The following is a 58,891-nucleotide window of genomic DNA, read 5'->3' on the forward strand; positions in this document are numbered from 1 at the left end:
TCTCCCATTCAAGTACTAACCAGGCCCAAGCCTTCTTAGCTTCCGAGATCAGACGAGACCGGCGTTCTGGGCTGGTATGGCCGTAAGCATCTCTGCTTGAAAATCTTGGACTTTAAACAAACCCTAGGCTTGAAAAACATATCACAGAGTGAAAATACCTCTTACCTTACTTTAGATACAAACTACAAAGGGATGCAAAAAAACTTCATTTTAAAAAGTTTTTCAACAGTTAAAGCTTACAGCAACTGGTATTCCCAGAGGTCTCCCATCCAAGTACTAACCAGGCCCAAGCCTTCTTAGCTTCCGAGATCAGACGAGACCGGGCGTTCTTGGGCTGTATGGCCGTAAGCAATCTCTGCTTGAAATCTTGGACTTTAAACAACCTAGGCTTGAAAACATATCACAGAGTGAAAAATACCTCTTAACTTACTTTAGAAAAAAACTAACAAAGCGATGCAAAAAAAACTCATTTTAAAAAAGTTTTTCAACAGTAAAGCACCTGGTACTCCCAGGAGGTCTCCCATCCAAGTACTAACCAGGCCCAAGCCTTCTTAGCTTCCGAGATCAGACGAGACCGGGCGTTCTTGGGCTGGTATGGCCGTAAAGCAATCTCTGCTTGAAAATCTTGGACTTTAAACAACCTAGGCTTGAAAACATATCACAGAGTGAAAACACCTCTTGACTTACTTTAGATAAAAACTAATAAAGCGATGCAAAAAAACTTCATTTTAAAAAGTTTTTCAACAGTTAAAGCTTACAGCACCTGGTATTCCCAGGAGGTCTCCCATCCAAGTACTAACCAGGCCCAAGCCTTCTTAGCTTCGGAGATCAGACGAGATCCGGCGTTCTTGGGCTGGTATGGCCGTAAGCAATCTCTGCTTGAAAATCTTGGACTTTAAACAACCTAGGCTTGAAAACATATCACAGAGTGAAAATACCTCTTAACTTACTTTAGATAAAAACTACACAAAGCGATGCAAAAAAACTTCATTTTAAAAAGTTTTTCAACAGTTAAAGCTTACAGCACCTGGTATTCCCAGGAGGTCTCCCATTCAAGTACTAACCTGGCCCAAGCCTTCTTAGCTTCCGATATCAGACGAGACCGGGCGTTCTTGGGCTGGTATGGCCGTAAGCAATCTCTGCTTGAAAATCTTGGACTTTAAACAACCTAGGCTTGAAAACATATCACAGAGTGAAAATACCTCTTAACTTACTTTAGATAAAAACTAACAAAGGGATGCAAAAAAACTTCATTTTAAAAAGTTTTTCAACAGTTAAAGCACCTGGTATTCCCATGAGGTCTCCCATCCAAGTACTAACCAAGTCCAAGCCTTCTTAGCTTCTGAGATCAGACGAGACCGGGCGTTCTTGGGCTGGTATGGCCGTAAGCAATCTCTGCTTGAAAATCTTGGACTTTAAACAACCTAGGCTTGAAAACATATCACAGAGTGAAAATAACTCTTAACTTACTTTAGAAAAAAACTAACAAAGCGATGCAAAAAAAACTCATTTTAAAAAGTTTTTCAACAGTTAAAGCACCTGGTATTCCCATGAGGTCTCCCATCCAAGTACTAACCAAGTCCAAGCCTTCTTAGCTTCTGAGATCAGACGAGACCGGGCGTTCTTGGGCTGGTATGGCCGTAAGCAATCTCTGCTTGAAAATCTTGGACTTTAAAACAACCTAGGCTTGAAAACATATCACCGAGTGAAAATAACTATTAACTTACTTTAGAAAAAATTAACAAAGCGATGCAAGAAAAATTCATTTAAAAAAGTTTTTTCAACAGTTAAAGCTTACAGCACCTGGTATTCCCAGGAGGTCTCCCATCCAAGTACTAACCAGGCCCAGCCTTCATAGCTTCCAAGATCAGACGAGACCGGGCGTTCTTGGGCTGGTATGGCCGTAAGCAATCTCTGCTTGAAAATCTTGACTTTAAACAACCTAGGCTTGAAAACATATCACAGAGTGAAAATACCTCTTAACTTACTTTAGAAAAAAACTAACAAAGCGATGCAAAAAAAACTCATTTTAAAAAAGTTTTTCAACAGTTAAAGCTTAAAGCACCTGGTATTCCCATGAGGTCTCCCATCCAAGTACTAACCAAGTCCAAGCCTTCTTAGCTTCTGAGATCAGACGAGACCGGGCGTTCTTGGGCTGGTATGGCCGTAAGCAATCTCTGCTTGAAAATCTTGGACTTTAAACAACCTAGGCTTGAAAACATATCACCGAGTGAAAATAACTATTAACTTACTTTAGAAAAAAATTTACAAAGCGATGCAAGAAAAATTCATTTAAAAAAGTTTTTCAACAGTTAAAGCTTACAGCACCTGGTATTCCCAGGAGGTCTCCCATCCAAGTACTAACCAGGCCCAAGCCTTCATAGCTTCCAAGATCAGACGAGACCGGGCGTTCTTGGGCTGGTATGGCCGTAAGCAATCTCTGCTTGAAAATCTTGGACTTTAAACAACCTAGGCTTGAAAACATATCACAGAGTGAAATTACCCTCTTAATTTACTTTAGAAAAAAACTAAGAAAGCGATGCAAAAAACCTTCATTTTTAAAAAAAATTTCAACAGTTAAAGCTTACAGCACCTGGTATTTCCAGGAGGTCTGCCATTCAAGTACTAACCAGGCCCAAGCCTTCTTAGCTTCCGAGATCAGACGAGACCGGGCGTTCTTGGGCTGGTATGGCCGTAAGCAATCTCTGCTTGAAAATCTTGGACTTTAAACAGCCTAGGCTTGAAAACATATCACAGAGTGAAAATACCTCTTAACTTACTTTAGAAAAAAACTAACAAAGCGATGCAAAAAAACTTCATTTTAAAAAGTTTTTCAACAGTTAAAGCACCTGGTATTCCCAGGAGGTCTCCCATCCAAGTACTAACCAAGTCCAAGCCTTCTTAGCTTCCGAGATCAGACGAGAACGGGCGTTCTTGGGCTGGTATGGCCGTAAGCAATCTCTGCTTGAAAATCTTGGACTTTAAACAACCTAGGCTTGAAAACATATCACAGAGTGAAAATAACTATTAACTTACTTTAGAAAAAAACTAACAAAGCGATGCAAGAAAAATTCATTTCAAAAAGTTTTTCAACAGTTAAAGCTTACAGCACCTGGTATTCCCAACAGGTCTCCCATCCAAGTACTAACCAGGCCCAAGCCTTCTTAGCTTCCGAGATCAGACGAGACAGGGCGTTCTTGGGCTGGTATGGCCGTAAGCAATCTCTGCTTGAAAATCTTGGACTTTAAACAGCCTAGGCTTGAAAACATATCACAGAGTGAAAATACCTCTTAACTTACTTTAGAAAAAAACTAACCAAGCGATGCAAAAAAAATTCATTTTAAAAAGTTTTTCAACAGTTAAAGCTTACAGCACCTGGTAATCCCTTGAGGTCTCCCATCCAAGTACTAACCAGGCCCAAGCCTTCTTAGCTTCCGAGATCAGACGAGACCGGGCGTTTTTGGGCTGGTATGGCCGTAAGCAATCTCTGCTTGAAAATCTTGGACTTTAAACAACCTAGGCTTGAAAACATATCACAGAGTGAAAATACCTCTTAACTTACTTTAGAAAAAAAACTAACAAAGCGATGCAAAAAAAATTCATTTAATACGGCCCATACCAACCCAAGAACGCCCGGTCTCATCTGATCTCGGAAGCTAAGAAGGCTTGGGCCTGGTTAGTACTTGGATGGGAGACCTCCTGGGAATACCAGGTGCTGTAAGCTTTAACTGTTGAAAAACTTTTTAAAATGAAGTATTTTTGCATCGCTTTGTTCGTTTTTTTCTAAAGGAAGTTAAGAGGTATTTTCACTCTGTGATATGTTTTCAAGCCTAGGTTGTTTAAAGTCCAAGATTTTCAAGCAGAGATTGCTTACGGCCATACAAGCCCAAGAACGCCCGGTCTCGTCTGATCTTGGAAGCTAAGAAGGCTTGGGCCTGGTTAGTACTTGGATGGGAGACCTCCTGGGAATACCAGGTGCTCTAAGCTTTAACTGTTGAAAAACTTTTTAAAATGAAGTTTTTAATGCATCGCTTTGTTAGTTTTTTCTAAAGTAAGTTAAGAGGTATTTTCACTCTGTGATATGTTTTCAAGCCTAGGTTGTTTAAAGTCCAAGATTTTCAAGCAGAGATTGCTTACGGCCATACCAGCCCAAGAACGCCCGGTCTCGTCTGATCTCGGAAGCTAAGAAGGCTTGGGCCTGGTTAGTACTTGGATGGGAGACCTCCTGGGAATACCAGGTGCTGTAAGCTTTAACTGTTGAAAAACTTTTTAAAATGAAGTTTTTTTGCATCGCTTTGTTAGTTTTTTCTAAAGTAAGTTAAGAGGTATTTTCACTCTGTGATATGTTTTCAAGCCTAGGTTGTTTAAAGTCCAAGATTTTCAAGCAGAGATTGCTTACGGCCATACCAGCCCAAGAACGCCCGGTCTCGTCTGATCTCGGAAGCTAAGAAGGCTTGGGCCTGGTTAGTACTTGGATGGGAGACCTCCTGGGAATACCAGGTGCTGTAAGCTTTAACTGTTGAAAACTTTTTAAAATGAAGTTTTTTTTGCATCGCTTTGTTAGTTTTTTCTAAAGTAAGTTAAGAGGTATTTTCACTCTGTGATATGTTTTCAAGCCTAGGTTGTTTAAAGTCCAAGATTTTCAAGCAGAGATTGCTTACGGCCATACCAGCCCAAGAACGCCCGGTCTCGTCTGATCTCGGAAGCTAAGAAGGCTTGGGCCTGGTTAGTACTTGGATGGGAGACCTCCTGGGAATACCAGGTGCTGTAAGCTTTAACTGTTGAAAAACTTTTTAAAATGAAGTTTTTTTGCATCGCTTTGTTAGTTTTTTTCTAAAGTAAGTTAAGAGGTATTTTCACTCTGTGATATGTTTTCAAGCCTAGGTTGTTTAAAGTCCAAGATTTTCAAGCAGAGATTGCTTACGGCCATACCAGCCCAAGAACGCCCGGTCTCGTCTGATCTCGGAAGCTAAGAAGGCTTGGGCCTGGTTAGTACTTGGATGGGAGACCTCCTGGGAATACCAGGTGCTGTAAGCTTTAACTGTTGAAAAACTTTTTAAAATGAAGTTTTTTTGCATCGCTTTGTTAGTTTTTTTCTAAAGTAAGTTAAGAGGTATTTTCACTCTGTGATATGTTTTCAAGCCTAGGTTGTTTAAAGTCCAAGATTTTCAAGCAGAGATTGCTTACGGCCATACCAGCCCAAGAACGCCCGGTCTCGTCTGATCTCGGAAGCTAAGAAGGCTTGGGCCTGGTTAGTACTTGGATGGGAGACCTCCTGGGAATACCAGGTGCTGTAAGCTTTAACTGTTGAAAAACTTTTTAAAATGAAGTTTTTTTGCATCGCTTTGTTAGTTTTTTTCTAAAGTAAGTTAAGAGGTATTTTCACTCTGTGATATGTTTTCAAGCCTAGGTTGTTTAAAGTCCAAGATTTTCAAGCAGAGATTGCTTACGGCCATACCAGCCCAAGAACGCCCGGTCTCGTCTGATCTCGGAAGCTAAGAAGGCTTGGGCCTGGTTAGTACTTGGATGGGAGACCTCCTGGGAATACCAGGTGCTGTAAGCTTTAACTGTTGAAAAACTTTTTAAAATGAAGTTTTTTTGCATCGCTTTGTTAGTTTTTTTCTAAAGTAAGTTAAGAGGTATTTTCACTCTGTGATATGTTTTCAAGCCTAGGTTGTTTAAAGTCCAAGATTTTCAAGCAGAGATTGCTTACGGCCATACCAGCCCAAGAACGCCCGGTCTCGTCTGATCTCGGAAGCTAAGAAGGCTTGGGCCTGGTTAGTACTTGGATGGGAGACCTCCTGGGAATACCAGGTGCTGTAAGCTTTAACTGTTGAAAAACTTTTTAAAATGAAGTTTTTTTGCATCGCTTTGTTAGTTTTTTCTAAAGTAAGTTAAGAGGTATTTTCACTCTGTGATATGTTTTCAAGCCTAGGTTGTTTAAAGTCCAAGATTTTCAAGCAGAGATTGCTTACGGCCATACCAGCCCAAGAACGCCCGGTCTCGTCTGATCTCGGAAGCTAAGAAGGCTTGGGCCTGGTTAGTACTTGGATGGGAGACCTCCTGGGAATACCAGGTGCTGTAAGCTTTAACTGTTGAAAAACTTTTTAAAATGAAGTTTTTTTGCATCGCTTTGTTAGTTTTTTTCTAAAGTAAGTTAAGAGGTATTTTCACTCTGTGATATGTTTTCAAGCCTAGGTTGTTTAAAGTCCAAGATTTTCAAGCAGAGATTGCTTACGGCCATACCAGCCCAAGAACGCCCGGTCTCGTCTGATCTCGGAAGCTAAGAAGGCTTGGGCCTGGTTAGTACTTGGATGGGAGACCTCCTGGGAATACCAGGTGCTGTAAGCTTTAACTGTTGAAAAACTTTTTAAAATGAAGTTTTTTTGCATCGCTTTGTTAGTTTTTTTCTAAAGTAAGTTAAGAGGTATTTTCACTCTGTGATATGTTTTCAAGCCTAGGTTGTTTAAAGTCCAAGATTTTCAAGCAGAGATTGCTTACGGCCATACCAGCCCAAGAACGCCCGGTCTCGTCTGATCTCGGAAGCTAAGAAGGCTTGGGCCTGGTTAGTACTTGGATGGGAGACCTCCTGGGAATACCAGGTGCTGTAAGCTTTAACTGTTGAAAAACTTTTTAAAATGAAGTTTTTTTGCATCGCTTTGTTAGTTTTTTCTAAAGTAAGTTAAGAGGTATTTTCACTCTGTGATATGTTTTCAAGCCTAGGTTGTTTAAAGTCCAAGATTTTCAAGCAGAGATTGCTTACGGCCATACCAGCCCAAGAACGCCCGGTCTCGTCTGATCTCGGAAGCTAAGAAGGCTTGGGCCTGGTTAGTACTTGGATGGGAGACCTCCTGGGAATACCAGGTGCTGTAAGCTTTAACTGTTGAAAAACTTTTTAAAATGAAGTTTTTTTGCATCGCTTTGTTAGTTTTTATCTAAAGTAAGTTAAGAGGTATTTTCACTCTGTGATATGTTTTCAAGCCTAGGTTGTTTAAAGTCCAAGATTTTCAAGCAGAGATTGCTTACGGCCATACCAGCCCAAGAACGCCCGGTCTCGTCTGATCTCGGAAGCTAAGAAGGCTTGGGCCTGGTTAGTACTTGGATGGGAGACCTCCTGGGAATACCAGGTGCTGTAAGCTTTAACTGTTGAAAAACTTTTTAAAATGAAGTTTTTTTGCATCGCTTTGTTAGTTTTTTTCTAAAGTAAGTTAAGAGGTATTTTCACTCTGTGATATGTTTTCAAGCCTAGGTTGTTTAAAGTCCAAGATTTTAAAGCAGAGATTGCTTACGGCCATACCAGCCCAAGAACGCCCGGTCTCGTCTGATCTCGGAAGCTAAGAAGGCTTGGGCCTGGTTAGTACTTGGATGGGAGACCTCTTGGGAATACCAGGTGCTCTAAGCTTTAACTGTTGAAAAACTTTTTAAAATGAAGTTTTAATGCATCGCTTTGTTAGTTTTTTTCTAAAGTAAGTTAAGAGGTATTTTCACTCTGTGATATTTTTTCAAGCCTAGATTGTTTAAAGTCCAAGATTTTCAAGCAGAGATTTCTTACCGCCATACCAGCCCAAGAACGCCCGGTCTCGTCTGATCTCGGAAGCTAAGAAGACTTGGGCCTGGTTAGTACTTGGGTGGCAGACCTCCTGGAAATACCAGGTGCAATAAGCTTTAACTGTTGAAATTTTTTTTAAAAATGAAGGTTTTTTGCATCGCTTTGTTAGTTTTTTTCTAAAGAAAGTTAAGAGGTATTTTCACTCTGTGATATGTTTTCAATCCTAGATTGTTTAAAGTCCAAGATTTTCAAGCAGAGATTGCTTACGGCCATACCAGCCCAAGAACGCCCGGTCTCGTCTGATCTCGGAAGCTAAGAAGGCTTCGGCCTGGTTAGTACTTGGATGGGAGACCTCCTGGAAATACCAGGTGCTGTAAGCTTTAACTGTTGAAATTTTTTTTAAAAATGAAGGTTTTTTGCATCGCTTTGTTAGTTTTTTTCTAAAGTACGTTAAGAGGTATTTTCACTCTGTAATATGTTCTCAAGCATAGGTTGTTTAAAGTCCAAGATTTTCAAGCAGAGATTGCTTACGGCCATACCAGCCCAAGAACGCCCGGTCTCGTCTGATCTCGGAAGCTAAGAAGGCTTGGGCCTGGTTTGTACTTGGATGGGAGAAGCCTGGGAATACCAGGTTCTGTAAGCTTTAACTGTTGAAAAACTTTTTAAAATGAAGTTTTTTGTCATCGCTTTGTTAGTTTTTTTCTAAAGTAGGTTAAGAGGTATTTTCACTCTGTGATATGTTTTCAAGCCTAGGCTGTTTAAAGTCCAAGATTTTCAAGCAGAGATTGCTTACGGCCATACCAGCGCAAGAACGCCCGGTCTCGTCTGATCTCGGAAGCTAAGAAGGCTTGGGCCTGGTTAGTACTTGGATGGTAGACCTGTTGGGAATACCAGGTGCTGTAAGCTTTAACTGTTGAAAAACTTTTTGAAATGAATTTTTTCTTGCATCGCTTTGTTAGTTTTTTTCTAAAGTAAGTTAATAGTTATTTTCACTCTGTGATATGTTTTCAAGCCTAGGTTGTTTAAAGTCCAAGATTTTTAAGCAGAGATTGCTTACGGCCATACCAGCCCAAGAACGCCCGGTCTCGTCTGATCTCGGAAGCTAAGAAGGCTTGGGCCTGGTTAGTACTTGAATGGCAGACCTCCTGGAAATACCAGGTGCTGTAAGCTTTAACTGTTGAAATTTTTTTTTTTTAATACCTATTAACTTACTTTAGAAAAAAATTAACAAAGCGATGCAAGAAAAATTCATTTTAAAAAGTTTTTCAACAGTTAATGCTTACAGCACCTGGTATTCCCAGGAGGTCTCCCATCCAAGTACTAACCAGGCCCAAACCTTCTTAGCTTCCGAGATCAGACGAGACCGGGCGTTCTTGGGCTGGTATGGCCATAAGCAATCTCTGCTTGAAAATCTTGGACTTTAAACAACCTAGGCTTGAAAACATATCACAGAGTGAAAATACCTATTAACTTACTTTAGAAAAAAATTAACAAAGCGATGCAAGAAAAATTCATTTTAAAAAGTTTTTCAACAGTTAAAGCTTACAGCACCTGGTATTCCCAGGAGGTCTCCCATCCAAGTACTAACCAGGCCCAAGCCTTCTTAGCTTCCAAGATCAGACGAGACCGGGCGTTCTTGGGCTGGTATGGCCGTAAGCAATCTCTGCTTGAAAATCTTGGACTTTAAACAACCTAGGCTTTAAAACTTATCACAGAGTGAAAATACCTCTTAACTTACTTTAGAAAAAAAAAAAAAAACGATGCAAAAAAACTTCATTTTAAAAAGTTTTTCAACAGTTAAAGCTTACAGAACTTGGTATTCCCAGGAGGTCTCCCATCCAAGTACTAACCAGGCCCAAGCCTTCTTAGCTTCCGAGATCCGGTCATTAGAATGGGGGTAAAATAATATTTAAGTGGTTTTGGACGAGACACAGTTGGAGTTTTTAGAAACTGGTGATCTACTGTCATGCACAACCATATGTAGGGTTTACCAGGTCTGAAAAAGAGAAAAGATCCGGTTAGCAACAGTTGTGTAGACAAAAAGCCTTGTTGATGTCACAGGATTAAGGGCAGACTCAAAATGTCAGAACAACCAATGTATGTGGACAGTGTTGGGGAGTGATGGAATGCATGTACCGTTTAAATGAGTGATAATCAGAATACAGTTACTTTGCTAAAATAAATGTATACACGGCTGTCTGATCAGCGCTGCCACCAGGACGACCATCTGCCCGTTCCAGAGCAAGCACAAGTGTGCGTAATAGTGCGCGTAACAGTGCCAAACGTTACCACAAAACATTCCATTTTCTCCAAGTACAGTATGAGTGCAAGGAATAATTAATTCATGCATTTTTATAATAATTTTAATAATAATTATCTCGGTATTGTTCACTGATAAGACCTGATAAGACCTCATTATTTAGTAAACTTAGTGTTTGTTTTTTTGCAAGCATTAGAAAAGCAGCACCTCATATGTTTATGCCAATTGTTAGCCAATTATTGGATTTTTGGGGGGGATTTAAGTTTTTCAACCAAACAGTTCAGCACTGACACCTTAGAGGGTTCTTGTAAATGGCCATGAAGTAATGTTGCTTGCATTAAAACATATATTGTCTTGTGTTTAAAAAGATATGTGGTGGTTGTCATATGTTGTCATTGTCACATTAAGTTTAAAATATCTGATTTGTATTGAAGGATCTTTAGTATTTTTAAGTTATTTGTGGAAGAGTAATATTGACAGTAAATGCCAAAAAGTATATTTAATTTTTTTTTTATTCTACTTTATTAACTAGAAAACTGAAGACTGGAGAATTATCAAAACAATTTAACATTCTGTTGGTAGGGTCAAAATGTGGTGTAATGAACATGTAAGCATGGATGCATCCAACCCTGGATCTAGTGGTTCAGGCTGGTGTTGGTCTCTCAGGGTGTCCATGTAACTACCGATTGTAAGTCACTCTGGATAAGGCTGTCTGATAAATACCATAGATGTACACATAAATTAGTATTGCTGCTGACATGTCCATTCCCTTATTACCACAGTGTACCCCCCCCCCCTTTTTTTATTTTGATGGCTACTTAAATACAGCATAATACACCAAGTCACAAAGCTCAAACTATCTCAGACTAGTTACTTTAACATGACATTGAGTTCGCTGTACTCTACATTCACCAGGTCTCAATCCAAACAGAACACCTTCGGATATTGGCTTCGGATATCATAGACAACCAGCAGACAAATCTGCCGCAGCTACATGATGCTATCATGTCTGTATGGACCAATATATCTGAGGAATATTTCCACACCTTTTTGAGGCTATGCCATGAAGAATAAGGTGGTTCTAAAGGCATAAGGTGGTCACCCGAGTACTAACGAGGTCTACCTAATAATATGACCAGCGAGAATCAATCATACAGATAGAAAATCTGCGAACAATGAAGCACTTCAGCATCAGAAGGATAAAAAAATACAAATATACTGTAGAAAAAAATATACAAATAAATGAAACTTTAAATTCTTTGATATTATAGCCCTAAAGTTGCATGCCCCCTCCCTAAAAATCACACCCCTTGATACGATTTCAGAAAATATGAAATTGTTAACATGAGAAATTTATTTGAAGTTACTTGATAATAATATTAAAAACCATGTCTAAAATATATATATGTCTGATGTGAACTATATTAAAAAGTGGTTAGAAAGTGTGTAGGTATATATTTTCAATATTATCATCACATAATCCATTGTGGAAAAACATGATTAAAAAGAATGTTGAAAAGTTTTTTCAAAGTTCATAAATATATCAGTTTGATAAACAGAAGTCTGTGTGAGGTTCATTAAATAGAAATTATAGTTTGTTAACGTTTTTGTGCGGCATATCTTCTGAAAACCAAAGATGAGACACCTTTGGAGAACGGTTGGTTCATAAAACAGTGTTACGATTAGTTTTTGTGTGGCATATCATCTGAAAACCATAGATGAGACACCTTTGGAGAAAGGTTTGTTAATAAATCAGCATTATGATTAGTTTTATTTTGGCATGGAAAAGTCTGTTTCTGTGTGTGTGTGTGTGTGTGTGTGTGTGTGTGTGTGTGTGTGTGTGTGTGAACAGGTTATGTCCTGTGTCAATGGTGTGATGCTTCCTACATACCATTATGTGATGTATCTTTTGGGAAATGACTGATGGGATACCATATTCAGTAAGTATATTAACAGTGTTTGCGTTGTATTAAAATTAGTATTGTGTTTAGTATGTGTTTAACACTGAAACAATAGGTTGAGTAAATCCTTGAGTGAAAAACAAGGTTTCTGTTTTAAAAGATAGTCTAAAGGTGTGTGAACTGTGGGTCTGTGTCATTGATATGAGGGGTTCGTAAACCACCAAGATAGTCATTTTTGCAAACATCAGTTTCAAGCGAGCACTAAATAGTAGTTGGTTATCTGCTGGGTGGTGAAGATCTTGTTACTGCCAATGAGGAGCGGTCACAAGCTGGGATGGTTTCAGAGGAAATTAACTTTGTTAATAAATGTAGGATTTTATTTTCTGAAAAGAATCTTGAAAAAAAAAATTCATGTTCATAAATATATCAGTTTGATAAACAAAAGTCTGTGTATGGTTCAACTAAATAAAAATGAGAGTTTATTAACGTTTTGTGTGTCATATCATCTGAAAACCATAAATGAAATACCCCTGGCTTGTTCATAAAACAGCGTGACGATTAGTTTTATTTAAGCAAGGAAAAGAAAAAGTCTGTTTTTTATTTGAAGTTACTTGATAATAATAATAAAAAATCATGTCTAAAATATATATATGTCTGATGTGAACTACAACAACTACAAAAAGTGGTTAGAAGTGTGTAGGTATATTTTTCAATATTAACATTACATAATCCAAAGTGGAAAAAAAAAACATGATTAAAAAGAATAGTGGTTTTCAACGTTTTAAAGGTTTGTTCATAAAACAGTGTTATGATTAGTTTTATTTTAGCAAGAAAAAGAAAAAGTCTGTGTGTGTGTGTGTGTGTGTGTGTGTGTGTGTGTGTGTGTGCGTGCCAGTGATGTGATGCCTCCTACATACCATTGTGTGATGTATCTTTTGGAAAAACGACTGAATGTGTTGTATATTTAAAATAAGTATTGTGTTTAAACTTGTTTTTCTTTAACTAGAAATCATTTTAAACCATATATCATTAAAATATGGTTTTAAAAATAGTCTAAGTGTGTGTGTGTGTGTGTGTGTCAATATGAGACTCTGCAAGGTGTCGGGGAAGAATGTGAGATGAAACCGGGAAGGGAAGTGCGGTGGGGAAAGGGATGGCTTTGGGAGAAATGGGGTCATAAGCCATTAGCAATGGCCATAGTTGTAAACAAGTGATAAGACATCTGTTTTAAAAGTTAGTCTAAGTGTATATGACATCTGTAATGTGACACAAGGGAGAGAGCGATAGAGTGGGGCGAGAAGGTGCTGTGATGCTTCCTACATACAAAATGGGATTCTACCATATTCAGTCAGTATATGAATAGCGTATGCGTTTGTATTTTTAAAATAAGTTTGTGTAAGTATTGTGTTTAAACGTGTTAAACACTGAAACAGTAGGTTGAGTAAAACCAAACACTTAAAAATAAGGTTTCTGTTTTAAAAGTAGAGCTATACCGGTTTATGACCTCTCCCACAACAGCCATAGTCTGTAAACAAGTGATATGACATCTGTGTTTTTAAAAGCTTGTCTAAGTGATTATATGACATCTAAGACTGTGAGAGGATGCGCTGGGTGTCCAAGGGTGAGAGAGGGGAGAGGGAAGGAGGTCATAAATTACGCGCTGGGTGTCCAGGTGGAGAAGGGGAGAAGGTAGAAGGGTAGGAGGTCATAAATTACGCGCTGGGTGTCCGGTGGAGAAGGGGAGAAGGTAGAAGGGTAGGTGGTCATAAATCATGCGCTTTTTCCTTATGCTGATATGTCATCAATCATTTTTGACATAAAGTATATTTTAATCACTACTTATACAGATACATATTTATGTTATTTTTTTGTGATGCTATTACCTTCTGCTTCTGTCACTTTCTGCCGTGACAAGTGCAATTTCCCACTTGTGGGACTAATAAAGGTTTATCTTATCTTATCTTGCACTGGGACTGCTGTACAGGACCTCAATTTCGTCGTGCTGTAGTACTAAGTATGATTGTGCAATGACAATAACGTCTTTAAACTTAACTTTTTTCTCTGGCATTAGATTGAACAATGAAAGTCTCAGAAACGTCAATTTGCACGTCAATAAATGTTTTTGATTAGTCGCTAATAGGGCTTGCCATGATGCATATTTAAAACTATTTTCAATTTGTTACTTTTAAAAGCTATTTAAAATACAGAGACTTTTCCCGTCCACGTCGAATGGTGTAATATCATGCAAGTTAAAGGGAATAAATTGGATAATGAATCCAATGAGTGGATGCAAATTTTTCGACCAATGGTCTCCATGGCAACAGGTCAGTAACGGTCAGTCCGATTAATCAACGTGCTCCACTTCCACAACTCTGGTCGACCCGAAGCGGTTTACCTGCGCCAACAAAGAGAGACTGCGAGCGGGTCTGCAGATCCTCCCAGACGTTCAGGTAAAGCAGACTGTGATTTGTTCTGGAACTGTCTCTGGAACGTACTCAGCTCTTAGTGATGGCACACAGCTTCACGGTTAGAACTCTGTCAGGTTCTACAAGTGAAAGTGAAGTGATTGTCATTGTGAAACACCGCAGCACAGCACACGGTGACACGGTGAAACGTGTCCTCTGTATTTAACCGTCACCCTTGGTGAGCAGTGGGCACCATGACAGGCGCCCGGGGAACAGCTTGTGGGGACCGTGCTTTGAACCAGGGGACCTTGGTGGTTCGGCATCCACACCTGCAACCTTCCGATTACGGGGCCACACTTAAACCATGTCGCCATAATACAGCTAAAAAACTCAATGTTGCAGGTGAGAACTTAAACAGACCAATCAGGACATGAGAAGAATCATGTCTAGCTGCCCTAAATAGATCTTTCATACAAGACACAGTTAGAAATGATGATGAGCACTTTATTACACTGTGTCATATTTTACAATTACGGCATTTGGCAGAGCGACTTACAACGTGCTTTCAAGTTACCATGGATGAAGAGATCAATTCCGGTTCACTAGGACCCCAACTATGAATACAATCTTTTTATTCACTCTGTTCTAGTTTCTATACAGAAGTCAGACGAGAAGAAGGTTACAAGTTAATCTAAATCTTCTCTAAAGAGGAAGGTCTTGAGCTGCCGTGTGAAGGTGCTCAGTGACTGAGCTGGAAGTTCATTCCACCACCGAGGGGCCAAGACGGAGAAGAGTCTAGATGAGCGTCTTCCTTTTACCTTCAGAGATGGAGGGACCAGGCGAGCAGTACTGGAGGCTCGGAGTATACCAGGTGCAGTGTGAGGTGTAATAAGGGCTGTGAGGTAGGATGGTGCTACTCCATGTTTGGCTTTGTAGGCCAGCATCAGTATTTAGAACCTGATGCGTGCAGCTACTGGGAGCCGGTGGAGGGAACGTAGCAGAGGGGCGGTGTGGAGAACTTGGGAAGGTTGAACATCAGTCGTGCTGCTTTGTCCTGTATGAGTTGTAGAGGTCGGATGGTACATAGAGGTAGATTCTTGTTTACTGCCACTTTCACTTTTTAATCATTATTATTGGTGTGTTTTACACTTGGCCAACACACTCGCGTCTGAACCAGAAGAGCACCAAGTTCCAGGTTCAAACCCCACTTACTACCATCGTGTCCCTCTGTCCCCAGGGGGACTGTCCCCGTCACTACTGAATGTAAATGTGTTGTTACGGAACACGTAAAATAATATAGTTGTATATAATCCAAGTGAAATATAGTACATGGTGAACTATACAACATGGTTTTTAATGTTTGTCTTGTGTTTTGGACGTGTGAAGCTCAAGAAAGTCAAAGGAGATTTCATTCATCTTTTCTATATAGATTCTTTATTTGCATTTTGTAATAACGCTCATGTTACGCTCGCCTTTGCGATGTCCGCATAGCTGCGTCCTGTTCACCAGCCTCCCAGATCAACCTGGACAGCCTGGTTCTTGTACTGTTTTCTTTTCTCCACATCTCCTTGTGAAGCTTCTCGAAGATGCTCCAGTGCTGCTCTCATGTACGCGGTCTGCACGAGTTGCCCACACAGTTCCTTCTCCCTTCTGAGGAGGACCTTCAGGGTTTCCTCAATCTCCTGCCTCTTGCTTGTATTGTTTAAGTCCTGGAAACGTTTTTCCAGTTCGTTCCTGGTAGATGTTTCTTCGAGGAGCACTTTTTCAAGTTCTTCTCGTGCTCTGTGCTCATGGTCACGTTCGGCTGTCATCATCTCAAGTTCCTTTTTCATTTGCTGGAGCGTCTCCTCGTGGAGACTGTCTTTGCTCTCCAGCTGATGACGGAACTTTGTCTCTGTCTCCAGGAGAAGCCTCTCTGCCTCTTTCCTGCTTTCTCTTTTTGCTTCAAGCTCTTTTTCAGCTTTCTCTCTCCTGCTCTGCTCATCTGTCATTTGACTTCTCAGCGTTTCCTGCTCCTTCTTCTCGTTCTGCAGCGTCTCTTCATAAAGAGCCTGCATGCTCCCCAGCTGCGTATGGAGCTGTGTCTCCATCTCCATCTGCTTTCCAGTTTCTCTCACGTTACAGAAACGCCTTTCTGCTTCTTCTCTGTTGTGTCTCTCCACGTTCAGCTGTGCTTCAAGCTCCTCACATTGCAGCCGTTCCAGATCTTGTTCTTCTCTCAGTCTTTCTTTTACTTCATTCTCAGCCTCCTGGATGGCAATTTGCCTCAGCTCTTCACGCCAAGCCAGGCTGTTCTGTGTCGTGTCACGAATAGCCATCTCCAGATTATTATTAGAGGCCATGAACATCTCCTCCACTTCTTTACGATGACCGGGATCCCTTTCCAGGAATGTCTCCGTCACCGCCTCGAGTGTGCCGAGCTGTTCCCCGAACACCTCAACCTGACCCATCTGAGCTGATTTCAGATCGGTCATTTTGGGCTCAACGGAAACGTTCTTCTTGAAGAAGCGACGCTTGGTCCACCTAACAAACTTCTTCCACGCCTTCATTTCTCTACCTCTATACTGAACTCTCGTAAATCTGAAATGATTTAGTTCTTCACGGCTCACCTCTTAAATAGAGCGAAGCTGATGATGTCACTTTTTTTTCAGCCAATCAGATGGAGGAACAAGATCTTAAGAACATTGTGATTGGCTGGTTTCACTCAGCTGATTACGCTACAGAACAAGAGCTCAGAAACATTGTGATTGGCTGAAAAAAATGATATCAGCCAATCACATTAATTCTGGGCTCTTGTTCTTGCTGAAAAAAAAGTGCCTCTCTGGACAGTGAATCAGGAGGAAACCCACACCGAGACAGAAGAACATGTAAACTCCACACACACAAGGTGCTGTCAACGCTATTTGTCCCAAATCAAATTACTGCCACTTTCACTTTTTAATCATTATTATTGGTGTGTTTTACACTTGACTAACACGCTCGCGTCTGAACCGGAAGAGCACCAAGTTCCAGGTTCAAACCCCACTTAATACCATCGTGTCCCTCTGTCCCCAGGGGGACTGTCCCCGTCACTACTGAATGTGTTGTTACGGAACAAGTAAAATAATATAGTTGTATATATTCCAAGTGAAATATAGTACACAGTCAGTAAAAACATTTGTTTTGCACGTCATTAGTGTGAACATGGACACGCCCCCTACACAAATGGGCCAATCGGATACCAGTACAACTTTGATTCTACATTTTATTATTAGATCATTTGTACCGTGATATAAAATTATTTTTAATGTTTGTCTTGTGTTTTAGACGTGTCAGAAAGACTTTGGGCGGAACCAGATTTGTTTAGTTGTTTCTATCTGGTCCGGTTAGAGTGTGACACCTAATGAGCCACGCGTATTTTTCACATGTAAATGTGTGCGTTCATGACGGAAAGTAAGTGCTGAGGAGTGTTGTTCACACTCCTGTGTTCGATTCGTTTATCCTTTCATACTGTTTTATATGCAGAGAGAGAGTTTGTAATGTTTGGGAATTATTTAATTCTTATGCTAATTTCCGCCTGCTATTAGCGCTAAGCTAACGGGGTTCAATAATTTTCCTGTGTTTTAGCTGCCTATATTTATATTCTAGGTAAAATGTTCTAGTGCTGGTTAGCTGCTTATGTAGGATTGTATTGTCTGTTTCATGTTAGATTACTGTAAGCAGTGTTATTAATCAGTGTTGTGTATCATATCATGTTCTGTGGAGTGTTTGCTTATGTATGCTTTCTGTGTTTCTTGTAGACCACACACACACACAGACACACACACACACAGACACACACATACTTCGTTAATAAATAAGATAATTGATAAGCTGGCCTCCAGGCTCCTGATTCTCTGACCGGAATCAGATCCTATTGTCGCTTCACCAGTGTAACACGTCGTGGGAGTGGTAGAATCTACACGACAAGATGTGTGAAACTCAAGAAAGGCAAAGGAGATTTCATTCATTTTTTCTTTATAGATTCTTTATTTACCGAAATATCCTACTGTGTCTTCCTTTTACCTTCAGAGATGGAGGGACCAGGCGAGCAGTACTGGAGGCTCGGAGTATACCAGGTGCAGTGCGAGGTGTAATAAGGGTATTATAAATCATTATAAATCTGCTTGGCAGCAGAATCCCAGAATCTCTGTATTTAATCAGCTCAAGGTAATGTTGAGACGTGAGAGAAAGAAAGTCCAGATGCACACAAATAACTTGTGAAGCATAAGATTGACAGAGTGCTTGGTCTGAATTGTGCTGACTGTCTGGTTCCAGTTCTGGATTTTACATGGTAAACACATGTTGGAGAGTAACGGTGCCACGTCTGGGTGCAGCAGGAGCCCCAGCTGGCAGCACTCAGCCTGACAGCAGGGCTCTAACCATGGACAGGTGCTGCTGGGTAGGCATCCGTGGTTGGAGCCCTGTTAGAAGGAACCGACACTGATGCATCGATGTGGATCCTGAACTTTGATTTCAGTTCCTGGCAACCGCCACACGCCTGTTGGTTTGTTTTTCTTGGCTTCCTTTGTTTTGTCCCTCGTGCCTTTTTCTTTTGTGCGTATTAATAAATCCCATTTGCCCAGATGTCCCGTCTCTGCGCTTCCTTCCCCCGTCAGCCCGAGGTCGTGACAAACAGAGGTAAAATGTACAATGAGACAAGTTGACATTCAAACAAATCCTGTTCAATTTTCTGATATGTATTGTATTTCTTTTCATAAATTATTTGTTGTTCCGGCAGCTCAGGTGGCACTTTATTTTAAAAAGTCTATATTCGCCAGATCAAGTAAAGCATACATGTGCATGTTTTTGGTGTTATGTTTTGGTGTTTAATTATCATTATATTCGTGCATTTTCTAAAGATTCTGTTTTTGAATAAAGGGTTGGAAATGAATGCTTTTATTTATTCATAATTTATAAAAAATAATCGACAGATTAATTGACTATTAAAATGATTGTTAGTAGCAGCCATGCTTCTTTATTATCTGAAGATAAATCGAACATTAAGACTAACTGTGCTGTAAAACAAGTATTTGCTTTATTAGATATTTCTCCAGATTTTTTTGTTTTAAAGCCAAATGGCGTATGATGTAAGCCAGGACTTTATTAGGCCTCAGACCAAGTGATGATTATCACCATTTCACAGGGTGAAGAGCAGGAATCTGCCGAAGATGCAGTGATTACTCTCATCGTTGTAAAGTCGCTGGTTTCCAGGAAGACGCAGGTTAACCCAGTCTCCCGCCTCCAGCTGCAGAGTCACGCCGCCGACCAGGTAGGAGACGTGGTGGTCCATGTCGTACTCCCCCAGCAACATGATCCTCTGCTGGTTCCTGTACAGCGCTGTGTACATGGTGCGCGATGAGAGGATGTCCGCCACGGTGAACCTGAAGAAGTAAACGCCCTTCACTGGAGCGGTGAAGAACCCTGCAAGAACCATACAGAAAAATTCACTACAGTCAGATCTACTACCATGATGCACCTGTCAGGTTAAACAGGAGACTATCAGTCCCTGTTCACCACCGGACCGAACCACAAACCCTGGTGGACACCAGGGACTCCGCCTTCCAGTCCAAAGACAAAGAGGCTCAATTCTACAGGCCGAGCCAACCAGTCACGGGCCAGTAAGGAGCAAAACGAGCTGATTCAGAGAAGATGAACATGGCTGCCCGCTCCTCACCAACGGTGATGGTTTAAGCCTTTAAACCTGAGCCACACCGTGTGTGGTGTTTCACAAGGACAGACACTTAACTTTGACAAAGTGTGTTAAGAGGCTGGCACTGAGGTGTTTAAAGAATGTGACTCCCACTGACACCATGACTATGAGAAGATGCTGAGCACCTGTATTACTGCTGTAGGCGTTTCCAACATTGGTGATGATGTTCCTGAAGACCAAGTTCAGTTCGGAAGGTCCTGCTTGTACATACTCAGTATTAAATGTCAAAGCTGCTGAAAAGGCCACTTTGCCTCCTGTAAAGTGGAACAGAACCAAAAAAACATCACTGCTGATATTCAACTTTACAAAAAGACAAAAACATAATCATCTGATATGTAAGTAATTCTATTGATTTACATAGAATGATGACTAGAAAGTAACTTATATCCCAAATAAAAGGCACATCATATTTAAGGATATGACCCAATACTCATCATGTACAAATAGACAGATCTTTCATCACGATTACAATATGTATTCAGTATATAGCAATAATAATGTCATTTACCTGCATTCATGTTGTTCAGTTTCTCCACTTTGGTCTCCACTGATGTTAGTCTGGTCTTCAGTCCTCCAATCTCTGCATTCAGAGCAGAAAATATTAAAACCACAGTTCATCACATGATACCTGAGTTCTTCTGCTGCAGATCTTCTACTTGGTTCTTGACAGCTTTCAGCTCTGCTGCTTGTTCTGATGTAGGTGGAACACAAAAAATGAGCCAAATCTTCACCAAGAAAATATTAGAGATCATTTCAATCCAGCACCTGCATTCTGATGAGTCAGGTTCTCCACGTTCTGCTCATTGTCATCCATTTGGATCTTTAGAGCCGTCAGCTCTGCCACAAGTGCTGCAATAATGAAGGAATAATTCAGTACTTTATGGTAGATTATGGTATGGCTTATTTCTATAGGAGATTAAAGAGTTTTTATGACAGGATGGTCGCATATAACAGTTAATTTATATGGCTGTATATGGCAGTTTATGGCGGTATATAATAATTTATGGATGATTATGGTTGCATATAACAGTTAATTTATATGGCTGTATATAATAGTTTATGGCGGTATATGAATGTACATGACTGTATGTATGGATGTATAACAATGTATATTGATGAGATGTCGCTGATTGTTCCCATGCTCAGAATTACTGTAAAAAATTAAATGGTCACTCTTGTAAGCAGCTTGGATGTGAACGTTGGACTGTCTGTTCTGCATTACCTGCATTTTCCATCTTCAGATTCTCCAGGTCTTTCTGTACGTCGGACAGGACAGCATCTTGCGCTTATATACAAAATAATACAGATGTCTGTTATTCTAAATTATATCTACTCATACACTCTATTACATGTAGAGAATTGAATTAATGTACTGTTATTCTAACCTAAACTAATCATAACCAATGAATAATAATTCACTGTTTATGTTATTTATACAGTAATTACATGGAATTAATACTAAGTGTAATTAAATAATACTATTTGTATAGTATATTTTACACTATAATATTTGTCAAATGTCATTTATGCACCTGCATTCTCCTTCTTCATGTTCTCCACTTCATCCTTCATGGTCTTTATCTCCACATCTTGAGCTAAATAATGTAATAATGTAAATGTAAATGAGCTAAATACCAACATTAAAGTCTGTGAATGATGTTCATACTGGTCTCAGTGTTGTTGAATTAATATTGCACATTTAGAAGATGTGATTACCAGCGTTTTCTCTCTCCAGAACTTCCAGCCTCAGATCCAGCACCATGTCTTCAGGGTCCTTTAGGTTGGTCTTCACGTTCTCCAACTGGACTTCCTGAGCCAGCATCGTGTCCCGCAGGTAGTGGACCATGTTCCTCAGGTACTGCAGCTCAGCGTTGATGTCCTGCACAGGAATTTCTTTTTTTGTATTTAGAGGGTTGCTCTGGTTGTTCAGAGAAAGAGCTCTAAATGTGGAGAACAGCAGGAACAGCAAGGAGATGATGACCCTCATCTTCAACACAATCAGGTCAGCTTTCCACTCATCTAGACTCTTCTCCGTCTTGGCTCCTCGGTTGTGGAATGAACTTCCCCTTTAGGTCAGAACAGCTCAGTCACTGAGCACCTTCAAACGGCAGCTCAAGACCTTCCTCTTTAGAGAAGATTTAGATGAACTTGTGACCTTCTTCTTGTCTTCTGTACAGAATCTACAACAGAGTGAATAAAAAGATTGTATTCATAGTTGGGGGTCCTAGTGAACCAGAACTGACCACTTCATCCATGGTAACATGGAAGCAAGTTGTAAGTCGCTCTGGTTAAGGACGTCTGCCAAACGCCTTAAATGTAAATGTAAGCGGCCTCCTTTTTTTATAAAGACGAACTTATTCATTATTTACATTTAAGGCATTTGGCAGACGGCCGTATCCAGAGCCACTTACAACGTGCTTTCAAGTTACCATGGATGAAGAGATCAATTCCGGTTCACTAGGACCCCCAACTATGAATACAATCTTTTTATTCACTCTGTTCTAGTTTCTATACAGAAGTCAGACGAGAAGAAGGTTACAAGTTCATCTAAATCTTCTCTAAAGAGGAAGGTCTTGAGCTGCCGTGTGAAGGTGCTCAGTGACTGAGCTGGAAGTTCATTCCACCACCGAGGGGCCAAGACGGAGAAGGGTCTAGATGAGCGTCTTCCTTTTACCTTCAGAGATGGAGGGACCAGGCGAGCAGTACTGGAGGCTCAGAGTATACCAGGTGCAGTGTGAGGTGTAATAAGGGCTGTGAGGTAGGATGGTGCTACTCCATGTTTGGCTTTGTAGGCCAGCATCAGTATTTAGAACCTGATGCGTGCAGCTACTGGGAGCCGGTGGAGGGAACGTAGCAGAGGGGCGGTGTGGAGAACTTGGGAAGGTTGAACATCAGTCGTGCTGCTTCGTCCTGTATGAGTTGTAGAGGTCGGATGGTACATAGAGGTAGATTCTTGTTTACTGCCACTTTCGCTTTTTAATCATTATTATTGGTGTGTTTTACACTTGGCCAACACACTCGCGTCTGAACCAGAAGAGCACCAAGTTCCAGGTTCAAACCCCACTTACTACCATCGTGTCCCTCTGTCCCCAGGGGGACTGTCCCCGTCACTACTGAATGTAAATGTGTTGTTACGGAACACGTAAAATAATATAGTTGTATATAATCCAAGTGAAATATAGTACATGGTGAACTATACAACATGGTTTTTAATGTTTGTCTTGTGTTTTGGACGTGTGAAGCTCAAGAAAGTCAAAGGAGATTTCATTCATCTTTTCTATATAGATTCTTTATTTGCATTTTGTAATAACGCTCATGTTACGCTCGCCTTTGCGATGTCCGCATAGCTGCGTCCTGTTCACCAGCCTCCCAGATCAACCTGGACAGCCTGGTCCTTGTACTGTTTTCTTTTCTCCACGTCTCCTTGTGAAGCTTCTCGAAGATGCTGCAGTGCTGCTCTCATGTATGCGGTCTGCTCGAGTTGCCCACACAGTTCCTTCTGCCTTCTGAGGAGGACCTTCAGGGTTTCCTCAATCTCCTGCCTCTTGCTTGTATTGTTTAAGTCCTGGAAACGTTTTTCCAGTTCGTTCCTGGTAGATGTTTCTTCAAAGAGCACTTTTTCAAGTTCTTCTCGTGCTCTGTGCTCATGGTCACGTTCGGCTGTCATCATCTCGAGTTCCTTTTTCATTTGCTGGAGCGTCTCCTCGTGGAGACTGTCTTTGCTCTCCAGCTGATGACGGAACTTTGTCTCTGTCTCCAGGAGAAGCCTCTCTGCCTCTTTCCTGCTTTCTCTTTTTGCTTCAAGCTCTTTTTCAGCTTTCTCTCTCCTGCTCTGCTCATCTGTCATTTGACTTCTCAGCGTTTCCTGCTCCTTCTTCTCGTTCTGCAGCGTCTCTTCATAAAGAGCCTGCATGCTCCCCAGCTGCGTATGGAGCTGTGTCTCCATCTCCATCTGCTTTCCAGTTTCTCTCACGTTACAGAAACGCCTTTCTGCTTCTTCTCTGTTGTGTCTCTCCACGTTCAGCTGTGCTTCAAGCTCCTCACATTGCAGCCGTTCCAGATCTTGTTCTTCTCTCAGTCTTTCTTTTACTTCATTCTCAGCCTCCTGGATGGCAATTTGCCTCAGCTCTTCACGCCAAGCCAGGCTGTTCTGTGTCGTGTCACGAATAGCCATCTCCAGATTATTATTAGAGGCCATGAACATCTCCTCCACTTCTTTACGATGACCGGGATCCCTTTCCAGGAATGTCTCCGTCACCGCCTCGAGTGTGCCGAGCTGTTCCCCGAACACCTCAACCTGACCCATCTGAGCTGATTTCAGATCGGTCATTTTGGGCTCAACGGAAACGTCCTTCTTGAAGAAGCGACGCTTGGTCCACCTAACAAACTTCTTCCACGCCTTCCACGCCTTCATTTCTCTACCTCTATACTGAACTCTCGTAAATCTGAAATGATTTAGCTCTTCACGGCTCACCTCTTAAATAGAGCGAAGCTGATGATGTCACTTTTTTTTCAGCCAATCAGATGGAGGAACAAGATCTTAAGAACATTGTGATTGGCTGGTTTCACTCAGCTGATTACGCTACAGAACAAGAGCTCAGAAACATTGTGATTGGCTGAAAAAAATGATATCAGCCAATCACATTAATTCTGGGCTCTTGTTCTTGCTGAAAAAAAAGTGCCTCTCTGGACAGTGAATCAGGAGGAAACCCACACCGAGACAGAAGAACATGTAAACTCCACACACACAAGGTGCTGTCAACGCTATTTGTCCCAAATCAAATTACTGCCACTTTCACTTTTTAATCATTATTATTGGTGTGTTTTACACTTGGCTAACACGCTCGCGTCTGAACCGGAAGAGCACAAAGTTCCAGGTTCAAACCCCACTTACTACCATCGTGTCCCTGAGCGGGACGCTTAACCCCGACTGTGTCCCCCGGGCATACCTGTCAAGTATCCCGTTTTGGCCCGTTCTTTCCCGCCGTCCTCCCGTATTAGTATTTTCCCGTAAATCTCCCGTATTTTAATCTGCGTTATTTAAAAAAAATTATCTGAGTTATGTCGCTAATGTCGCGATAAGTGCCGCCTGCAGTAGCTACTACAGGTACTGAAGGTGGCAGTTCTCGCGAGATTAGCGCCTGAGGTCAGATGACGAGATGATGAGTGACGACGCGGGGAAAAAAGAAGAAGAAACAGACAGATGATGGACGCCAGGACAGAGAAGGGAAGGCGCTCCTGGGTGCACCACGTCCCGCACATCCTGACTCAGGTCCGTCCTTCGTATTTAACCGTCACCTCGGACCTTCTAGAACCCGCCGCTGATACTGCGGTTCGTCCAGGGCCGCTGCGTGTGGGTGAACCCGGCGGAGAAACCGGCGGCGGAACCTGATGAAGATGAAGAGGAGGAGGAGGAGCCGGAACGGGAGGAAGGACCCGCCATCTTCACCCCGCTGTCTGAAGACGCAGGTGAGCGTGCGAGATGCCGCCGGTCCGCCTCCTCCTCCGTAACCACGGTAACGCGCCACGTTTCTGCGTTTGGTGTAGAAATCGACCGGCTGCCACCGTGGAGCTCCCGGCTGTCCTCCGCCCTCGTCCCCCGCTTCGCCGTGGCCGTCGCCCGTCATCACCGCGTCCCGGTCTCCCCGCAGGAAGTTCGAGAACGTTTACATCGGCTGGGGCGTGAAGAGCGACGCGGCCTTCTCGCCGGCGCTGCCCCCCGACCCCCAGCGCGAGTTCCCCGGCGGGCCGGAGGTGACCGAGGAGGCGGACCCCACGCCGCAGGAGGACGAGGACGAAGACTGACGTTCACATGAAAACTTTTACTAGCGACCGAAACACAAGATTGACGTTCATGCCGAAGTTTAGTTAACGCGCGGTAAATAAACGGTGAAGACACACGAGACACATTACACTAACACATTTCTGTAGTTTTCACAGCATTATTACTGTATAATGAACAAATCCTTACTGTAGAACCTGTATAAAGCATCATGGTTTAAATTCCTGGGCGGCTGTTGTTTTACAGTAAAACCATATTGCGGTATATCATAATACAATAATTTTGAGCGGGAATTTTCATATTTCTCATCTTTCAGTTATTCGGAACACAGAAATCATATTTCTAGGATATATTTCATGAAGCCAGAGGACGACCCAGCAATTTTAATTTTACATCCTCAATATTAAGAAATGAAGTGCTGATGGCCAGCTTCGCATTATTTTCATGAAAGAAGATCCTCGTCCTTTGACTTCAGAAAGGTAAATCAACTCAATGTTTTTTGCTACAGTACGTGTATTAGCTTAACCTAGTGTAGTGGTCCTTCTTCTGCGTTGTGTAATTTTTTTATTTCTTTTCTTGAACCGTAATTGACGAGCTGACACCCAAGAAATTTTCCGTGCAAAGTGTATTCTGTATAAAAGCAAGGTCACGCCAGAACATCGCGTCACAACTCGCGTCTCTCTGCACCTCTCTCTCTCACAGCTCATGCCATGTGTCTAAGAGGACTAAACCGGGTCTCCAACCCACTAACCCAAGGGCACGGCCGCATCCAACCACTTTTCGGGGGTGATCAAAGTTTTAGAACCCACATAACTTTTTATAATAATCATAAATTGAACAAACAAAAATACAGAAACATATTTGACATAACCAGAAACATTAACACATTTTAACATTCTACAATTAAACAAACACCCGGATTATCATTATAATTCCCTTACCCACATCAGAATACAGGTAAACAAAATAAAAGTCTTTAGAAAATAAGAAAATAAAAGACACAAAAAAAGAAGAAATACATTTATAAATCTAGTGTAACCATTTAACTCCGGCACACTAGCACTAATTTAGCTAAATGTTAATTTTTTCAAGTATTGCTTGTCGGTCTGTTAGCTAGCTACAGCTAATTAGCTTGACAATTGTTTTCTTCTTCGCTAGCAACCGTTGGTATTGTCAACGGAAACCGACCTAGGCGACACAGGACACTGCAACAGGTAAGACGCTGCATTTTTGGACTTTGATCATCTAACCTGAGGAGTGTCATTTCCAACTAGTGAATACATTTTGACACATTATTGATTTTGGCTTTACATGTTTAAGTCTGTCACATACTTTTTTTTCAGGATATGAATCTGTAGCAAACACCAGCCAAACAGTCAGTTCAACTACATACTGTAATCAGTATGTCTTTCAAATGCAAAGAATGATATTTCTTTGCAGGGACAATCCTCAGTTATATTATAAATAACCAATTTGTTATTTTTATATTTTTACCCATATATTGGTACTTGCTGATCCATTAGTGTAATACATCAACAGATCTGTTCCTTTCCTGTTGTGAGAACAAGAGCTTTACTGGAGTGTATTGCTCTAACATTCTTGAAATTAAATTGCCCATAGGTGTGAGCGTGAATGCATCTGTATGTCATCTTTGTAATCGCCAACTTGTCCAGGGTGTACCCTGCCTCTTTCCCAATGACAGCTAGAAATGGCTCCAGCTCTTCTGTGATGTTTAAATTGACACTGGAAAATGTATGGATAAATACAGATACATTTTGAGATGCACTACAAAGCTACAAATTTGCTGTGAAGGATATCTGAAACCAACATTTGTCCTCAACACTCTGGTGGAACAATTTTCTGCTTTAGCACTGCCAATATATTTCCCCTATATGTTGAATATGGGTCCGGACAGCTGCTGAGTAGTGAAACAAAGTAGAAAATAGTTCTGCATTCTATGGTATATTAGAGAATCGGAAGTAGAACAGAAAGTATTCACAAAATTACAAGTGTGAGAGGTTAATGTACCAAACTTCAATAATTTATTACCCTCACATGGATCAGCAAATATCACTATATTGGACCAAATCTTTGTAAGTTTTTTCTCCTGGGGTAATATATGGCATCTTATGAATTTACAGATTTATTGTCAGGATAATAAGCAAGTGTTCTTCCAAAGTCCAGCTGATCAGAAGGACTGGCAGGATGGTGCAACGAAAAAATGAATCCCTCAATCCACACGTGGCATCGTTTATCAGAGGCTTTATCGAGTATGACTGGCAGAACAATTGATATCAGGTGAGACTGTTAATTTATATTTATTTAAACTTTGCAGAAATAAAATACTCTACAGCAGGGATAGACAACCTTGATCCTCCAGGGCCGCTATCCTGCTAGTTTTACAACTATTCTACCCACTGATTGACTGAACACACCTGATCCAGGCATTCAGAAGCTGTAAGTGCAGTGATGGTTGGAAAATGAGCAGGAGGACAGTAGCCCTCAAGGACCAGGATTTACTGTACAGGGCAGTGTCTTACAGATGCCCTCTTGTTTGTGTGTTTCTATATGTAAAACTGTGCATGTGTGTGTAGTGTATTTTACTAGGCTACTGCACCTTCATGTAGTAATAGAAACATTTCCAAACATTTCCAATGGGAAGTAGGGAGTCTCAAAAAATTGTCATAGAGCCAATAGTGTGGATTAATGCTGCCTTTGCATTTCTACTCTACATTAGTAACTAATGCCTCTTTGTCCTTCCACTTCAGGGAAGAAGATTCCAGCCCTAGAAGACATATTCAGTTTAGGAAGAAACGGCGCAGGAATCATATATGTCATTGGGACCAGTAAAGTTTATTGGTTGAATATTGAAATTTTTTCGTACAAATGCATTTTTCTACAATTCTTCTTTTAACTGAACATTTTACTTACTTGGAATTTTTGTATTTGTAAAAAACAAACAAACAAAAAAACAAAACCTGAAATATGTGATAGTTGTCTATATGGTGATGCTTTTGTGTGTTTTATTGTTAATTTTATTATATTATCAATTAACTTTACAGGATACAGTGACTGCACATACAAACCAATGTCTGAAAAGGGAAATGTAAAAAGTACAAAAAAGTATTTTTTTTTAATTATCTGTATAAGCATTGAAGTGTTACAAAATAATTCTTGGCCTTGGTGTTTAAATTGGTTTACCTGAAGAGAAAGGGTTGTTTGGGAAAATAGTGTTTTTTACAAAGTAAAACTTTTTGTAAACTGCTTTAAAAAAATAAATGAAATGTTTTGCGACAAAAAACGCATCTTCATTGTATTGTATGCTATAATTTTTATTTTATAACAATATTTTATAAATTACTTATTATAACAAATAATGCAGTCATGCATATTGCAGTAGCCTAATATGTGCTGTAATGAAATATACAGCACTTTATTACTGTGATTGCAAATACAGTCTGTGCTTACTACTGTAACAATGATTACAGTATTCAGATTATTGCTATAATAACAATTACAGTATTTTGTAGGTACTGTGATTAAATTTACAGTAAGCATACTGTAGAATGTTCTACAGCAACTTACTTGCTAAAAGCTGCCAGCTAGTTTCTGTAGATTTCACATTATCCTTGTTACAGTGTACAACACAGCAGCGTTTTAAATAAAGTTCTGAAATTAAAATCCAGCCTGGTCATTATTCCGGGGGATCCGGTCCTAACGCAGGTCCGTCTCCTCGTCCCGCACCGTCTTTTTAATCCGGAGCAGCCGGCTGGTGCACGAGCTGGCGGCCGTCTACACCGAGGCCATCGCCGACATCAAGCGCAGCGTCCTCAGGGTCATAGAGCAGCCGGTGAGACGCCGCGGCGCCCCGGGGGACGTGTCTTCACGCTGACGCGTGCGTTTAACCATGTGTCTCTGGGGTTCAGATCAGAGGAATGGGCATGAACTCCCCCAACCTGCTGCTGCTGGTGGAGAACTGTCCTAAAGGAGCCGAGACGCTGGTCACTCGCTGCCTGCACATCCTCACCGACAAAGGTCCGTTCTGCTGGTGCCCGCTGTTCGTAACGAGTGTTACCATCAAGACGAGAGTCCGAACGTGTGTGTTCCTCCTCAGTGTCCCCCTCTCCAGAGCTGGTGGAGAGGGTCCGGGATCTCTATCACAAGCGGGTTGCTGATGTCCGCTTCCTCATTCCCGTCATCAATGGCCTGGAGAAGGTGGGTTGCGTTGATGCAGTCAGTGTGTGAGTGTGTGTGATACCAAGTCATGATCTTGTCCTGTTCTCCTCAGAAAGAGGTGATTCAGGCTCTACCCAAGCTCATCAAGCTGAACCCCATCGTGGTGAAGGAGGTCTTCAACCGGCTCCTCGGCACCCAGCACAGTAAGCTGGCGTTTCGTCCTGCTGTCCCCAGCATCTTCTGTGCAGCTCGGCGCTGAGATGTGTGTGTTCCTGCAGGTGAAGGCAGCTCCTCCATGTCTCCGCTGACCCCCGGCGAGCTGCTCATCGCCCTCCACAACATCGACTCCACCAAGTGCGACAACGTTTCCAGGACTTAAACAGTACAAGCAAGAGGCAGGAGATTGAGGAAACCCTGAAGGTCCTCCTCAGAAGGGAGAAGGAACTGTGTGGGCAACTCGTGCAGACCGCGTACATGAGAGCAGCACTGCAGCATCTTCGAGAAGCTTCACAAGGAGACGTGGAGAAAAGAAAACAGTACAAGGACCAGGCTGTCCAGGTTGATCTGGGAGGCTGGTGAACAGGACGCAGCTATGCGGACATCGCAAAGGCGAGCGTAACATGAGCGTTATTACAAAATGCAAATACGCCAAATAAAGAATCTAATTAGAAAAGATGAATGAAATCTCCTTTGACTTTCTTGAGCTTCACACGTCCAAAACACAAGACAAACATTAAAAACCATGTTGTATAGTTCACCATGTACTATATTTCACTTGTATTATATACAACTATATTATTTTACGTGTTCCGTAACAACACATTTATATTCAGTAGTGACGGGGACAGTCCCCCTGGGGACAGAGGGACACGATGGGGTTTGAACCTGGAACTTGGTGCTCTTCTGGTTCAGACGCGAGTGTGTTGGCCAAGTGTTAAACACACCAATAATAATGATTAAAAAGTGAAAGTGGCAGTAAACAAGAATCTACCTCTATGTACCATCCGACCTCTACAACTCATACAAAATGCAGCAGCACGACTGATGTTCAACCTTCCCAAGTTCTCCACACCGCCCCTCTGCTACGTTCCCTCCACCGGCTCCCAGTAGCTGCACGCATCAGGTTCTAAATACTGATGCTGGCCTACAAAGCCAAACATGGAGTAGCACCATCCTACCTCACAGCCCTTATTACACCTCACACTGCACCTGGTATACTCCGAGCCTCCAGTACTGCTCGCCTGGTCCCTCCATCTCTGAAGGTAAAAAGAAAGACACAGTACGATATTTCAGTCAATAAAGAATCTATGAAGAAAAAATGAATGAAATCTCCTTTGCCTTTCTTGAGTTTCACACGTCTTGTCGTGTAGATTCTACCACTCCCACGACGTGTTACACTGGTGAAGCGACAATAGGATCTGATTCCGGTCAGAGAATCAGGAGCCTGGAGGCCAGCTTATCAATTATCTTATTTATTAACGAAGTATGTGTGTGTCTGTGTGTGTGTGTGTCTGTGTGTGTGTGTGGTCTACAAGAAACACAGAAAGCATACATAAGCAAACACTCCACAGAACATGATATGATACACAACACTGATTAATAACACTGCTTACAGTAATCTAACATGAAACAGACAATACAATCCTACATAAGCAGCTAACCAGCACTAGAACATTTTACCTAGAATATAAATATAGGCAGCTAAAACACAGGAAAATTATTGAACCCCGTTAGCTTAGCGCTAATAGCAGGCGGAAATTAGCATAAGAATTAAATAATTCCCAAACATTACAAACTCTCTCTCTGCATATAAAACAGTATGAAAGGATAAACGAATCGAACACACGAGTGTGAACAACACTCCTCAGCACTTACTTTCCGTCATGAACGCACACATTTACATGTGAAAAATACGCGTGGCTCATTAGGTGTCACACTCTAACCGGACCAGATAGAAACAACTAAACAAATCTGGGTCTTTCTGACACGTCTAAAACACAAGACAAACATTAAAAATAATTTTATATCACGGTACAAATGATCTAATAATAAAATGTAGAATCAAAGTTGTACTGGTATCCGATTGGCCCATTTGTGTAGGGGGCGTGTCCATGTTCACACTAATGACGTGCAAAACAAATGTTTTTACTGACTGTGTACTATATTTCACTTGGAATATATACAACTATATTATTTTACTTGTTCCGTAATCTGATTGGCTGAAAAAAAAGTGACATCATCAGCTTCGCTCTATTTAAGAGGTGAGCCGTGAAGAACTTAATCATTTCAGATTTACAAGAGTTCAGTATAGAGGTAGAGAAATGAAGGCGTGGAAGAAGTTTGTTAGGTGGACCAAGCGTCGCTTCTTCAAGAAGGACGTTTCCGTTGAGCCCAAAATGACCGATCTGAAATCAGCTCAGATGGGTCAGGTTGAGGTGTTCGGGGAACAGCTCGGCACACTCGAGGCGGTGATGGAGACATTCCTGGAAAGGGATCCCGGTCATCGTAAAGAAGTGGAGGAGATGTTCATGGCCTCTAATAATAATCTGGAGATGGCTATTCGTGACACGACACAGAACAGCCTGGCTTGGCGTGAAGAGCTGAGGCAAATTGCCATCCAGGAGGCTGAGAATGAAGTAAAAGAAAGACTGAGAGAAGAACAAGATCTGGAACGGCTGCAATGTGAGGAGCTTGAAGCACAGCTGAACGTGGAGAGACACAACAGAGAAGAAGCAGAAAGGTGTTTCTGTAACGTGAGAGAAACTGGAAAGCAGATGGAGATGGAGACACAGCTCCATACGCAGCCGGGGAGCATGCAGGCTCTTTATGAAGAGACGCTGCAGAACGAGAAGAAGGAGCAGGAAACGCTGAGAAGTCAAATGACAGATGAGCAGAGCAGGAGAGAGAAAGCTGAAAAAGAGCTTGAAGCAAAAAGAGAAAGCAGGAAAGAGGCAGAGAGGCTTCTCCTGGAGACAGAGACAAAGTTCCGTCATCAGCTGGAGAGCAAAGACAGTCTCCACGAGGAGACGCTCCAGCAAATGAAAAAGGAACTTGAGATGATGACAGCCGAACGTGACCATGAGCACAGAGCACGAGAAGAACTTGAAAAAGTGCTCCTTGAAAAAACATCTACCAGGAACGAACTGGAAAAACGTTTCCAGGACTTAAACAATACAAGCAAGAGGCAGGAGATTGAGGAAACCCTGAAGGTCCTCCTCAGAAGGGAGAAGGAACTGTGTGGGCAACTCGAGCAGACAGTGGACATGAGAGCAGCACTGGAGCATCTTCGAGAAGCTTCACAAGGAGACGTGGAGAAAAGAAAACAGTACAAGAACAAGGCTGTCCAGATTGATCAGGGAGGCTGTGAAATGGTGATAATCACCACTTGGTCTGAGGCCTAATAAAGTCCTGGCTTACATCATACGCCATTTGGCTTTGAAACAAATAAATCTGGAGAAATATCTAATAAAGCAAATACTTGTTTTACAGCACAGTTAGTCTTAATGTTCGATGTATCTTCCGATAATAAAGAAGCAGGGCTGCTACTAACAATCATTTTAATAATCAATTAATCTGTCGATTATTTTTTATAAATTATGAATAAATAAAAGCATTCATTTCCAACCCTTTATTCAAAAACAGAATCTTTAGAAAATGCACGAATATAATGATAATTAAACACCAAAACATAACACCAAAAACATGCACATGTATGCTTTACTTGATCTGGCAAATATAGACTTTTTAAAATAAAGTGCCACCTGAGCTGCCGGAACAACAAATAATTTATGAAAAGAAATACAATACATATCAGAAAATTGAACAGGATTTGTTTGAATGTCAGAACTTGTCTCATTGTACATTTTACCTCTGTTTGTCACGACCACGGGCTGACGGGGGAAGGAAGCGCAGAGACGGGACATCTGGGCAAATGGGATTTATTAATACGCACAAAAGAAAAAGGCACGAGGGACAAAACAAAGGAAGACAAGAAAAACAAACCAACAGGCGTGTGGCGGTTGCCAGGAACTGAAATCAAAGTTCAGGATCCACATCGATGCATCAGTGTCGGTTCCTTCTAACAGGGCTCCAACCACGGATGCCTACCCAGCAGCACCTGTCCATGGTTAGAGCCCTGCTGTCAGGCTGAGTGCTGCCAGCTGGGGCTCCTGCTGCACCCAGACGTGGCACCGTTACTCTCCAACATGTGTTTACCATGTAAAATCCAGAACTGGAACCAGACAGTTATGGAGCTAATATTATGACCAAACTATTTGAATGTGAATTGTGTAAATTTGAATTAAAAGGAGCTAATATTATGACAAAACTATTTGAATGTGAATTGTGTAAATTTGAATTATCAAAACTGAATTTGAAATTATTTTACTTGAATATTAGAGCTAATATTATGACAAAACTATTTGAATGTGAATTGTGTAAATTTGAATTATTAAAATTGAATTTGAAATTATTTTACTTGAATATTAGAGCTAATATTATGACAAAACTATTTGAATGTGAATTGTGTAAATCTGAATTATCAAAATTCAATTCTCTAAATTCAATTTTCTAAAATTAAATTTTCTAAATTAAATTTTCTAAAATTCAAACCCAGAAATTCAGATCGTACAGAAAGTAGGTCAGAGGTCATTCACAGGGAGGCGTAGATGATCTCCGAAAAGTCGAGCGAAGCATTTTGGTCAATTACAGAGCTGCTCAGGAGGTGACCATTCTTCTGCGTGATCATGAATCGCCCAGAGGTAAGTGATTTTTAAGCATTTATGGTTTATAATTATATATTGTGTTAGCGTTCCCAGCGTGTGAAACATTATCTGAGCGGTCTCTGGTGTTTGTATATTTGATAAAAGGGATTAGCATACCACCGTGTCTATATAGAACGCAAACACGCCGCAATAACTTTTAAGTGACAAAGCGGCCGTTGTAAAGAGCTTAGAAATAGAACAGGGAATCCGTTTGCTGTTGGGAATTTCGCATTCAGTGTAGACATTATCCCTGATTTTAATCATCAGGTTCTACTGTCTTCTGTCATGACGCGTCACACCGCTCGTGTCCTGTGTTAATACAATAACTCCATTAGTGCTTCATTTATTTCCTTGATTGGAATCCACATCAGATCCAACTTGGATATAAGGTCACTCGATGATGATTGTAAGCTGTGTTTTGAGTTGAAGACTTTAACATTGTGAATAATCATTTAGATATATGTGTAGCTTGCAGGCACGATTAAAGTAGCTATATCGTTCATTTTCGCTTATATCATACAAATAAAACAAATATATAAATGTTATTAGTAGAGATGCCCCGATCGAGCCAAGGAATTTGCCAATATTCCTCATGATCAGACTATATTATTTAGGTAAACAACATTTTAGACGTTTCCCGAATATCAACACTACTGCAACGAGGCAAGTGACTGTCTTTATGAACGGGTTACTGAATCATTGGCTTATTTAATGATTCAGTAACCAATTCAATTTATGTCCTACTAACGATATTGTTTTTAGATACACATCATTAGTTTGTAGCTATATATAAAAATAAATATAAAAATATATATATTTTGCTTAAACTGTTTTTACAGGACAGCGAAGTTGTCAGATCAGCCAGGCACTTGTTGTCTTTGCTGACCTCAAGCAGTGCAGCTGGTCCCAGTCAGTTTTTTTTGTGTATTTTTATTTATTATTGTGGAAAGGATAGATAGTAAGGATAGTGTGGTAAAGGAAATCCCTGTTATGTATATGTATTTGTGCATACATAGTTTTATTAAAATACTTTCATTAAATTAATTTCATAATTCAGCCTCCATAGGCAGCACACTGTTCAGCAGAGGGCCACCATTCAAACTGAGATGACCAGGTTTTGCAACCACATTTTTTTTAATACTGACATAAGCCATCATGATATTATTTGATGGTTATTATTTTGGTTTTTGTTTTGCCAACAGATCATTTCCCGGGTTTTTCAGCAAAGGACGGGGTAAAAGGCGAATGCTGTCAATGCCCCCTAGCAAACCCGCAAAAATATTGCCTGTTAACTTTTATCTGCTTCCTCACCAATATGAGCGAACACCTGAGGAGAGTGAGCAACTGGTACATATGCAAGCTGGGTTGGGGTGAAAGACAATGCAAATGGTTGAAAATGCAACTTATGATGAAGTAAGTATGTGTGACGTCTCTCCTGTATCTTTTAAAATGATCTTTTTCTAATGTAACAGAGCTTAATTCATTAGTAACTCTGTATGTGGAACATGGGTGCTAAGGTGCTCTTAAGCACATTGCTATAATGTAACACTATAAGCTTTTTGTACCAGTGTTGCACTGGTAACTGTTGGGCATTTAATTTTTACATGGTTTGCTATACTGACAGTGTTATTTACATTGTAAGGTATGTGCCCAACTGAAGAAGCTGATTTCAGGATGTAAAGGGGGGTTGGCTTGTCTATAAGTCTTCAGGTAATCATCAGGAACATAGTGATACATTGCAATGAAAATAAATAAATAAGTAAAATCAAATACATTTCTGAATTTTTACATTATCACTAATACCATATTTCATATTTTATGTAATTAAATACCTTTGTGTCAAGCTTAAAACATGAATCCTGGCATAACAAAATAAAAGGAATGAAATCCAATAATACATTGTGTTTTTCTGTATTTTGTATAATTTTTCATAAGGTGGATAGGGCTCCCGGAAGCTTACACTTATCCCACCCGATGAGAGTGGGTACAGTGCCAAACATTTGAAAGCAGCAACCCAGGGTTTCAAAGGAGTTCTTTACGTAACTCCACTCATTCTTTGCATATGTATAATTTTAAAACCACATTAAAAAACTAATAAATGCTTGAAACAACATGAAAGAAAATAATTTACATTATATTGTTTTTATATTGTTCCCTCTAGGAAACTTGCCCCATTTGTCAAAAGAAAATGCCTTTTGATGTGATAAAGATTCATGCAAGTTTTTGCACAGGTGACAGGTAAGGAAAATCGCACAACATATTTTCAGTAAATCTTATTATAATAAAAATTTTTTATTGTTGTTTTTTGTACTTTCTTTGTGCTGTTAAGATTGCCACAGGTCTTCTTCACTTCTTCACTATACAATTGTGAATATTGTGTTTTATGTTCAAATTATGAATGTTCAATTCATTTAGAACTCTTGAAGTTATCTATTCAAAAAGGAATTTTGTTCCGTTATTGCACGTTAATTAAGTTTGTATATTACAGTGTAAGCATGCAACCTCTGGAGTTTAATGTGTCTATGGAAGAACCATCCACATCTGGAGTTTCTGTGTCTGTGACACATACCGGTGATCATTTAAATGCAGATGATGCCACAAGCATTTTTACATTTTTTTTTTTTGGAACTGATAAGCATAATACATTTCTGAGATGTAAAACTGAAATAGAATACACAATTAGCTTCAGCTGAACTGTTAACATGTTGCTTCTTTGTTTTTGTTTTGTTTTCTTTGCAGATTGGAAAACTGAACCAGATAAAAAATAAAGCAGCATCCTTATACACAAAGGAAATAATTCTCCAACATGAGATGAGAAAGCCCCTCTTGATGACCATGGATTTGAGGATGGACAAGGAAGATCAAGACAGAGAACTTGCTGTAAATTGCGGTTATATTCAGGAGTTATGTGAAATCTAATACAGACACCATGTCTACAAATGAAGTTACAGTCCCACAGTTTGCCCTGCATTGTTTGGACTTGTTGTTCAATAATTTTGATGCAGTTCATCTATGCACACGTTCATGTAGTATTGCAGTTTTATTTTTGAGACTTTGGAAACTTCCATGCAATAATGTTACAGTTTTTCTGTCAAATAAATTTAAATTCAGTTCCAGAACTCCATGTGTCTACTCAATGTGTCATTACTCAAGTGACTGGCAAAACTGCACTGCAGCCATGTAAATGTCTATCCCATGGGATTGTGATGGTGATCTTGGATCCACTGTGTCCTTTAGTGCTGCAAGCTGCTCTGCTGTAAGTGGACATTCCACAATAGGAACATTAACACCAACACTTTCACCAGGAGGCAATCAATGAACAGCAATGTTCAGTTCCTGTGTAAACAAAGAACAACATATTTCTGTATAAATCGTGTATAATCTCAGCTGTAATAGTTCCAAATACTAAGTGTTTAAACACCAGTTAAGGAACATTTAATTTTCACAACCCCTGTAATAATGTAAACATGGCTTTAAATTAGCATTAACAAAATACCTCTTCATCTTGGGGATCATCAACTGGATAATGAATTTGACCCAATTCCCAGAGCTGGTTTGGAGACATGTTGTGTTCTGTTCTCGAAGGGTGATTATCCCAACCATCTCGGAAAATGCTCAGATCATCTTGTAGCCGTGGTAGAAATGTGTAGTGGCAACAGAAGAGATGTGTTTGGTCTGCAGTATGAAGGTAGCTGGCTTCCTCAAGATAGTGTAGTACATCATAGTAGACGCTGGTCACTGCAGTCCACACATCTCTCCAAAGTCGCTCTATTCTACAACATAAGGCATTACGAGAAAAGTCCTAAGCAATCAGTTCGTTCAAACAAGCATTTGGAGAATAAAGCACAAGGTGACATGTCCTCTACATAATACTTTCTTTGTGCTGTTTGCTTAGATTTCATTTACAAATGTTTTTGTAAGTTACTAATTATAACCATTTAATTGTACAGAAAGAGAGCAAATAATTATCAAAGAACATTATCATTGAGTTCAACCACTCTCAAAAACTCCTATTATAATCACTGAAGTGGTTTACACTGTGCAATTTACTGTGCACTTGCACTGTATGCACACATCTGTAATTTGTTGTTTATGATGAGACAACTCGCTAGAGAGCAGCGCGCATGCAACAGCAAAAGTTTCAGTCATGACTCATCTAAATGCCTGATTGATCATTGCATTCATAAAAAAAGAATTGTGTGTGATTGTTTATAATGCGTAACACTGTAAAACGCGTCTGTTGCGCAGCACCAGCCAGTGAAGGCAGATTAAAATCTATAGGTCTATACCTGACAGAACAAATAGACTCAGGGACAGTTTTTTTCCCCAAAGCTGTTTCCATACTGAAAACTGTCATATTTGTATAATATTGCATTTATATTATACCCTTGTGCTATCTATACTACCTCTACCATACTGTATGCTGCTCGCCACTTTGGACCAAAGTATGTTTAATCTGATTTATTTGTCTGTATGTGTACTGTAGTTATAGTTTTTAGTACATCACTTATACATTGCGCTCATTGTACTGTGTATAATGGCAATAAAGGCTTTCTATTCTATTCTATTGTATTCTATTCTGTTTTAGTTAATCCGTACCTGGAGTTATTACGTTTACACCTTGTCTAGACAGGACACGAGCGGTGTGACGCGTCATGACAGAAGACAGTAGAACCTGATGATTAAAATCAGGGATAATGTCTACACTGAATGCGAAATTCCCAACAGCAAATGGATTCTAAGCTCTTTACAACGGCCGCTTTGTCACTTAAAGTTATTGCGGCGTGTTCGCGTTCTATATAGACACGGTGGTATGCTAAACCATTTTATCAAATATACAAACACCAGAGACCGCTCAGATAATGTTTCACATGCTGGGAACGCTAACACAATATATAAATATAAACCATAAATTCTTAAAAATCACTTACCTCTGGGCGATTCATGATCACGCAGAAGAATGGTCACCTCCTGAGCAGCTCTGTAATTGGCCAAAATGCTTCGCTCGACTTTTCGGAGATCATCTACGCCTCCCTGTGAATGACCTCTGACCTACTTTCTGTACGATCTGAATTTCTGGGTTTGAATTTTAGAAAACTGAATTTCGAAAATTGAATTTTAGAAAATTGAATTTAGAGAATTGAATTTTGATAATTCAGATTTACACAATTCACATTCAAATAGTTTTGTCATAATATTAGCTCTAATATTCAAGTAAAATAATTTCAAATTCAATTTTAATAATTCAAATTTACACAATTCACATTCAAATAGTTTTGTCATAATATTAGCTCTAATATTCAAGTAAAATAATTTCAAATTCAGTTTTGATAATTCAAATTTACACAATTCACATTCAAATAGTTTTGTCATAATATTAGCTCCTTTTAATTCAAATTTACACAATTCACATTCAAATAGTTTTGTCATAATATTAGCTCCATAGACAGTCAGCACAATTAAGACCGGTCAGAGAATTCCGGTCAGAGAATCAGGAGCCTGGATGCCAGCTTATCAATTATCTTATTTATTAACGAAGTATGTGTGTGTCTGTGTGTGTGTGTGTGTGTGTGTGTCTGTGTGTGTGTGTGTGGTCTACAAGAAACAGAGAAAGCATACATAAGCAAACACTCCACAGAACATGATATGATACTGATATAACACTGATTAATAACACTGCTTACAGTAATCTAACATGAAACAGACAATACAATCCTACATAAGCAGCTAACCAGCACTAGAACATTTTACCTAGAATATAAATATAGGCAGCTAAAACACAGGAAAATTATTGAACCCCGTTAGCTTAGCGCTAATAGCAGGCGGAAATTAGCATAAGAATTAAATAATTCCCAAACATTACAAACTCTCTCTCTGCATATAAAACAGTATGAAAGGATAAACGAATCGAACACACGAGTGTGAACAACACTCTTCAGCACTTACTTTCCGTCATGAACGCACACATTTACATGTGAAAAATACGCGTGGCTCATTAGGTGTCACACTCTAACCGGACCAGATAGAAACAACTAAACAAATCTGGTTCCGCCCAAAGTCTTTCTGACACGTCTAAAACACAAGACAAGCATTAAAAATAATTTTATATCACGGTACAAATGATCTAATAATAAAATGTAGAATCAAAGTTGCACTGGTATCCGATTGGCCCATTTGTGTAGGGGGCGTGTCCATGTTCACACTAATGACGTGCAAAACGTTTTTACTGACTGGAACCATGTTGTATAGTTCACTGTGTACTATAGTTCACTTGGAATATATACAACTATATTATTTTACTTGTTCCGTAAAAACACATTCAGTAGTGACGGGGACGGTCCCCCTGGGGCATACCTGTCAAGTTTTGGATTTGAAAATAAGGGACATTTTCCTGCGCCCACCACAAGCAGTCCCACCACCCCGACCAAGCCCCAGTGTCCCTTACATTTTAAGACGGGTGACAAGAAAGCTAAAATCACCACTTGTCAATCACTTCTAAACTTCAGCTGGCTTTATGCACAGCTGCACCACTCCTGACCTTTGTTTCCTGTCCGCCATTATTGGACAAACTGATGAATCAGGTTTTTGGTACACAGCGTTGCCGTTTGTACCTCTGCACTTGTGACCTGGTCTGCCTCAGTGGCATTTCTCGTCACGAATGCTGACATCGCCCGGGCATGTTTTTGTGCCTGGCGGACATCATTCCTTCCCCCGTGTGCGACGCTAAAATCGCGGTTACAAATGACTGTCCCCCACCCCGCTCTTCTTCATAAAAAATACATTCGGTGTCCCATTGATCGCGGTATTGACACGAGGATGTAGTTTTTTTGGCAGGAGCGCCTTCCTTCTCTGTCCTGGCGTCCATCATCTGTCTGTTTCTTCTTCTTTTTTCCCGCGTCGTCACTCATCTCGTCATCTGACCTCACGCGCTAATCTCGCGAGAACTGCCACCTTCAGTACCTGTAGTAGCTACTGCAGGCGGCACTTATCGCGAGATTAGCGACACAACTCAGATTATTTTTTTTAAATAACGCAGATTAAAATACGGGAGATTTACGGGAAAATACTAATACGGGAGGACGGCGGGAAAGAACGGGCCAAAACGGGATACTTGACAGGTATGCCCGGGGGACACAGTCGGGGTTAAGCGTCCCGCTCAGGGACACGATGGTAGTAAGTGGGGTTTGAACCTGGAACTTTGTGCTCTTCCGGTTCAGACGCGAGCGTGTCGGCCAAGGGTAAAACACACCAATAATAATGATTAAAAAGTGAAAGTGGCAGTAATTTGATTTGGGACAAATAGCGTTGACAGCACCTTGTGTGTGTGGAGTTTACATGTTCTTCTGTCTCGGTGTGGGTTTCCTCCTGATTCACTGTCCAGAGAGGCACTTTTTTTTCAGCAAGAACAAGAGCCCAGAATTAATGTGATTGGCTGATATAATTTTTTTCAGCCAATCACAATGTCTCTGAGCTCTTGTTCTGTAGCGTAATCAGCTGAGTGAAACCAGCCAATCACAATGTTCTTAAGATCTTGTTCCTCCATCTGATTGGCTGAAAAAAAAGTGACATCATCAGCTTCGCTCTATTTAAGAGGTGAGCCGTGAAGAACTTAATCATTTCAGATTTACAAGAGTTCAGTATAGAGGTAGAGAAATGAAGGCGTGGAAGAAGTTTGTTAGGTGGACCAAGCGTCGCTTCTTCAAGAAGGACGTTTCCGTTGAGCCCAAAATGACCGATCTGAAATCAGCTCAGATGGGTCAGGTTGAGGTGTTCGGGGAACAGCTCGGCACACTCGAGGCGGTGACGGAGACATTCCTGGAAAGGGATCCCGGTCATCGTAAAGAAGTGGAGGAGATATTCATGGCCTCTAATAATAATCTGGAGATGGCTATTTGTGACACGACACAGAACAGCCTGGCTTGGCGTGAAAAGCTGAGGCAAATTGCCATCCAGGAGGCTGAGAATGAAGTAAAAGAAAGACTGAGAGAAGAACAAGATCTGGAACGGCTGCAATGTGAGGAGCTTGAAGCACAGCTGAACGTGGAGAGACACAACAGAGAAGAAGCAGAAAGGCGTTTCTGTAACGTGAGAGAAACTGGAAAGCAGATGGAGATGGAGACACAGCTCCATACGCAGCTGGGGAGCATGCAGGCTCTTTATCAAGAGACGCTGCAGAACGAGAAGAAGGAGCAGGAAACGCTGAGAAGTCAAATGACAGATGAGCAGAGCAGGAGAGAGAAAGCTGAAAAAGAGCTTGAAGCAAAAAGAGAAAGCAGGAAAGAGGCAGAGAGGCTTCTCCTGGAGACAGAGACAAAGTTCCGTCATCAGCTGGAGAGCAAAGACAGCCTCCACGAGGAGACGCTCCAGCAAATGAAAAAGGAACTCGAGATGATGACAGCCGAACGTGACCATGAGCACAGAGCACGAGAAGAACTTGAAAAAGTGCTCCTTGAAGAAACATCTACCAGGAACGAACTGGAAAAACGTTTCCAGGACTTAAACAATACAAGCAAGAGGCAGGAGATTGAGGAAACCCTGAAGGTCCTCCTCAGAAGGGAGAAGGAACTGTGTGGGCAACTCGAGCAGACAGTGGACATGAGAGCAGCACTGGAGCATCTTCGAGAAGCTTCACAAGGAGACGTGGAGAAAAGAAAACAGTACAAGAACCAGGCTGTCCAGGTTGATCTGGGAGGCTGGTGAACAGGACGCAGCTATGCGGACATCGCAAAGGCGAGCGTAACATGAGCGTTATTACAAAATGCAAATACGCCAAATAAAGAATCTATATAGAAAAGATGAATGAAATCTCCTTTGACTTTCTTGAGCTTCACACATCCAAACCCCAAGACAAACATTAAAAACCATGTTGTATAGTTCACCATGTACTATATTTCACTTGGATTATATACAACTATATTATTTTACGTGTTACGTAACAACACATTTACATTCAGTAGTGACGGGGACAGTCCCCCTGGGGACAGAGGGACACGATGGTAGTAAGTAGGGTTTGAACCTGGAACTTGGTGCTCTTCTGGTTCAGACGTGAGTGTGTTGGCCAAGTGTAAAACACACCAATAATAATGATTAAAAAGTGAAAGTGGCAGTAAACAAGAATCTACCTCTATGTACCATCCGACCTCTACAACTCATACAGGACGAAGCAGCACGACTGATGTTCAACCTTCCCAAGTTCTCCACACCGCCCCTCTGCTACGTTCCCTCCACCGGCTCCCAGTAGCTGCACGCATCAGGTTCTAAATACTGATGCTGGCCTACAAAGCCAAACATGGAGTAGCACCATCCTACCTCACAGCCCTTATTACACCTCGCACTGCACCTGGTATACTCCGAGCCTCCAGTACTGCTCGCCTGGTCCCTCCATCTCTGAAGGTACGAGGAAGACGCTCATCTAGACTCTTCTCCGTCTTGGCCCCTCTTCATCCATGGTAACTTGAAAGCACGTTGTAAGTGGCTCTGGATACGGCCGTCTGCCAAATGCCTTAAATGTAAATAATGAATAATTTCGGCTTTATAAAAAAAGGAGGCCGCTTACATTTACATTTAAGGCGTTTGGCAGACGTCCTTAACCAGAGCGACTTACAACTTGCTTCCATGTTACCATGGATGAAGTGGTCAGTTCTGGTTCACTAGGACCCCCAACTATGAATACAATCTTTTTATTCACTCTGTTGTAGAATCTGTACAGAAGACAAGAAGAAGGTCACAAGTTCATCTAAATCTTCTCTACACAGGAAGGTCTTGAGTTGCCGTTTGAAGGTGCTCAGTGACTGAGCTGTTCTGACCTAAAGGGGAAGTTCATTCCACCACCGAGGGGCCAAAACGGAGAAGAGTCTAGATGAGTGGAAAGCTGACCTGATTGTGTTGAAGATGAGGGTCATCATCTCCTTGCTGTTCCTGCTGTTCTCCACATTTAGAGCTCTTTCTCTGAACCAGAGCAACCCTCTAAATACAAAAAAAGAAATTCCTGTGCAGGACATCAACGCTGGGCTGCAGTACCTGAGGAACATGGTCCGCTACCTGCGGGACACGATGCTGGCTCAGGAAGTCCAGTTGGACAACATGAAGACCAACCTAAAGGACCCTAAAGACATGGTGCTGGATCTGAGGCTGGATTTCAAAGTTCTGGAGAGAGAAAACGCTGGTAATCACATCTTCTAAATGTGCAATATTAATTCAACAACACTGAGGCCAGTATGAACATCATTCACAGACTTTAATGTTGGTATTTAGCTCATTTACATTATTACATTATTTAGCTCAAGATGTGGAGATAAAGACCATGAAGGATGAAGTGGAGAACATGAAGAAGGAGAATGCAGGTGCATAAATGACATTTGACAAATATTATAGTGTAAAATATACTATACAAATAGTATTATTTAATCACACATAGTATTAATTCCATGTAATTACTGTATAAATAACATAAACAGTGAATTATTATTCATTGGTTATGATTAGTTTAGGTTAGAATAACAGTACATTAATTCAATTCTCTACATGTAATAGAGTGCATGAGTAGATATAATTTAGAATAACAGACATCTGTATTATTTTGTATATAAGCGCAAGATGCTGTCCTGTCAGACGTACAGAAAGACCTGGAGAATCTGAAGATGGAAAATGCAGGTAATGCAGAACAGACAGTCCAACGTTCACATCCAAGCTGCTTACAAGAGTGACCATTGAATTTTTTACAGTAATTCTGAGCATGGGAACAACCAGCGACATCTCATCAATATACATTGTTATACATCCATACATACAGTCATGTACATTCATATACCGCCATAAACTATTATATACAGCCATATAAATGAACTGTTATATGCAACCATATTCATCCATAAACTATTATATACCGCCATAAACTGCCATATAAATGAACTGTTATATGCAACCATATTCATCCATAAACTATTATATACTGCCATAAACTGCCATATACAGCCATATAAATTAACTGTTATATGCGACCATCCTGTCATAAAAACTCTTTAATCTCCTATAGAAATAAGCCATAACATAATCTACCATAAAGTACTGAATTATCACTTCATTATTGCAGCACTTGTGGCAGAGCTGACGGCTCTAAAGATCCAAATGGATGACAATGAGCAGAACGTGGAGAACCTGACTCATCAGAATGCAGGTGCTGGATTGAAATGATCTCTAATCATATTTTCTTAGTGAAGATTTCTGCTCATTTTTTGCATTCCACCTACATCAGAACAAGCAGCAGAGCTGAAAGCTGTCAAGAACCAAGTAGAAGATCTGCAGCAGAAGAACTCAGGTATCATGTGATGAACTCATTAACCAAGTTTACGTACCAGCATAGTGGGGGTCTTCATTCTGTTCAGATATTTATGAATTTGTGTTGTAGAATAAGCAGAAATGCAAAAAGGAGACGGAGAAGTCCACTGGTTCTAGTAAAGCTCACGTAGGAACTGACTGTGGTTTTAATATTTTCTGCTCTGAATGCAGAGATTGGAGGACTGAAGACCAGACTAACATCAGTGGAGACCAAAGTGGAGAAACTGAACAACATGAATGCAGGTAAATGACATTATTATTGCTATATACTGAATACATATTGTAATCGTGATGAAAGATCTGTCTATTTGTACATGATGAGTATTGGGTCATATCCTTAAATATGATGTGCCTTTTATTTGGGATATAAGTTACTTTCTAGTCATCATTCTATGTAAATCAATAGAATTACTTACATATCAGATGATTATGTTTTTGTCTTTTTGTAAAGTTGAATATCAGCAGTGATGTTTTTTTGGTTCTGTTCCACTTTACAGGAGGCAAAGTGGCCTTTTCAGCAGCTTTGACATTTAATACTGAGTATGTACAAGCAGGACCTTCCGAACTGAACTTGGTCTTCAGGAACATCATCACCAATGTTGGAAACGCCTACAGCAGTAATACAGGTGCTCAGCATCTTCTCATAGTCATGGTGTCAGTGGGAGTCACATTCTTTAAACACCTCAGTGCCAGCCTCTTAACACACTTTGTCAAAGTTAAGTGTCTGTCCTTGTGAAACACCACACACGGTGTGGCTCAGGTTTAAAGGCTTAAACCATCACCGTTGGTGAGGAGCGGGCAGCCATGTTCATCTTCTCTGAATCAGCTCGTTTTGCTCCTTACTGGCCCGTGACTGGTTGGCTCGGCCTGTAGAATTGAGCCTCTTTGTCTTTGGACTGGAAGGCGGAGTCCCTGGTGTCCACCAGGGTTTGTGGTTCGGTCCGGTGGTGAACAGGGACTGATAGTCTCCTGTTTAACCTGACAGGTGCATCATGGTAGTAGATCTGACTGTAGTGAATTTTTCTGTATGGTTCTTGCAGGGTTCTTCACCGCTCCAGTGAAGGGCGTTTACTTCTTCAGGTTCACCATGGCGGACATCCTCTCATCGCGCACCATGTACACAGCGCTGTACAGGAACCAGCAGAGGATCATGTTGCTGGGGGAGTACGACATGGACCACCACGTCTCCTACCTGGTCGGCGGCGTGACTCTGCAGCTGGAGGCGGGAGACTGGGTTAACCTGCGTCTTCCTGGAAACCAGCGACTTTACAACGATGAGAGTAATCACTGCATCTTCGGCAGATTCCTGCTCTTCACCCTGTGAAATGGTGATAATCATCACTTGGTCTGAGGCCTAATAAAGTCCTGGCTTACATCATACGCCATTTGGCTTTAAAACAAAAAAATCTGGAGAAATATCTAATAAAGCAAATACTTGTTTTACAGCACAGTTAGTCTTAATGTTCGATTTATCTTCAGATAATAAAGAAGCATGGCTGCTACTAACAATCATTTTAATAGTCAATTAATCTGTCGATTATTTTTTATAAATTATGAATAAATAAAAGCATTCATTTCCAACCCTTTATTCAAAAACAGAATCTTTAGAAAATGCACGAATATAATGATAATTAAACACCAAAACATAACACCAAAAACATGCACATGTATGCTTTACTTGATCTGGCGAATATAGACTTTTTAAAATAAAGTGCCACCTGAGCTGCCGGAACAACAAATAATTTATGAAAAGAAATACAATACATATCAGAAAATTGAACAGGATTTGTTTGAATGTCAACTTGTCTCATTGTACATTTTACCTCTGTTTGTCACGACCTCGGGCTGACGGGGGAAGGAAGCGCAGAGACGGGACATCTGGGCAAATGGGATTTATTAATACGCACAAAAGAAAAAGGCACGAGGGACAAAACAAAGGAAGCCAAGAAAAACAAACCAACAGGCGTGTGGCGGTTGCCAGGAACTGAAATCAAAGTTCAGGATCCACATCGATGCATCAGTGTCGGTTCCTTCTAACAGGGCTCCAACCACGGATGCCTACCCAGCAGCACCTGTCCATGGTTAGAGCCCTGCTGTCAGGCTGAGTGCTGCCAGCTGGGGCTCCTGCTGCACCCAGACGTGGCACCGTTACTCTCCAACATGTGTTTACCATGTAAAATCCAGAACTGGAACCAGACAGTCAGCACAATTCAGACCAAGCACTCTGTCAATCTTATGCTTCACAAGTTATTTGTGTGCATCTGGACTTTCTCTCACGTCTCAACATTACCTTGAGCTGATTAAATACAGAGATTCTGGGATTCTGCTGCCAAGCAGATTTATAATGATTTATAATACCCTTATAATACCCAGATTTATAATACCCTTATTACACCTCGCACTGCACCTGGTATACTATGAGCCTCCAGTACTGCTCGCCTGGTCCCTCCATCTCTGAAGGTAAAAGGAAGACACAGTAGGATATTTCGGTAAATAAAGAATCTATAAAGAAAAAATGAATGAAATCTCCTTTGCCTTTCTTGAGTTTCACACGTCTTGTCGTGTAGATTCTACCACTCCCACGACGTGTTACACTGGTGAAGCGACAATAGGATCTGATTCCTGGAGGCTGGAGCCTGGAGGCCAGCTTATCAATTATCTTATTTATTAACGAAGTATGTGTGTGTCTGTGTGTGTGTGTGTGTGTGTGTGTGTATGTGGTCTACAAGAAACAGAGAAAGCATACATAAGCAAACACTCCACAGAACATGATATGATACACAACACTGATTAATAACACTGCTTATAGTAATCTAACATGAAACAGACAATACAATCCTACATAAGCAGAAGTGGAAAAGGGAAATAACTGACAAAACCGATTTAAAAAACAACAAAAGTCAGAAGTAAAAAAGTGGAAAACTGACAACACTGACATGTCAAAAATCAATTTTTTCAATTTTTCGCTTCTGACTTTTGTAATTTTTTATCATTTTTTAACCTTTTTACTTCGGACTTTTGTTTTTTTTTCGACTTTGTAGATTTTTGAGCATTTTACAATTCCTACTTAGGTGAATTAGTGGAAAAATGACAAAGTAAAAAAAAACAAAAGTCAGAAGTGAAAAAGTTGAAAAACTGACAAAACTGACATGTTTTTTTTCGAGTTTGTCATTTTTTTCACTTTTTTTACTTCTGACTTTTGTCCTTTTTTGTCATTTTTTTTTAACCTTTTTACTTCGGAATTTTTTATTTTTTTTTCAACTTCGTAGATTTTTGAGCATTTTACAATTCCTACTTAGGTGAATTAGCGGAAAAAAATGACAAAGTTATGAAACAAAAGTCAGAAGTGAAAAAGGGAAATAACTGACAAAACTGATTTAAAAAACAACAAAAGTCAGAAGTAAAAAAGTGGAAAAACTGACAAAACTGACATGTTTTTTTTCGACTTAATCAATTTTTTAAATTTTTCGCTTCTGACTTTTGTAATTTTTTATCATTTTTTTAACCTCTTTACTTCAGACTTTTGTTTTTTTTTCGACTTTGTAGATTTTTGAGCATTTTACAATTCCAACTTAGGTGAATAAGTAAAAAAAAATGACAAAGTAAAAAAAAACAAAAGTCAGAAGTGAAAAAGGGTAACTGACAAAACTGATTTAAAAAACAACAAAAGTCAGAAGTAAATAAGTGGAAAAACTGACAAAACTGACATGTTTTTTTCCACTTTGTCATTTTTTTCACTTTTTCGCTTCAGACTTTTTTGTTTTTTTAATCATTTTTTTAACCTTGTTACTTCAGACTTTTTTTTTTTTCGACTTTGTAGATTTTTGAGCATTTTAAAATTCCTACTTAGGTGAATAAGTGGAAAAAATGACAAAGTTAAAAAAACAAAAGTGAGAAGTGAAAAAGGGAAATAACTGACAAAACTGATTTAAAAAACAACAAAAGTCAGAAGTAAAAAAGTGAAAAAACTCACAAAACTGAATGTTTTTTTTCGAGTTTGTCATTTTTTTCACTTTTTTACTTCTGACTTTTGTCCTTTTTTGTCATTTTTTTTAACCTTTTTACTTCGGAATTTTTTTATTTTTTTTCGACTTTGTAGATTCTTGAGCATTTTACAATTCCTACTTAGGTGAATTAGTGGAAAAAATGACAAAGTTAAAAAACAAAAGTCAGAAGTTAAAAAGGGAAATAACTGACAAAACTGATTTAAAAAACAACAAAAGTCAGAAGTAAAAAAGTGGAAAACTGACAAAACTGACATGTTTTTTTTTCGACTTAATCAATTTTTTCAATTTTTCGCTTCTGACTTTTGTAATTTTTTTTATCATTTTTTAACCTTTTTACTTCGGACTTTTGTTTTTTTTTTCGACTTTGTAGATTTTTGAGCATTTTACAATTCCAACTTAGGTGAATAAGTGGAAAAAATGACAAAGTAAAAAAAAACAAAAGTCAGAAGTGAAAAAGGGTAATAACTGACAAAACTGATATAAAAAACAACAAAAGTCAGAAGTAAAAAAGTGGAAAAACTGACAAAACTGACATGTTTTTTTTCGACTTCATCACTTTTTTCACTTTTTCGCTTCTGAATTTTGTTATTTTTTGTCATTTTTTAAAACCGTTTTACTTCTGACTTTTGTTTTTTTTTCGACTTTGTAGATTTTTGAGCATTTTACAATTCCTACTTAGGTGAAAAAGTGGAAAAAATGACAAAGTAAAAAAAAAAATCAGAAGTGAAAAAGAGTAATAACTGACAAAACTGATTTAAAAAACAACAAAAGTCAGAAGTAAAAAAGTGGAAAAACTGACAAAACTGACATGTTTTTTTCCACTTTGTCATTTTTTTCACTTTTTCGCTTCAGACTTTTTTATTTTTTTAATCATTTTTTTTTAACCTTGTTACTTCAGACTTTTTTTTTTTAACTTTGTAGATTTTTGAGCATTTTAAAATTCCTACTTAGGTGAATAAGTGGAAAAAATGACAAAATTAAAAAAACAAAAGTCAAAAGTGAAAAAGGGAAATAACTGACCAAACTGATTTAAAAAACATCAAAGGTCAGAAGTAAAAAAGTGAAAAAACTCATAAAACTGACATGTTTTTTTTCGACTGTCATTTTTTTCACTTTTTCGTTTCTGACTTTTGTCATTTTTTGTCAGTTTTTTTAACCTTTTTACTTCATACTTTTTTTTTTTTCGACTTTGTAGATTTTTGAGCATTTTACAATTCCAACTTAGGTGAATAAGTGGAAAAAATGACAAAGTAAAAAAAAACAAAAGTCAGAAGTGAAAAAGGGTAATAACTGACAAAACTGATATAAAAAACAACAAAAGTCAGAAGTAAAAAAGTGGAAAAACTGACAAAACTGACATGTTTTTTTTCGACTTCATCAATTTTTTCACTTTTTCGCTTCTGAATTTTGTTATTTTTTGTCATTTTTTAAAACCGTTTTACTTCTGACTTTTGTTTTTTTTTTCGACTTTGTAGATTTTTGAGCATTTTACAATTCCTACTTAGGTGAAAAAGTGGAAAAAATGACAAAGTAAAAAAAAAAAAATCAGAAGTGAAAAAGAGTAATAACTGACAAAACTGATTTAAAAAACAACAAAAGTCAGAAGTAAAAAAGTGGAAAAACTGACAAAACTGACATGTTTTTTTCCACTTTGTCATTTTTTTCACTTTTTCGCTTCAGACTTTTTTATTTTTTTAATCATTTTTTTTTAACCTTGTTACTTCAGACTTTTTTTTTTTTAACTTTGTAGATTTTTGAGCATTTTAAAATTCTTACTTAGGTGAATAAGTGGAAAAAATGACAAAATTAAAAAAACAAAAGTCAAAAGTGAAAAAGGGAAATAACTGACCAAACTGATTTAAAAAACATCAAAGGTCAGAAGTAAAAAAGTGAAAAAACTCATAAAACTGACATGTTTTTTTCGACTGTCATTTTTTTCACTTTTTCGTTTCTGACTTTTGTCATTTTTTGTCAGTTTTTTTAACCTTTTTACTTCATACTTTTTTTTTTCGACTTTGTAGATTTTTGAGCATTTTACAATTCCAATTTAGGTGAATAAGTGGAAAAAATGACAAAGTAAAAAAAACAAAAGTCAGAAGTGAAAAAGGGTAATAACTGACAAAACTGATATAAAACACAACAAAAGTCAGAAGTAAAAAAGTGGAAAAACTGACAAAACTGACATGTTTTTTTTCGACTTCATCACTTTTTTCACTTTTTCGCTTCTGAATTTTGTTATTTTTTGTCATTTTTTAAAACCGTTTTACTTCTGACTTTTGTTTTTTTTTCGACTTTGTAGATTTTTGAGCATTTTACAATTCCTACTTAGATGAATTAGTGGAAAAAATTACAAAGTTAAAAAAACAAAAGTCAGAAGTGAAAACGGGAAATAACTGACCAAAACTGATTTAAAAAATAACAAAAGTCAGAGTAAAAAAGTGGAAAAACTTACAAAACTGACATGCTTTTTTTCAACTTAATAATTTTTTTCACTTTTTCGCTTCTGACTTTTGTCATTTTTTTTCATTTTTTTAACCTTTTACTTTATACTTTTTTTTTTCGACTTGGTAGATTTTTGAGCATTTTACAATTCCAATTTAGGTGAATAAGTTGAAAAAATGACAAAGTAAAAAAAAACAAAAGTCAGAAGTGAAAAAGGGTAATAAATGACAAAACTGATATAAAACACAACAAAAGTCAGAAGTAAAAAAGTGGAAAAACTGACAAAACTGACATGTTTTTTTTCGACTTCATCACTTCTTTCACTTTTTCGCTTCTGAATTTTGTTATTTTTTGTCATTTTTTAAAACCGTTTTACTTCTGACTTGTTTTTTTTTCGACTTTGTAGATTTTTGAGCATTTTACAATTCCTACTTAGATGAATTAGTGGAAAAAATTACAAAGTTAAAAAAACAAAAGTCAGAAGTGAAAACGGGAAATAACTGACCAAAACTGATTTAAAAAACAACAAAAGTCAGAGTAAAAAAGTGGAAAAACTGACAAAACTGACATGCTTTTTTTCGACTTAATCATTTTTTTCACTTTTTCGCTTCTGACTTTTGTCATTTTTTTCATTTTTTTAACCTTTTTACTTCAGACTTTTTTTTTTTCGACTTTGTAGATTTTTGAGCATTTTACAATTCCTGACAAAGTTAAAAATAACATAAGTCAGAAGTGAAAAAGGAAATAACTGACAAACCTGATTTAAAAAACAACAGTCAGAAGTAAAAAAGTGGAAAAACTGACAAAACTGACATGTTTTTTTTCAACTTAATCATTTTTTTTACTTTTTCGCTTCTGACTTTTGTCATTTTTTGTCATTTTTTTTAACCTTTTTACTTCGGACTTTTTTTTTTCAACTTTGTAGATTTTTAAGCATTTTACAATTCCTACTTAGGTGAATAAGTAGAAAAAATTACAAAGTTAAAAAAACAAAAGTCAGAAGTGAAACGGGAAATAACTGACAAAACTGATTTAAAAAACAACAAAAGTCAGAGTAAAAAAGTGGAAAAACTGACAAAACTGACATGTTTTTTTTCGACTTAATCAATTTATTCAATTTTTCGCTTCTGACTTTTGTCATTTTTTGTCATTTTTTAACCTTTTTAATTCGGATTTTTTTTTTTTTTTAGACTTTTTAGATTTTTGAGCATTTTACAATTCTTACTTAGGTGAATAAGTGGAAAAAATGACAAAGTTAGAAAAACAAAAGTCAGAAGTAAAAAAGTGAAAAAACTCACAAAACTGACATGTTTTTTTTCGACTTTGTCATTTTTTTCACTTTTTCGCTTCTGACTTGTCATTTTTTGTCATTTTTTTTAACCTTTTTACTTCGGACTTTTTTTTTTTTCGACTTTGTAGATTTTTGAGCATTTTAAAATTCCTACTTAGGTGAATTAGTGGAAAAAATGACAAAGTTAAAAAAAAAACAAAAGTCAGAAGTGAAAAAGGAAAAAAACTGACAAAACTGATTTAAAAAACAACAAAAGTCAGAAGTGAAAAAGGGAAATAACTGACAAAACTGATTTAAAAAACAACAAAAGTCAGAAGTAAAAAAGTGGAAAAACTGACAAAACTGACATGTTTTTTTTCGACTTAATCATTTTTTTTACTTTTTTTCTTCTGAATTTTGTCAATTTTTGTCATTTTTTTTAACCTTTTTACTTTAGACTTTTTTTTTTTTTGACTTTGTAGATTTTTGAGCATTTTACAATTCAATCTTAGGTGAATAAGTGGAAAAAATGACAAAGTAAAAAAAAAACAAAAGTCAGAAGTAAAAAAGGGTAATAACTGACAAAACTGATTTAAAAAAAAACAACAAAAGTCAGAATAAAAAAGTGAAAAAACTCACAAAACTGACATGTTTTTTTTCAACTTTGTCATTTTTTTCACTTTTTCTCTTCTGACTTTTTTTGTTATTTTTTGTCATTTTTTAACCTTTTTACTTCGGACTTTTGTTTTTTTTTCGACTTTGTAGATTTTTGAGCATTTTACAATTCCAACTTAGGTGAATAAGTGGAAAAAATGACAAAGTAAAAAAAAAAAAGTCAGAAGTGAAAAAGAGTAATAACTGACAAAACTGATTTAAAAAACAACAAAAGTCAGAAGTAAAAAAGTGGAAAACTGACAAAACTGACATGTTTTTTTTCGACTTTGTCATATTTTGCACTTTTTTGCTTCTGAATTTTGTTGTTTTTTGTCATTTTTTAAAACCGTTTTACTTCTGACTTTTGTTTTTTTTTCGACTTTGTAGATTTTTGAGCATTTACAATTCCTACTTAAGTGAAAAAGTGGAAAAAAATGACAAAGTAAAAAAAAAAAAATCAGAAGTGAAAAAGAGTAATAACTGACAAAACTGATTTAAAAAACAACAAAAGTCAGAAGTAAAAAAGTGGAAAAACTGACAAAACTGACATGTTTTTTTCCACTTTGTCATTTTTTTCACTTTTTCGCTTCAGACTTTTTATTTTTTTAATCATTTTTTTAACCTTGTTACTTCATTTTTTTTTTTTTTTCAACTTTGTAGATTTTTGAGCATTTTAAAATTCCTACTTAGGTTAATAAGTGGAAAAAATGACAAAGTTAAAAAAACAAAAGTCAGAAGTGAAAAAGGGAAATAACTGACCAAACTGATTTAAAAAACAACAAAAGTCAGAAGTAAAAAAGTGAAAAAAACTCATAAAACTGACATGTTTTTTTCAACTGTCCTTTTTTTTTTACTTTTTCGTTTCTGACTTTTGTCATTTTTTGTCATTTTTTTTAACCTTTTTACTTCATACTTTTTTTTTTCGACTTTGTAGATTTTTGAGCATTTTACAATTCCTACTTAGATGAATTATTGGAAAAAATGACAAAGTTAAAAAAACAAACGTCAGAAGTGAAAACGGGAAAAAACTGACCAAAACTGATTTAAAAAACAACAAAAGTCAGAGTAAAAAAGTGGAAAAACTGACAAAACTGACATGTTTTTTTTCGACTTAATCATTTTTTTCACTTTTCTTTTCTGACTTTTGTCATTTTTTTGTCATTTTTTTAACCTTTTAATTCGGACTTTTTTTTTTCCGACTTTGTAGATTTTTGAGCATTTTACAATTCCTGACAAAGTTAAAAATAACATAAGTCAGAAGTGAAAAAGGAAATAACTGACAAACCTGATTTAAAAAACAACTGTCAGAAGTAAAAAAGTGGAAAAACTGACAAAACTGACATGTTTTTTTCAACTTAATCATTTTTTTTACTTTTTCGCTTCTGACTTTTGTCATTTTTTGTCATTTTTTTTAACCTTTTTACTTCAGACTTTTTTTTTTTTTTCGACTTTGTAGATTTTTGAGCATTTTACAATTCCTACTTAGGTGAATAAGTGGAAAAAATTACAAAGTTAAAAAAACAAAAGTCAGAAGTAAAAAAGGGAAATAACTGACAAACCTGATTTAAAAAACAACAAAAGTCAGAAGTAAAAAAGTGGAAAAACTAACAAAACTGACATGTTTTTTTTCGAATTAATAATTTTTTTTACTTTTTCGCTTCTGACTTTGTCATTTTTTGTCATTTTTTTAAAACCGTTTTACTTCTGACTTTTTTTTTTTTTTTTTACTTTGTAGATTTTTGAGCATTTTACAATTCCTGACAAAGTTAAAAATAACATAAGTCAGAAGTGAAAAAGGGAAATAACTGACAAATCTGATTTAAAAAACAACAAAAGTCAGAATTAAAAAAGTGGAAAAACTGACAAAACTGACATGTTTTTTTCGACTTAATCATTTTTTTTCACTTTTTCGCTACTGACTTTGTTATTTTTTGTCATTTTTTAAAACCTTTTTACTTCGGACTTTTTTTTTTTTTTCGACTTTGTAGATTTTTGAGCATTTTACAATTCCTACTTATGTGAATAAGTGGAAAAAATGACAAAGTTAAAAACAACATAAGTCAGAAGTGAAAAAGGGAAATAACTGACAAAACTGATTTAAAAAAACAACAAAAGTCAGAAGTAAAAAAGTGGAAAAAATCACAAAACTGACATGTTTTTTTTCGACTTAATCTTTTTTTTACTTTTTCGCTTCCGACTGTTGTCATTTTTGTCATTTTTTTAACCTTTTTTCTTCTGACTTTTTTTTTTTTTTTCGACTATGTAGATTTTTGAGCATTTTACAATTCCAACTTAGGTGAATAAGTGGAAAAAATGACAAAGTTAAAAAAACAAAAGTCAGAAGTGAAAAAGGGTAATAACTGACTAAACTGATTTAAAAAACAACAAAAGTCAGAAGTATTAAAGTGGAAAAACTGACATGTTTTTTTTCGACTTAATCATTCTTTTTTACTTTTCGCTTCTGACTTTTGTCATTTTTTGTCATTTTTTTAACCTTTTTTACTTCAGACTTTTTTTTTTTTTCAACTTTGTAGATTTTTTAGCATGTTACAATTCCAACTTAGGTGAATAAGTGGAAAAAATGACAAAGTTAAAAAAACAAAAGTCAGAAGTGAAAAAGGGAAATAACTGACAAAACTGATTTAAAAAACAACAAAAGTCAGAAGTAAAAAAGTAGAAAAACTGACAAAACTGACATGTTTTTTTCGACTTAATCACTTTTTTTTTTCACTTTTTCGCTTCTGACTTTTGTCCTTTTTTGTCATTTTTTTTAACCTTTTTACTTCGGAATTTTTTTATTTTTTTTTCGACTTTGTAGATTTTTGAGCATTTTACAATTCCTACTTAGGTGAATTAGTGGAAAAAATGACAAAGTTAAAAAACAAAAGTCAGAAGTGAAAAAGGGAAATAACTGACAAAACTGATTTAAAAAACAACAAAAGTCAGAAGTAAAAAAGTGGAAAAACTGACAAAACTGACGTTTTTTTTCGACTTAATCAATTTTTTAAATTTTTCTCTTCTGACTTTTGTTATTTTTTGTCATTTTTTAGCCTTTTTACTTCGGACTTTTTTTTTTTTTTCGACTTTGTAGATTTTTGAGCATTTTACAATTCCAACTTAGGTGAATAAGTGGAAAAAATGACAAAGTAAAAAAAAAAAAAAGTCAGAAGTGAAAAAAGGGAAATAACTGACAAAACTGATTTAAAAAACAAACAAAAGTCAGAAGTAAAAAAGTAGAAAAACTGACAAAACTGACAATGTTTTTTTTCGACTTAGTCACTTTTTTTTCACTTTTTCTCTTCTGACTTTTGTCCTTTTTTGTCATTTTTTTTAACCTTTTTACTTCGGACTTTTTTTTTTTTTTCGACTTTGTAGATTTTTGAGCATTTTACCAATTCCTTACTTAGGTGAATTAAGTGGAAAAAAAAGAACAAAGTTAAAAAAAAAAAAGTCAGAAGTGAAAAAGGGAAATAACTGACAAAACTGATTTAAAAAAACAACAAAAGTCAGAAGTAAAAAAGTGGAAAAACTGACAAAACTGACTGTTTTTTTCGACTTAATCAATTTTTTAAATTTTTCTCTTCTGACTTTGTTATTTTTAGTCATTTTTTAGCCTTTTTACTTCGGACTTTTTTTTTTTTTTTTCGACTTTGTAGATTTTTTGAGCATTTAACAATTCCAACTTAGGTGAATAAGTGGAAAAAATGACAAAAGTAAAAAAAAAAAAAAGTCAGAAGTGAAAAAGAGTAATAACTGACAAAACTGATTTAAAAAACAACAAAAGTCAGAAGTAAAAAAGTGGAAAAACTGACAAAACTAACATGTTTTTTTTCGACTTAATCAATTTATTCAATTTTTCGCTTCTGACTTTTGTCATTTTTTGTCATTTTTTTTAACCTTTTTACTTCGGACTTTTTTTTTTTCAACTTTGTAGATTTTTAAGCATTTTACAATTCCTACTTAGGTGAATAAGTAGAAAAAATTACAAAGTTAAAAAAACAAAAGTCAGAAGTGAAAACGGGAAATAACTGACAAAACTGATTTAAAAAACAACAAAAGTCAGAGTAAAAAAGTGGAAAAACTGACAAAACTAACATGTTTTTTTTCGACTTAATCAATTTATTCAATTTTTCGCTTCTGAGTTTTGTCATTTTTTGTCATTTTTTAACCTTTTTAATTCGAATTTTTTTTTTTTTTTAGACTTTTTTAGATTTTTGAGCATTTTACAATTCTTACTTAGGTGAATAAGTGGAAAAAATGACAAAGTTAGAAAAACAAAAGTCAGAAGTAAAAAAGTGAAAAAACTCACAAAACTGACATGTTTTTTTTCGACTTTGTCATTTTTTTCACTTTTTCGCTTCTGACTTGTCATTTTTTGTCATTTTTTTTAACCTTTTTACTTCGGACTTTTTTTTTTTTCGACTTTGTAGATTTTTGAGCATTTTAAAATTCCTACTTAGGTGAATTAGTGGAAAAAATGACAAAGTTAAAAAAAAAACAAAAGTCAGAAGTGAAAAAGGGAAATAACTGACAAAACTGATTTAAAAAACAACAAAAGTCAGAAGTGAAAAAGGGAAATAACTGACAAAACTGATTTAAAAAACAACAAAAGTC

At 38.2% G+C, this 58,891-nt stretch overlaps 2 protein-coding genes, 2 long non-coding RNA genes, 24 other non-coding genes and 11 pseudogenes across 28 annotated transcripts; 23 read left to right on the forward strand and 16 right to left on the reverse strand.

Moving 5' to 3' along the window:
- Nucleotides 1–233: 233 nt before the first annotated feature.
- LOC114776519 (uncharacterized) lies at nt 234–350 on the reverse strand (annotated as a pseudogene).
- A 137-nt stretch (nt 351–487) lies between these two features.
- LOC114776511 (uncharacterized) lies at nt 488–606 on the reverse strand (annotated as a pseudogene).
- A 145-nt stretch (nt 607–751) lies between these two features.
- LOC114776490 (5S ribosomal RNA) lies at nt 752–870 on the reverse strand. The gene has a single exon (XR_003745519.1). It is a non-coding gene; the product is annotated as a 5S ribosomal RNA (ribosomal RNA).
- A 145-nt stretch (nt 871–1,015) lies between these two features.
- LOC114776502 (5S ribosomal RNA) lies at nt 1,016–1,134 on the reverse strand. Its single transcript, XR_003745531.1, has one exon. It is a non-coding gene; the product is annotated as a 5S ribosomal RNA (ribosomal RNA).
- Nucleotides 1,135–1,271: 137 nt separating this feature from the next.
- LOC114776520 (uncharacterized) lies at nt 1,272–1,390 on the reverse strand (annotated as a pseudogene).
- A 137-nt stretch (nt 1,391–1,527) lies between these two features.
- On the reverse strand, nt 1,528–1,646 carry LOC114776521 (uncharacterized; annotated as a pseudogene).
- A 145-nt stretch (nt 1,647–1,791) lies between these two features.
- Nucleotides 1,792–1,909, reverse strand: LOC114776515 (uncharacterized; annotated as a pseudogene).
- Nucleotides 1,910–2,053: 144 nt separating this feature from the next.
- Nucleotides 2,054–2,172, reverse strand: LOC114776513 (uncharacterized; annotated as a pseudogene).
- Nucleotides 2,173–2,316: 144 nt separating this feature from the next.
- On the reverse strand, nt 2,317–2,435 carry LOC114776505 (5S ribosomal RNA). The gene has a single exon (XR_003745534.1). It is a non-coding gene; the product is annotated as a 5S ribosomal RNA (ribosomal RNA).
- Nucleotides 2,436–2,581: 146 nt separating this feature from the next.
- On the reverse strand, nt 2,582–2,700 carry LOC114776506 (5S ribosomal RNA). Its single transcript, XR_003745535.1, has one exon. It is a non-coding gene; the product is annotated as a 5S ribosomal RNA (ribosomal RNA).
- A 137-nt stretch (nt 2,701–2,837) lies between these two features.
- Nucleotides 2,838–2,956, reverse strand: LOC114776517 (uncharacterized; annotated as a pseudogene).
- A 144-nt stretch (nt 2,957–3,100) lies between these two features.
- LOC114776508 (5S ribosomal RNA) lies at nt 3,101–3,219 on the reverse strand. Its single transcript, XR_003745537.1, has one exon. It is a non-coding gene; the product is annotated as a 5S ribosomal RNA (ribosomal RNA).
- A 144-nt stretch (nt 3,220–3,363) lies between these two features.
- LOC114776503 (5S ribosomal RNA) lies at nt 3,364–3,482 on the reverse strand. The gene has a single exon (XR_003745532.1). It is a non-coding gene; the product is annotated as a 5S ribosomal RNA (ribosomal RNA).
- A 122-nt stretch (nt 3,483–3,604) lies between these two features.
- Nucleotides 3,605–3,724, forward strand: LOC114776516 (uncharacterized; annotated as a pseudogene).
- Nucleotides 3,725–3,868: 144 nt separating this feature from the next.
- On the forward strand, nt 3,869–3,987 carry LOC114776514 (uncharacterized; annotated as a pseudogene).
- Nucleotides 3,988–4,131: 144 nt separating this feature from the next.
- On the forward strand, nt 4,132–4,250 carry LOC114776501 (5S ribosomal RNA). Its single transcript, XR_003745530.1, has one exon. It is a non-coding gene; the product is annotated as a 5S ribosomal RNA (ribosomal RNA).
- A 143-nt stretch (nt 4,251–4,393) lies between these two features.
- LOC114776512 (5S ribosomal RNA) lies at nt 4,394–4,512 on the forward strand. The gene has a single exon (XR_003745540.1). It is a non-coding gene; the product is annotated as a 5S ribosomal RNA (ribosomal RNA).
- Nucleotides 4,513–4,655: 143 nt separating this feature from the next.
- Nucleotides 4,656–4,774, forward strand: LOC114776523 (5S ribosomal RNA). Its single transcript, XR_003745541.1, has one exon. It is a non-coding gene; the product is annotated as a 5S ribosomal RNA (ribosomal RNA).
- Nucleotides 4,775–4,918: 144 nt separating this feature from the next.
- LOC114776524 (5S ribosomal RNA) lies at nt 4,919–5,037 on the forward strand. The gene has a single exon (XR_003745542.1). It is a non-coding gene; the product is annotated as a 5S ribosomal RNA (ribosomal RNA).
- Nucleotides 5,038–5,181: 144 nt separating this feature from the next.
- On the forward strand, nt 5,182–5,300 carry LOC114776491 (5S ribosomal RNA). The gene has a single exon (XR_003745520.1). It is a non-coding gene; the product is annotated as a 5S ribosomal RNA (ribosomal RNA).
- Nucleotides 5,301–5,444: 144 nt separating this feature from the next.
- On the forward strand, nt 5,445–5,563 carry LOC114776492 (5S ribosomal RNA). The gene has a single exon (XR_003745521.1). It is a non-coding gene; the product is annotated as a 5S ribosomal RNA (ribosomal RNA).
- Nucleotides 5,564–5,707: 144 nt separating this feature from the next.
- Nucleotides 5,708–5,826, forward strand: LOC114776493 (5S ribosomal RNA). Its single transcript, XR_003745522.1, has one exon. It is a non-coding gene; the product is annotated as a 5S ribosomal RNA (ribosomal RNA).
- Nucleotides 5,827–5,969: 143 nt separating this feature from the next.
- LOC114776494 (5S ribosomal RNA) lies at nt 5,970–6,088 on the forward strand. Its single transcript, XR_003745523.1, has one exon. It is a non-coding gene; the product is annotated as a 5S ribosomal RNA (ribosomal RNA).
- A 144-nt stretch (nt 6,089–6,232) lies between these two features.
- On the forward strand, nt 6,233–6,351 carry LOC114776495 (5S ribosomal RNA). Its single transcript, XR_003745524.1, has one exon. It is a non-coding gene; the product is annotated as a 5S ribosomal RNA (ribosomal RNA).
- A 144-nt stretch (nt 6,352–6,495) lies between these two features.
- LOC114776496 (5S ribosomal RNA) lies at nt 6,496–6,614 on the forward strand. Its single transcript, XR_003745525.1, has one exon. It is a non-coding gene; the product is annotated as a 5S ribosomal RNA (ribosomal RNA).
- A 143-nt stretch (nt 6,615–6,757) lies between these two features.
- On the forward strand, nt 6,758–6,876 carry LOC114776497 (5S ribosomal RNA). Its single transcript, XR_003745526.1, has one exon. It is a non-coding gene; the product is annotated as a 5S ribosomal RNA (ribosomal RNA).
- Nucleotides 6,877–7,020: 144 nt separating this feature from the next.
- On the forward strand, nt 7,021–7,139 carry LOC114776498 (5S ribosomal RNA). The gene has a single exon (XR_003745527.1). It is a non-coding gene; the product is annotated as a 5S ribosomal RNA (ribosomal RNA).
- Nucleotides 7,140–7,283: 144 nt separating this feature from the next.
- LOC114776504 (5S ribosomal RNA) lies at nt 7,284–7,402 on the forward strand. Its single transcript, XR_003745533.1, has one exon. It is a non-coding gene; the product is annotated as a 5S ribosomal RNA (ribosomal RNA).
- A 144-nt stretch (nt 7,403–7,546) lies between these two features.
- LOC114776522 (uncharacterized) lies at nt 7,547–7,665 on the forward strand (annotated as a pseudogene).
- A 145-nt stretch (nt 7,666–7,810) lies between these two features.
- On the forward strand, nt 7,811–7,929 carry LOC114776509 (5S ribosomal RNA). Its single transcript, XR_003745538.1, has one exon. It is a non-coding gene; the product is annotated as a 5S ribosomal RNA (ribosomal RNA).
- A 145-nt stretch (nt 7,930–8,074) lies between these two features.
- LOC114776518 (uncharacterized) lies at nt 8,075–8,192 on the forward strand (annotated as a pseudogene).
- Nucleotides 8,193–8,336: 144 nt separating this feature from the next.
- LOC114776510 (5S ribosomal RNA) lies at nt 8,337–8,455 on the forward strand. Its single transcript, XR_003745539.1, has one exon. It is a non-coding gene; the product is annotated as a 5S ribosomal RNA (ribosomal RNA).
- A 145-nt stretch (nt 8,456–8,600) lies between these two features.
- Nucleotides 8,601–8,719, forward strand: LOC114776507 (5S ribosomal RNA). The gene has a single exon (XR_003745536.1). It is a non-coding gene; the product is annotated as a 5S ribosomal RNA (ribosomal RNA).
- Nucleotides 8,720–8,825: 106 nt separating this feature from the next.
- LOC114776500 (5S ribosomal RNA) lies at nt 8,826–8,944 on the reverse strand. Its single transcript, XR_003745529.1, has one exon. It is a non-coding gene; the product is annotated as a 5S ribosomal RNA (ribosomal RNA).
- A 144-nt stretch (nt 8,945–9,088) lies between these two features.
- Nucleotides 9,089–9,207, reverse strand: LOC114776499 (5S ribosomal RNA). The gene has a single exon (XR_003745528.1). It is a non-coding gene; the product is annotated as a 5S ribosomal RNA (ribosomal RNA).
- A 15,842-nt stretch (nt 9,208–25,049) lies between these two features.
- On the forward strand, nt 25,050–25,853 carry LOC114776489 (radial spoke head protein 6 homolog A-like). Its single transcript, XM_028966803.1, has 3 exons — nt 25,050–25,118; nt 25,189–25,315; nt 25,394–25,853. Exons 1-3 carry the CDS (start codon nt 25,050–25,052, stop codon nt 25,660–25,662), a joined length of 465 nt encoding a protein of 154 aa, XP_028822636.1. The 3' UTR covers nt 25,663–25,853.
- Nucleotides 25,854–26,621: 768 nt separating this feature from the next.
- LOC114776488 (uncharacterized) lies at nt 26,622–28,626 on the forward strand. Its single transcript, XR_003745518.1, has 3 exons — nt 26,622–26,842; nt 27,770–27,926; nt 28,397–28,626. It is a non-coding gene; the product is annotated as an uncharacterized LOC114776488 (long non-coding RNA).
- A 632-nt stretch (nt 28,627–29,258) lies between these two features.
- LOC114776486 (symplekin-like) lies at nt 29,259–30,256 on the forward strand. The gene is made up of 4 exons (XM_028966802.1): nt 29,259–29,663; nt 29,743–29,843; nt 29,917–30,007; nt 30,083–30,256. The coding sequence occupies exons 1-4, from the start codon at nt 29,564–29,566 to the stop codon at nt 30,181–30,183; spliced, it is 393 nt and encodes a 130-aa protein (XP_028822635.1). The 5' UTR covers nt 29,259–29,563; the 3' UTR covers nt 30,184–30,256.
- A 7,087-nt stretch (nt 30,257–37,343) lies between these two features.
- Nucleotides 37,344–39,555, reverse strand: LOC114776487 (uncharacterized). The gene is made up of 3 exons (XR_003745517.1): nt 39,499–39,555; nt 38,064–38,340; nt 37,344–37,903 (listed from the first exon to the last, which is right to left on the reverse strand). It is a non-coding gene; the product is annotated as an uncharacterized LOC114776487 (long non-coding RNA).
- Between the last annotated feature and the right edge of the window lie 19,336 nt (nt 39,556–58,891).

The sequence above is a fragment of the Denticeps clupeoides genome, unplaced genomic scaffold (assembly GCF_900700375.1).
Source record: "Denticeps clupeoides unplaced genomic scaffold, fDenClu1.1, whole genome shotgun sequence".
NCBI lineage: Eukaryota > Metazoa > Chordata > Actinopteri > Clupeiformes > Denticipitidae > Denticeps > Denticeps clupeoides.

Bases quoted from the DNA above. Each gene is read 5' to 3' on its own strand.
- LOC114776489 (XM_028966803.1), top strand. From the start codon at position 25,050: ATGATGGACGCCAGGACAGAGAAGGGAAGGCGCTCCTGGGTGCACCAC. The intron at 25,119-25,188 runs GTCCGTCCTTCG...CGGTTCGTCCAG, and splicing joins TCCCGCACATCCTGACTCAG to GGCCGCTGCGTGTGGGTGAA. The intron at 25,316-25,393 runs GTGAGCGTGCGA...CGTTTGGTGTAG, and splicing joins CCCGCTGTCTGAAGACGCAG to AAATCGACCGGCTGCCACCG.
- LOC114776486 (XM_028966802.1), top strand. From the start codon at position 29,564: ATGGGCATGAACTCCCCCAACCTGCTGCTGCTGGTGGAGAACTGTCCT. The intron at 29,664-29,742 runs GTCCGTTCTGCT...GTTCCTCCTCAG, and splicing joins GCACATCCTCACCGACAAAG to TGTCCCCCTCTCCAGAGCTG. The intron at 30,008-30,082 runs GTAAGCTGGCGT...GTGTTCCTGCAG, and splicing joins GCTCCTCGGCACCCAGCACA to GTGAAGGCAGCTCCTCCATG.